This window comes from Physcomitrium patens, chromosome 22 (assembly GCF_059467195.1).
Source record: "Physcomitrium patens ecotype Gransden chromosome 22, ASM5946719v1, whole genome shotgun sequence".
Taxonomy (NCBI): domain Eukaryota; kingdom Viridiplantae; phylum Streptophyta; class Bryopsida; order Funariales; family Funariaceae; genus Physcomitrium; species Physcomitrium patens.
In genome coordinates, this window is record NC_143431.1 from 3,133,295 (window position 1) to 3,205,383 (window position 72,089).

General features: G+C 35.0%; 3 protein-coding genes and 3 long non-coding RNA genes across 10 annotated transcripts; 3 read left to right on the top strand and 3 right to left on the bottom strand.

Annotated features, from left to right (window-relative positions):
* Window positions 1-434: 434 nt before the first annotated feature.
* Window positions 435-2,050, bottom strand: LOC149986603 (uncharacterized). Its single transcript, XR_016500115.1, has 2 exons — window positions 1,870-2,050; window positions 435-1,358 (listed from the first exon to the last, which is right to left on the bottom strand). It is a non-coding gene; the product is annotated as an uncharacterized LOC149986603 (long non-coding RNA).
* Window positions 2,051-25,908: 23,858 nt separating this feature from the next.
* On the top strand, window positions 25,909-28,948 carry LOC112275266 (zinc finger protein CONSTANS-LIKE 16). Its single transcript, XM_024505499.3, has one exon. It carries the CDS (start codon window positions 26,599-26,601, stop codon window positions 27,991-27,993), a length of 1,395 nt encoding a protein of 464 aa, XP_024361267.1. The 5' UTR covers window positions 25,909-26,598; the 3' UTR covers window positions 27,994-28,948.
* Window positions 28,949-29,217: 269 nt separating this feature from the next.
* On the bottom strand, window positions 29,218-31,134 carry LOC149986604 (uncharacterized). 2 transcript variants are annotated; one of them, XR_016500173.1, is made up of 4 exons: window positions 30,749-31,134; window positions 30,365-30,548; window positions 30,088-30,210; window positions 29,218-29,977 (listed from the first exon to the last, which is right to left on the bottom strand). It is a non-coding gene; the product is annotated as an uncharacterized LOC149986604 (long non-coding RNA). The 2 variants fall into 2 exon arrangements; XR_016500172.1 differs by having other exon boundaries at window positions 30,088-30,548.
* Window positions 31,135-32,956: 1,822 nt separating this feature from the next.
* Window positions 32,957-36,700, top strand: LOC112275199 (putative glutathione S-transferase DHAR1, cytosolic). The gene is made up of 6 exons (XM_024505334.3): window positions 32,957-33,337; window positions 34,595-34,685; window positions 34,904-35,047; window positions 35,555-35,672; window positions 35,814-35,954; window positions 36,266-36,700. The coding sequence occupies exons 1-6, from the start codon at window positions 33,073-33,075 to the stop codon at window positions 36,347-36,349; spliced, it is 843 nt and encodes a 280-aa protein (XP_024361102.1). The 5' UTR covers window positions 32,957-33,072; the 3' UTR covers window positions 36,350-36,700.
* A 515-nt stretch (window positions 36,701-37,215) lies between these two features.
* Window positions 37,216-41,845, bottom strand: LOC149986605 (uncharacterized). Its single transcript, XR_016500171.1, has 4 exons — window positions 41,291-41,845; window positions 39,221-39,370; window positions 38,975-39,092; window positions 37,216-37,746 (listed from the first exon to the last, which is right to left on the bottom strand). It is a non-coding gene; the product is annotated as an uncharacterized LOC149986605 (long non-coding RNA).
* A 4,129-nt stretch (window positions 41,846-45,974) lies between these two features.
* LOC112274754 (ammonium transporter 3 member 2) lies at window positions 45,975-49,094 on the top strand. Of its 4 annotated transcripts, none has more exons than XM_024504472.3 (4): window positions 45,975-46,316; window positions 47,030-47,761; window positions 47,892-48,177; window positions 48,314-49,094. In XM_024504472.3, exons 2-4 carry the CDS (start codon window positions 47,105-47,107, stop codon window positions 48,850-48,852), a joined length of 1,482 nt encoding a protein of 493 aa, XP_024360240.1. In that variant the 5' UTR covers window positions 45,975-46,316; window positions 47,030-47,104; the 3' UTR covers window positions 48,853-49,094. The 4 variants fall into 4 exon arrangements, with proteins under 4 accessions (XP_024360240.1, XP_024360242.1, XP_024360243.1 ...); XM_024504474.3 differs by having other exon boundaries at window positions 45,988-46,505; XM_024504475.3 differs by having other exon boundaries at window positions 45,988-46,343.
* Window positions 49,095-72,089: the final 22,995 nt, after the last annotated feature.

Here is a 72,089-nt window from a genome sequence, read left to right on the forward strand (position 1 = left end):
TTTGTGAGATATATGTCTTAACTCGAAAGGTAGGTTTTTTATAAGATTGCCTCATCATTAACTTATATCACAAGCTATAAATATATGTGACACGTGGCTAATTTGTTGGCCAAGTTTCTAACCTATCAATCACCTATAGACATGTATAAAAAAGAAATTATATTTATGACACTTCTAAAAAGCTTCTCAACACGATATTGTCAAATTAATTTACTTTTATTTATTTATATCTATTTATATTATCTAAAAAAGTATAAGTATATATATGATATTATCCCCTCTTATAGAGATGAGTTCCACAAAAAGCAATGATCACATGTTGAGGAGATCAAAGATACAACAAATTATATTTGTGACATAGTTTGATTATGTTGTGTCAAGGACAAGAACTCGATGAAAGCTAAAGAGTAAGTGAGACTTTTCTCAAAAAGAAATAGGACAAAATAGAAATGTGTATATTAAGAAAGAAACTGGAATGGCTATTGCCAAAATACAAGAAAACTAGAGACCCTTGAAACTAGACTAGAAGCAAGAAAGGAGTTGACAAGAGTGAAGAGGGCTTCACTCTTGCCTCTATATATACTATCTAACTAGAAGCCTCATGGCGATGTTCTATAAGACCTCCAATATATGTTGACTTTCTAGGCCACATGCCTTTGCTTACAAGGCAAGTTTTCTATGGATGGACCACGTAGTTAGCTTGTTCTTTAAGCTTCCAACATGTGTGGCACATGGCTAACTTGTTGACCAAGTTTCTAGCCTAAAAGTCAACTATAGACTCCTATAAAGTCAAAGCAACGTCTATGAAGCTTCTAAGAAGCTTTTCTAGAAGATATTACATAATTAACCTACTTTTATCTATTCATATAGGTAATTATATGTATGTCCGTGACATTACCCCCCCTTCTAGGGACGAGTTCCACAAGGAGCGGTGATTATATATTGAGAAAATCTAATATGCGGCGAATTGTATTTGCTACCTACTCTGATCTTTGTTCTCTTCGAAGATAGGTGATGGGTCCTCTTAGCCATCGATAGTGTCCCATTCCAGGGCGAGAAGACCACCCTATTATTTGATCACTGTTGAGGCCTTCATAACTTCCTTCAAATAATATATTTGAAACACCATCAGGAGTCGTTCCTATCTCCAATAATATCACCAAACATCGAGAATCTCTTCCAAGGTCGTGATACCAAATGCGTTGTATCTCACCATCTATTCGAGGAAGAACATGTCGTTCTTGATGATCTTCATCTCGGTTGCGTCGTCTTGAAGGTTGTGACAATCGCAATGTCTCATCCGGTAAGTCAGCAAATGAAGGTTCTTGAGTTGAATCCGCTGGTTGTTGGCTCTCCATCTAATTAGCGTCACAAATGCAAAGAAGTTACAAACAAGGATAGGAAATTGAATGTTATCTTGCCTCAATCTTGTCTCTTTTATAAGAGAGGTTTTCATCTTGGTTTTGATGGATGTCGTTGATGAAAAACTTTGACTTTAGCTGATGCATTTGCTAGATTCCTGGATGGCTCCCATGTGCGCTCACTAATATCATATCCGCGCCAATGAACAAGATATTCCAGCTTATTTCGGCGCCGCCTTGAGTCTAATATCTCTTCCACCTCAAATTCTTCATTATTATCTACTTCTATAGGAGGCGGTGGCATTTGTCTTCTTCCTTGTATATCCACTGTCTTATATGGTTCAAGAAGAGACACGTGGAATACAGGATGGATCTTCATTGACTCCGGTAGATGTAACCGATATGCAACTGGGTTGATCTGTTCAGAAACAGAAAAGGGGCCAAGCCTACGATAGTCCAATTTGTCACAAGGTTGAGTGGTCTTGATATTGCAACGAAGTAGCCATACCTTATCACCCACGTTGAGTTGTGGTTGCTCTTTACGATATACATCTGCATTTATCTTTTGTCGTTCTTGAGCTTTCTTCAACTGCGCCTTCATTATTGCATGTAACTTTGACAACCGATTTGCCATATCTTCTACTGCAGGATTATCAACTTTTGAAAAATCAAAAGTATCAAGTCGTGGATGATAGCCATAATTGGCAAAGAAAGGTGTTTGTTGCGTGGAAAAATGTACTGTATTATTATAAGCAAACTCTGCCAATGGCAGAAGGATTGTCCAATCATCTTGTTGGTAGTTGATGGTACACCTTAAATACTGTTCCAAGACTTGGTTTACGTGCTCTGTTTGTCCATCAATTTGAGGATGGAAAGCTGAAGATAGCTTTATGTCCACTTTTAAAATCTTAAAAAGAGTCCTCCAGAATCTCGACACAAATTGAGTTCCCCTATCCGATATGATATCTTTAGGTAATCCATGATAGCGATAGATATTATCAATGAAAAGCTTAGCTGTTTCTTCACCTGTGATAGATTTTGTACATGGCATAAAATGTGCCATCTTGGTGAAACGATCTACTATCACAAATATAGAATCATAAGATCTTGAGTTTGGAAGATCTGTGATGAAATCCATAGAAACAGAAGACCATGGTTGTTCTGGTATAGGTAATGGCTGAAGAAGTCCGTAGGGTCGATGTCGAGGAATTTTTGATCTTGAACAAATATCACATGATTGTACAAAGTCTTTGACTGACTTCCACATTTGTGGCCACCAAAAATCTCTTGATATGAGTTCCAGAGTCTTATTATATCCAAAGTGACCTGCTGTTGGAAAGTCATGACGTGCTTGAAGAACACGCAAACGTGCTTTTCCTTCTGGAACATATAGGCGTCCTTCAAAATATAATAGATTATTCTTGAACTCGAACTTAGAAGAATCATGAGACTTGGAAGAATTATTCTCGATATCATGAACAAGAGGGTCTGAGGACATACTGGACTGGATTTGCTTGAGAAAAGTTGAATCAACAGTCAGTGTTGATTTCACTGCTCGGAGATGAAATTGCTCCGGTTTCAAGAGGACCGTTCTTTGTTGCTCAAAAGCTGCATCTCCTTCTTTTGGTGCAAAATAAGAACGTCTAGACAGGGCATCGGACAAACCTTGTTGTTTTCCTGGCCGATAAGTGATAATGAACTCGAATCTTGACAAAGACATACTCCAACGAGCTTGACGACGATTCAACACGCGTGCTGACATGAAATACTCGAGGTTCTTGTGATCTGTATACACAGTGACTGGACTAGAAGCACCTTCTAGATAATGACGCCATTCTTGAAAAGAATCCACGATTGCAAGAAGTTCTTTATCGTGGATCTCATAATTGATCTCGACTGCTGAGAATTTTCTTGAATGAAAAGCTATCGGATGAAGTTTGTCATCTGTTCCCATTTGTGATAAAACTGCACCCAAGGCAAAATCCGATGCGTCTGTTTCCATAAAAAATACCTTGGAAAAATCAACACGATATAAGACTGGTGCAGAGACAAACGATGTCTTCAAGGCTTCAAATGCTGCTTCCGCTTCTTGATTCCATTGGAATTTATCTTTACTAGTCAAGCGTGTAAGTGGAGCTGCAACTCGTGAGAAGTCTTTGATGAAGATCCGATAGTAATTGGCAAATCCCAAGAAACATTGGACATCTCTTACAGTCTTTCGAATCTTCCAATCCATGATTGTTTGGACTTTCTTAGAATCCATCATAAGACCATCATTTGAAATGATGTATCCTAAAAAGTCAACTTGAGTAGTGTGAAATACACACTTTTCTATCTTAGCGTACAATCCTGCATCTCTAAGTTTTTGTAATACTTGACGAACATGTATTTCATGTTCTTCAACATTCTTAGAATAAATTAGGATATCGTCTAGGTAGCAGACGACAAAATTGTCTAAGAATTCACGAAATACATCATTCATGAGATGTTGAAAAGCAGCTGGTGCATTCGTGAGTCCAAAAGGCATGACATTGTATTCAAAGTGTCCGTACCTGGTTCGAAACGCAGTCTTCCATTCATCTCCTTCTTTGATCCGTACTAGATTATATGCTCCTCTTAGATCTATTTTTGTATAGATCTTAGCTTGATTTAACTGGTCAAGGAGTCCTGATATCAAAGGTAATGGATACCTGTTCTTGATTGTGATCTTGTTGAGTCCTTGATAGTCAACACACATTCGTAAAGATCCATCTTTTTTCTTTACGAATAAAATTGGAGCTCCTGTTGGAGATTTTGAATGGCGTATGAAATTCTTCGCTAAATTCTCGTCAATATATGTCTTGAGTTCAGCCAACTCATCTTGCGATAAACTGTAAATTGGTCCAAATGGTGGCTGAGTTCCTTCCTTGAGATCGATTGAACAATCGTATGGGCGATGCTCAGGAAGAATATTTGCATTCTTTTTCTCAAAAACGTCTTGATAATTTTGATATTGACTTGGAATGCCACTTGAAGTCTTTACGCTTTCAGAAATAGGTGCAGTATAAATAGCAAAAGTTGATCCTTCTTTTGCTGCGTGTATAAATGCTTTTGTACCTATAAGTGCGGGTTTTACTATACTAGACTCATGGTTTTTTACTTGATTAATAGAACTGTTACTAATGCTCTGAGGAAAATCAAGTTTACGAGAAATCCAATCTATTTGAGGATTATACTTTTCTAACCATGATAAGCCTAAAATTACTGGATTAGAGGGAGATCTAATTATATTAAAAATTACGCAACTACTATGACCATTTATTACTACATCTACAGGAAGTGTTTCGTGAATTACATCTCCAGAAGACAACGGACGACCATCTATGACTTCTACGTGTACAGGTTTAGTTTTTTGTATTAATGATATTCTATGACATCTAGCAAATTCTTCATCTAAAAAACAAGCTGAGGCTCCTGAATCTATCAAGGCAGAGGCTTTGTAATTATTAGGTCCTAAACGCACATCTATTATAAAACAAGGAGATGGTTCTGAGGAGAGGATAGGACCTTCATTAGAAGTTGTACAAGATTCCAGCCGCACGGTCCCTATTGTAGCTGGACGTACTCGTTTTCCGACATACTGTCTTCTTTGACAGCCGTACTCCTCATTTTGTAGTTACGTCGCTTCTTTGGACAATGTTGAGCAGTGTGCTTAGGTTCTCCACAATATAAGCACAATCCTTCTTGTCGACGACGAGACTTTTCTTGCTCAGTAAGAGGTTTGAAACGTACCGCATCAATTTGCATATCCTCTACTTCCGAAGGTATGTGTTGAGGAGACGTCGGTGTTGCCATTGAATTGTAGTAACGTTGAGGCCCACTTGTGCGACTCTCGGATCGAAATTCAAAAAGTCGATTGTCGCACTTCACAACAAAGTCAATTGCTTGACTCAATGTTTGAGGATCAGGTAAATTAAGCATCAATTTCTTTACCTCATATTGTAATCCGTAGAGAAATTGACTCACAAGTGCGGCATCATCCCACTTGATATCAGTTGCAAGTTGTCGAAATTGCGAAGCATATAATGTTACTGATCGATTGCCTTGTCGCAAAATACGGATCTTGTTGGTTGCAACACGAATTGCATCATGTTCTCCAAACATGGATCGAAACTCCGCCAAAAAAGCCTCCAGATTATCCAATATTGGATCTCGTCGTTCAAGAAAAGATGAAAACCATGCCAATGCTGAACCTGAAAGAAGTGTACCAATGAATCTAACTTGTGACCTTGGAGTTGGATAGCTCTGGGGTTGAAGTTCAATCACTAATTGGACCTGATTGATGAATCCTCGAAACTTGGATCTGGTACCATCAAACTTCTCGAGCAAGGCCACTCTCGGTTCTCTAACACTCGAAGGGTGTTCCATTCTGGGAGAAGGGACATGGTTTGGTGCAGATGTTGAAGCAGCCCCAATCATCTCTATATCTTCACTTCCTACCATTCTTGTTGCTCCTTGTGGTGGTAAATTGAGTTGATGCATCGCAAGCATTAACTCCCTCAATTGTTCTTGCATCTGTGCCATTGCACTCTTCATTTCAACAAGCTCTGCCATAGTAGCACTTAGAAAAGAGAAGATGTCTAATAACGCTCAAAACAAATAGAAGAGAGGAATTGATAACAAAGAAAATACTAAGAACAATATCAGTTTAAAAGAGGGTAATCCGCAACTTCTAATGCGCTTATGTCTTATCAAGAAAAAGGGGTAATCCACTCTTAATCAAGAAAAGACAAAGCTCTGATATTGTAAGTGTACTCTTGTCAATCTGTCAAGGACAAGAACTCGATGAAAACTAAAGAGTAAGTGAGACTTTTCTCAAAAAGAAATAGGACAAAATAGAAATATGTATATTAAGAAAGAAACTGGAATGGCTATTGCCAAAATACAAGAAAACTAGAGACCCTTGAAACTAGACTAGAAGCAAGAAAGGAGTTGACAAGAGTGAAGAGGGCTTCACTCTTGCCTCTATATATACTATCTAACTAAAAGCCACATGGCGATGTTCTATAAGACCTCCAATATATGTTGACTTTCTAGGCCACATGCCTTTGCTTACAAGGCAAGTTTTCTATGGATGGACCACGTAGTTAGCTTGTTCTTTAAGCTTCCAACATGTGTGGCACATGGCTAACTTGTTGACCAAGTTTCTAGCCTAAAAGTCAACTATAGACTCCTATAAAGTCAAAGCAGCGTCTATGAAGCTTCTAAGAAGCTTCTCTAGAAGATATTACACAATTAACCTACTTTTATCTACTTTTACATACTTTTATCTATTCATATAGGTAATTATATGTATTTCCGTGACATATTGTCTTAAAGATTGTAATAATCTCAATATTTTATTTAGTATTTCAACAAGCAATGGCTCATGAATTGAATCTGTTGGCTATTCGTTTTCTATCTCTTTAGCAAAACAAGTACACAAAAAATACAAATAAGAATAGAAGGTAGAATATTATTTTTCTTTAAATCACAATTCTTTTATAGCAATGTTTATTTATCTTTTATATTGATTTTGATGGTTATTCTTGATAAAAAAATATCAACCATCTTTCCTACATTTGCAAGATTCTATGTTGATAATAAGGTATGGAATAGCTTCATAGATGCCTATCAATACCTTGTTGTCATGTTGGTCTTTTGTGATTCTTGAACTTTTTTTTATTGTGCCTTTATTCTTATATGCACTTCAAATAAATGATTCACTAAATCTTTTGCTGTAGGATTATCAACTTTTGCAAATTTAAAAGTATCAAGACATACATATTAATCAAAATTAGCAAAAAAAAAAAATTATTGTGTAGAAAAATATATTTTATTATTGTATAAAACTCTACCAATAGAAAAAAAAAAGTTGTCGAATTATCTTATTGATAGTTGATAGTACATCTTAAATACTACTCTAAAATTTGATTTATGTGCTTTGTATATCCATTAGTTTGAAGATAAAAATTTGAAGAGAATTTTATATTCATCTTTAGAATCTTAAAAAGGATCTTTCAAAATCTTGATATAAATTGAGTCCCCTTATAAAATATAATATCTTTGAGTAATCCAGGATAGTAAAAGATGTTGTCAAAAAAAAACTTAGTCATTTTTTTTTTTTTTTTATCCATGATAGATTTTTTATGTGGTAAAAAATATACCATTTAGATAAAACGATCTACTATCCTAAATATAAAATCATACAAATCTAAGACTAAAAGATTTGTCATAAAATCCATAGAAACAGAAGACGGTGAATGTTCCAAAATAGGTTATGGTTGAAAAAGCCAATAAGATCAATGACAAGGAGTTTTTTATCTTAAATAAATATCACATCATTATACAAAGTCTTTAATTGCCTTTTATATTTGAAGCCATAAAAAATCTCTAGATATTAGCTCTAAGGTCTTATTGTATCAAAAATATTCAATTATAAGAAAGTCGTGACGAGCTTCAAGACCATGTAATTGTATTTTGTCTTTTGGAATGTATAATCATCTTTTAAAATAAAATATATTATTTTTAAATTAAAACTTAGAAGAAACATGAGACTTAGAAGAATTATTCTTAATATTAATAACAAGAAGATTACAAGACATACTCAATTGAACTTGCATGAAAAAAGTTGAATTAATAGTCAATGTTGTTTTCATTGCTCAAAGATGAAAAGACTTTGGCTTCAAGAAAATGATTCTTTATTGATCAAAAGCTACATCTTCTTCTTTTGATGTAAAATAAAAATGTCTAAAAATGACGTCTAATAAACCTTGTTATTTTTCAGGTCAATAAGTGGTCTTAAAATCAAATCTTCATAAGGACATGTTTCAATAGACTTAACAACAATTCAAAACACATATTGACATGAAGTACTTAAGGTTCTTATAATCTATATATATATATATATATATATATATATATATATATAATAACTGGACTTAAAGAACCTTCTACATAATGATGTTATTCTTGAAATGAATCCACAATTGTAAAAAATTCTTTATTGTGAATCTTATAATTAATCTTGATTGTTGAAAATATCTTGAAATAAAAAGCTACTTCATAGAGCTTGTCATTTTCTTCCATTTGTGACAAAATAGTACATATAGTAAAATTTTATGTATTTGTTTTTATAAAGAATTCTTTAAAAGAATTGATATAATCCAAGTTTGTTACAAAAATAAATAATTTTTTCAAGGCTTCAAAAAATGCTTTTGCTTCTTTGCTCCACTCAAATTTATCTTTATATGACATGTATGTTAAAAGAGCTACAACTTAAAAAATAAAATAAAATAAAATAAAATAAATCTTGATAAAGATCTAATAATAATTGACAAATTTAAATAAATATTACACATCTCCAATTATTTTTAAGATCTTCTAATCTATGATAGTTTGAACTTTCTTAAAATCCATCATAAGACCATCATTTGAAATGATCTATCCTAAAAAGTTAACTTGAATAATATAAAATATAGACTTTTCTATCATATTACATAATCTTACATCTCTTAGTTTTTGTGATATATGACAAACATGAAGTTCATATTCTTCAATGTTCTTAGAATAGATTAAAATATTATTTCAATAACAAACAATAAAATCATCAAAAAACTCATGAAAGACATCATTCATTAGATGTTGAAAAGCAACTAGTATATTTGTGAGTCCAATGTCATGATATTATATTCAAAATGTTCATTCTTGATTTGAAATATAATTTTTTATTCATCTCTTTCTTTAATGCATACCAAGTTGTATGCTTCTCATAGATCTATTTTTTTATAAATCTCTATGAAAAATATGTATTTTTTTCAAAAACCTCTTAGAAATTTTGATATTTACTAAAAATATTACTTAACGTCTTTCCACCATCAAAAATAGCTTGGAATATATAACAAAAGATGATCCTTCTTTTGCCACATGTATGAAAGCTCTTGCTTCTACTAATAGGAGTTTTGATATAGTAGACTTATATATTTTTATTTGAATAATAAAATTTTGAATTTAACTATAAAAAAATTAAGATAATAAGAAATCCAATTTATTTGAATATTATACTTTTTTAACCATGATAATCCTAAAATAATTAAATAGAAGGGAGATTTTATCACATTAAATAGTACTATATTATTATGATCTTTAATTATTATATCTAAAAGAAAAATCTTATAGATAATATTTTAAAAAGAAAAAAAAATAACCATCTATCATTTTTACTTGTATAGATTTAATTTTTTTTAATTAAAGATATTTCTTATTTTTTAACAAATTCTTCATCTATTAAACAAGTTGAGGCTCTTAAATCTAATAAAGTAAAGACTTTGTGATTTTTAGATTCTAAATATACATCTATTATAAAATAAGATGAAAGATTTGAAGAAAAAATAAGACCTTTGTTAGATATTACATATGATTCTAGCTCCATGATCTTTATTAGAGTTTGAGAAACTCATTTTTTGATACATTTTCTTTGGCAACCATACTCTTCATTTTGAGATTGCATTGTAAATTTGAATAATGTTGAGCAGTATGCTTGGTTTTTCCACAATATTGGGACAAATCTTCTTAACAACATCAAATCTTTTTTGTTCACTATAAAATTTAAAATGTATTATATCAATTTGCATTGATTTTGGCCTTCACAAATAAGTTTTTAAAAACTTAGGAGCTATTTTTATTATTTGACTTGTTTCTTTTCAACCAAATCTTTGTTCTTGGTGTCTTTCAAATAATAGATTATTGAATGCAATAGCTTGAGGAATAAATTATTCCAAAATATTTTCTATTAAGAATAAGAACTCAACAAAAGCTAGTAATCAAGTGAGACTTTTTCAATGAAGTATGACAAAATAGAAGTAAGTTAACATGTATATTAAAAAAAATTGAAATGGCTATTGCCAAAAGACAAAAAAATTAAAGACTCTTGAATCTAGACTAAAGAAAGAAAGGAGTTGATAAGGGTGAAGAAAGCTTCACTCTTCCTTCTACACATATTATCTACATATAAGCTATGTGGCGACATTCAATGAGACTTTTAATATGTATTTTTTTTCTTTTTTAAATAACTTAATAAATCTATACATCAAATTAGAGGAAGGTAATTCACAACATATAATATTAAATGATTTTTTTTAAAAAGAAGGATAATCTATTTTTTTTACAAGGAAGGATAATCTATTTTTTTTAAGAAAAAATCAGTACTAAAAAATTAAAAATTAGTTCAATGTGGATAGTATATAACTTTTGAAATACAATAATAGAAGTAGGATAATCTATTCACATCTAAAAATAAAGCAATAACAATGAATTAGCACTCTTGTTAATATGTTAAGGACAAGAAATCAAAAGAGATACATAAACAAGTCAAAAATGAATCAAAGAAAGATGACAAAGTAGAAATAAGAAAATAAATATATTTAATAAAAAAATTAGAATGGCTATTGCCAAAGGTTAGAAAACAATAGAATCTTGAAATTAAACTAAAAACAAGAAAGAAGTTGACAAGAATGAAGAAGGCTTCACTTTTACCTATATATATATTATCTATCTAAAAGCTACATGAAAATGTTCTATATGATTTTCAATACCTGTTCAATTTATGAGACATATGTCTTAACTTGCAAGGCAATTTTTCTAAAAGTGTACTACATTGTCAGCTTGTACCACAAGCTATCAATATATGTAACACGTGGCTAACTTGTTGGCCATATTTTTAACCTACTAATCATCAATAAACATGTATAAAAGAGAAATCATATTTATGAAGCTTCTCTACAAGATATTTTTAAATTAATCTACTTTTAATTACTTCTATTTATTCATATTATCTAGGTAACTATAGGTATATTCATGATAGCCTAAAAAAATCGTAATCAAATTCTAATGTAATCCTAAAAAAATCCTTATAAAATTTTAATCAAATTCTAATCAAATCTTAACAAAATCCTAATAAAATCCTATACCAATTCTAACCAAATCTTAATTAAATCCTAAAGAGACTTTAAAAAAATCCTAAATAAATCCAAAAAAGTTTAAAATAAATCCTAATTAATTTTTATAGTTATTTTAAATTTTCAATAAATATTAATAAAATTTTTAATTTCTACTCAAACTTCATTCATGCTTCAATCCACAAGAGACTAATGAGTATAAAAAAAATTAAAAAAAAAATTGAACTCACTAATCAAAAAAAAAAAAAAAAAAAAAAAAAAAAACTCTTTAACCTCTTAGTTGTTGATTGTCTTCCTTCTCTATATAGATGTTGATGTGTCAATAGCATTTTTTTTTCTTTTTATATTGTTCAATTGCTTCAAAAATTAGATGATATGTAGATTTTTAAATCAAAATTTCTTTCACTAATTTTGGCTTCAATCAAACTATTAAAAAAAATAGAATTATAAAGCCCCTCACTAATCTTGAATTTCAAAAATCTGAGATTTTAATCTAATAAAAATCTCATATCCTCCAATCTAATCATTTGATTGACATTAAATTTTTCAAATATATTGAAGACAAGCACAATAATAAACTTATAAAACTTCGCCTATAAATGAATTAAGACACTCACACAATACTCAAAATTTTAAACTTCTTGTTATTTCTCAAAATCCAAAACTACTGCATTCATATCTTACTTTGAAAAGCCCTCAAAAATTCAATATGATTCCAAATCACATAAAATCAATCTCCAAAAAACCTTTCACTCATTTGATTTCAAACCATAGTCTTCAATCAACCAAAGAATCTTAGAATTACCATAGATGCATGGTTTTGTGCCTCGGAGTTTGATTTTGATCCTAGTTCACAATCCGTCCTCTTTAGATATCAATTCTGGATAATTTGGAATAATTTTTTTTTAAACCTATTCTTAATTACTTTCTAAAGATGTTGATATTATTTTTTTTAATATACTTTGTTTTTATTTATTTATGGCTTTACAAAGTAAGTAGAAGCCTCTTTTATAGAAAGCAATATTAATACTTATTAATTTTTAATACCTTCTTTTCTACTATCTATATTTTTAAGATAAATTTCTAAAATGTTTTTATTTAAATTCTTCTATAATATTATTTTTTTTCTTCTTTCACCTAATGGTTGTATTACAATACAACAACACATTTGTTCATGCCTCAATGTTTTCTACATCATCAAAAAGTAACAACAAGTGGAATGGTTGGTTAGAGAAGATATAGTGGATTTCAAGCTCATAGTTGCAGCAACACAACTAGAAAAATATGCAAACATTCACTCTACTCATGCATCACTAAATGAAAAATTATTTGAAGATATTTTCTATAGGAATAAAGATTTTTTTTCAATAAAAAAATATTGTAAGTCATATTAAATAAAACTAAAGTATAGTTTAAAATAGACTATTTTTAAAAGCACATAGTGATTATATACTTTGTAAGAGAAAAATATCCTTTGAAAATATCACATGATTAGCTTATAATCATAACCATAGAGACCTTAGAAGAATAAAAATCAGATTAACGTTTACAAAATAGATTCTTTTGAATGATCAACAAAGAGGTATAGATTCAATCTGGCAAAATCAATAGACAAAAAGATGTCAATTTAGATAACTTTGAAGGCAATGCTAGACGTGTTCTTAAGTAATATATAAAAATTGGCATAAATATTAGGGGCGATAGTCAAAAAATATTGTTGTAATCTCAACAATGTCAATTAAAACTTTTATATTGCAATCAAAATAGATGTCCCTTTTGATCTTATATTTGAAGCTATTAATTCCATTATAAAAGACATGACAATGATGAAGATTGATTATAATAATCTATCAATTTAATGCCAATATTACTTATCAAGAATCTACTTAATAAAAAAATGTGTGATACTTAACTATCAAATATGTTTTTAAAAAACTATTCATAGCTTCTATAATCTAATTAAAAAAAAATAATAAAATATCTCATTTCTTCTTTCTATTTTTGACACAAGATCCTCTTAAATTAGATCTTGCTAAAAAATAACAAAACTCCTCTTTGAAACAAGACTATTAGCATCCATTGCAAGAAGTTAAAACATACTAATTTTGATATATGCTATGGGCTCTTCTATAAGCTACAACTAATCAATTCAATTGGATCAAGCTTAGAGGGGGTGGTAGCAATTAATTAAATACGAAATTTAATGATTCTTGTCTAAGACAATGTGATGGTATTAATTAGACCAAAAAAGACATAATTAGAAAAAAATTGCTTATCTTACATTGTTGTTTTACAAGTGGCTCTAAAGACAAGGAATTGAGAACTCTTTAGAGAACTCACTTATAATTTTGGAATTGTCAAATAATTACTAGATACATTTAATAATTGAAATATTTATGACAAAACTGATTGATGTTCTTTCATCAATATTAAAAAATTATCTTAAAAGGAGTTACTAAAAATATTCAAGTATAACCAAAACCACCTCTCTTTCATCATTTATGTGAAGATTGTCATCTTATTTCAAAATGTGCAGGGTATTATTGTCCTAAAAAACGTTTCTTTAATATGTAATTACTTTTGCATAAAATGTATAGAGATCTTCTACATACAAAAACATAATTTTATGTGGTACCAAACTTTTGGCACTAAAAGATAGTATATAGCTAGGCATTAACTTATATATATATATATATATATATATATATATAAATTAAAAAAAAAAAAAAAAAAAAAAAAAAAAAAAACTATAACATATAACAATGTCATGTAAGATGGAGGCATAGAAAATAAGAAGGAATAGAGGAGGGAGGGAGGGGAAGAAAGAAAGAGAGGAGGAAAAGAGAGGAGATATTTGTATATATATGCATGTAGATTGTATCCAACATCCTCTACTTAATGCATGATTCTGACTAGTGTCAATTATGCCAACCCTTGTGGATATGCTTACATGACATACATGGTACAAAAGTTTTCATTTTAAATATATACTCTCTTTACTTCTCCCAAACATTATACACTATGGATGAAGTTGTCTTTAACACTGCTAAGAAATTGTCATTGGCTTCTTATGGGTAATTGAAACTTTATTAAAAACAAATTGGACGAGTTGAATGATAAAGGCTCCTCCTCCTCCCATAATATTTTCTTTTTATGTCTATATGAAGTAGAACACAAAAAAAGAAAATAAATAAATAAATTCAAAATAAAAGCCTCTTTTATCAACTATCTTTAATTGGCTCATTACAACATGCACCTATGAAAGTTAGATGGATTCTCTATTGTCAATCAAAAAAAGATGACAAAATTAATTTAATTTATTATGTTGATATTGTGGTGGTGCTACTACTTAAATGAATTGTTAAGGCTATAGAATCTAGACAATCCAATCTACATATAATGTTAAGATACCACCTAAATTATTTCCACTGCTACTCATGTAGCAAGTGGAGTTCCAACTTAGATTACTTCACCAAACTCAATATTAGTGTAAGTAAGGCTTATTAGTGTGGACTTGCATGACAAAGCACATGTATATAGGTCCTGCTTGCACTCACTTTTATACTCCCACCATTCTATGAAGAACTTCTCAATTGCAGTTTCCCACTAGTCCAAAATATTGGACTGGGAATCTTTAACATGATGGCTATGGAGTTATATAAAGCTGGTTTTTGAAAATATAGAGATGTGTAGAATGATGCCCATTTCTTTTTACATACCAAAGAAATTATCAAAATTAATGTATTGCCCCAGGAAGAGGTGGCTTGATAGACCCTTACTGCCACCTTATATCAATTGTGGAGCACTCTCTTACCACCAACTAGCAACATGTGTATGAATAGAAACCAGTTTGGGCTCTACAATGATGAATCAGGCACACAACCAATTCAAGTATGGCAAGCAACCCTGACCTTCCAACCATCTCTAGGATCAATTTAGTCTAGAATACTTATGGAGATTCCCTTTTTAATATTTAATTCATTATCAAATCACTTGGTTGCATTACTCAGACAGTGAGGATTTTGTGTCAATGAGAGGGATACTCAAACCTTTTCCACTAAACATAGATAGATGGTTATCTCCACATGGTGAGAGTAGTGCCAATTTAGCGAGGCCAAAGAAAACTTAAATATTGCTCTTCTATGGAAAAGTAAATTAGAACCCTGGCCTATTTATGTCAGAAGACAATATGCCATTTAATAGCTACACTACAGCACTTGGATGAGGCTTGCTCAAAAATAAATACATCATACTTACAGTTGGACCAACAAAATAAACACTTATCCTTCAAGCCAAATATTGACTAAAATGGCTTAATGCATGGAATAAGGAATGTGTTAAAAGGAAACAGGATTACTTTGGCTTATATGACATAGGGCCATTTGTTGTGAATGCTCAGAGAGGTCAAATAAATAATGGTGTTGATCAATGCTGCTCAATGTGCTTGAGAGGAAGTTGCAAGATTGTCCTTCACCATTTTTGGAAATGTCCCTCACCACAACATGCATGGAGATTGGGGATACACATCTTATTAATGCTCACCCTTGTGTCACTGGTCACCAGGACTCACTCGAAGGAACCCGGGTACCTTGAGTACCCGAAGCACTAGAGGCAATCCCCCTCATGCATTCTCTCCTTTATTGAAACATTATATTTTTGTTCATCGTACACCACTGCTGTTTTAAAAAAGTCAGTTATATGTGGTTACTATTATGTGGCACCATCATCAGGCTCTTATTGTTGGCATGTAGCAATGCCATATTTAATTGCATATTCCAGAATGCAGAGAAGATGTATAACAAGATATAGCTGAACTTGATGAGTCATCTAGGCTCAGTTGAAAACTTGATGCAAATGCAACTCAAACAATTACAAATATCTCATAGAACAATTCCAGCATCAATGGTGCACAAAGGATATCAAAGTATCATGGATTGCAGAGCAACCGCTCTGGAAATTAGTAGGTCATAGTGATATTTTGTTACATAGAGAAAGCAATTGTTTGCCTGGCTGGACCTGGCTGTGTTCCTTCTTGTACCACGTTTCATCTATAATAGAACAATCTTCTATTTGTGTCAAACATAAATAAATAAATAAGAATAAGCACAATATTTATGTGTCAAACCTAACTTTGGATGCCAACAATGGCAAAGAGTTGCTTTATTCATTTGATTCTTTTCCTCATTTATAAAACAACTCCATCATTTCTCATATATTCTCCTTTCTTTCCTATATCATTTATAACTATATTTATATGCTTATGTCGATATTGACAAATATCCTTTTGGAATGGTTCCATATATATAAACTTTATGGGACAATGTAGTGGACAGCCCACTAGTCTACTTTAATGAGCCCCATCGCTACAATGAAGCTTTATATGGATGAAGATATGAGAAGATGAATGAAAGATGAGAGCATCCACGTCAGAATGAACACTATGAGATGAATGGAGTGATGTGGATGAGCGATAAAGACCCAAAAGGAGGATGAAACCTGGCTGGCAAAAGTTTGCACTCCTGCTGTGGCAATCGCCATGAATGGTTGCATGCCCGGGCACACTTCCTTTTTTTCTTTTCGTTTGTTTGTAATTCTTTTTCTTTATCCTGTGCCGCTCGCTTGCTTGTGATTTCCCCTTCCCAAGGCCACGGACAGAATTGCATATTTTCATTTACACTAGCTTTTGGCCTAGGCCTTGGATGGATGAGTAGATGGCTGAGTGCCTAGGTATGAATGATTTTTTTCTTGTTATCCTGTTATCTTTGAAAACATTTTGGAGCCTAATTAATTATATATATATATATATATATATATCCACAATGCTGAAGATGCATGCAGATAAGTGCTTCATGAGTGTTTGTTAAAATGTGGAGTATTCAAACATAGAATATTAAAAAATAGAAAAAAAAAAAAAATCTATATGATAACAATGATAACAAAGAGATGAATGACACATCGACAACTTGTTACAAAAGGAATATACTTGTAACAATCAAATACGTACTCTCAATTGCGTTGAATTTTCTGATACTATTATGCAAGTACTTTCATGGATAATGGACAAAAAAATATTCAAATTCTTTACTGATTTTAAATCTAAAATATACTGATAATCTGTTAGTCCAGGCACAGGTTATTTTGTGTCTTGTGACGACTTAACTTTATGTTAAGATTTTATTTTTAATTTGTCAGAAGAGTTACGTAATTCATTTAAAACAATGGTAGATATAATTCATTCTTTCAACTGATTAATACCAAGTGCATGATTATAAAAAAAAATGATACGTGACACAGTTAATCAGTTGAAAGAATGAATAATAATTGGCAACCATCACAAAATTTCATCGTCATATGACTTTAAAACACATGAAGAATATTTTTAATGCAGAAAACTTACAAAAATTCTTGAAAAATCTGACATAACTGTTTTCAAAAGTAATCAAAACGGATGAATGAAATTCAACATATTATAATCATATCCAAAAGGTTGAATTTTGAATATAACCTTTTTGTGGGGGATTTGTTTTTAGATCTCAAGAATAAGTTAATATTAGAGGCTCTAGTGTAAATGACCAGTAAGGTTCCTGACACAAGAGAGGTCTCCCAAGTCAAGCCCTTGTGCAAGCGAAAAGCCCATCTCCCTTCCTTTTATTGTGCTGCACCATTGTGAAGTATTCCATTTCACACATTGCCTCGTCATCCTTGGGCTTCCCTCATCACCTTGTAAGATTTATGGGTACACCAAAAACAATTCTATACCTGTCCAAAATCTTAATTTGGATTACACTTGCTACGAATATTCATCCCTAACTAAAACCCAGTATAGTTTCTCAACAAATCCTTCCAAAGCAAACGTGAAAGAAGTGATCTCATTACCCTTTATTTCAGACATATTTCCAAATCAAAAAGGTAGTGAGAAAGGGGTTCAAGGATGACGGGGCAAGAGAGACCTATAGAAAAGGCAACCATAGAGTCGGAGATCTTTGAATCTCATCCACAAATTGGATACGGTGATGAGTCAGGGGGCGTGGGTGCAAAGTGGCATAATTCAACACCAGGAATTTCAGTCAAGCCCTATTCTCACGGCATGTGCGACACAATAAACCCACAAAAAGTCCTGGTGTGTGTCAACGCCGACCAGCGTGAGAAAAAGAGCGCGCGAGAAGTCTAGTTGGGCCAATGAATTGCCACCTCGGATCGAAAAGGGATCACGCGATAGGGTCCGGATGAGGTGTCCGCCTTCGAGACCGTGATGGACCATTTAGTGCTGGCCTAGTCAGCTTCGAAAAGGTCTCGTTTGGGTTATCCGTTGCGGGTGGAGAGAGAATTGTGTTGCCGTGGCGACTGCCCGCCCCAATTTCCAAGATTTTTCTACTACCCGCGGGCAGTCGAGAATTTGTGGTCCGTTTTCGTGCCGCCGAACTCTGCCGCCGTCTCTAAAGGGGGCGCCAGTTTGCGGCACGTCACGGCGCGGCGGGGACCCTCGTCCTGCTCTCGTTGTGTTGTCTGGGACAGTAGGTGAACTGCTTTTCTCCAAAGCGTCGGAAGATGTGATAGTCGGTTTTTTTTATTTTTTCATTTGTATTTTTTCCTCTATAATGCCATCTCGTCAACCTCATTTGGGTCTGTAGTTGAACTTGTTTATTACTATATATAGATATGGGACCAAATCCTCAATTGTAGATTCCACGAAGAATGAAAATGCTGCCGCTTTTGTAGCAGGATTCGCTCATTCTCTCACCCCTTCTGCATTACATATATACATAAAATAACCGTACTTTTTATTTGGATGATTTTAGCTTCGTAAGTATTCGGGTGGTGAAATTCTGGCGTGAATAACTGTGACATATTAAACACCAACGTGGCATTCTTCACTTGTGTTTTTATTTACTGAGCCACACACTTTACTGCACTGATGGAAATGGGGAATTCCATCTGCAACATGGGGCATGGCAATGATACCAAGTTGTTGTGTTTTTTTACATTCATGATGTTTTGATATGTAGTAGCGGAAGTTCAGGTGCAGAGTGTGACCAGAATGACGTCATCCATGCAATTTAAGGGCGAGGGCCAGGCCTGGCACTGGCAGTTGGCAGCCAACTAAAACGCTGATCGATAGAGTAATCTCCCTAGAAAGTTGGCAGTGGGCTCAATCGTGTATTTAGCAGCGCTGGCTGGAGGAGCAACTGTTAACTCGATTAGCAATACCCCTTGCAGCATCATTAAGTTCACGAGTCAAGCTGATGCAAGTAGACAAAAGTAAGCGATGAAGACTGTGGTGATCAAGTCCATTTTGGCAGATGGGTGGAGGGTGAAGTTAAGTTTAAGTTACCGGGTGGGGGACACTGCGAATGCCTGGAGATACGGTCAGACCCCATCGTCTGCTATCCACATGAACAACTTGGAATCGCTTCTCGAGAATAACTTGGATTTGGAAATCACTCTGCTCCTGTGGAGCCTCAACAATAGCACCAAGTCGAGTATGCTAGATGCTCACTTTTTGAGGACGAAACTCGAGTAGGAGAGAGTAAGACGAAACTCGAGTGGCCAGAAAGTTCCCCGGTTCTGCATTTCGCAGTTATTCTAACCTGGGGCAAACTTCTCCCGCCGGCTATGAAAGAGGATCGCCGTGAGCTCGGCCGGATCCACCGGTGCCTCGTTGTCGAGATGGACCGGGTGGGGGCCCCCTGGCATTGGTCACCAGTTTGTCAGATTGATCTCCAGGCGTAGCTTTTGGCTTCTTTATACGTGGAGTGAGCCTAGTTTTTGTTGTTACGCCTTTATGGGCTCCTGACACGGTCACATGGTCTTCATACGGTAATCATTGCCTTGTTCCAACGACCGTTTCGCACAACATGATGCAAGGAGGAAACGCGGTGCTGAGGTGGATGCCTGGTGACATCAGAACAGACCTTCATGCGGTAATTATTTTATTTTATTATTTTATTTTTATTTTTCAAAATTCTTTGTTATCCTGACTTTGCAGAATAAACTTTGCAGGATTAACATAGAATCCTTTCGAAGAATCATTCTGTCATGCTCCATGAAATTCGACCAACTCGCCAACATCTCAAATTGCGCTATATTTAGCGACAAAACGCGTGTCACTCTAATTCCGTAACGCCGTTCCGACGATTTAGAAGTGCAAGCCGCACTGTCTCGGGACTTCCCTCGACACTGGTTTCGGAGCCTCTTCGCTACTAGACCCCAATTCCTGATGCTTGCAGTTGGTCATGAGGGTGAATTTACGCGCAGACATGAAGGTGTGGCGACTGCGTTTCTTCCCTGGCACCGAAACCAGGCGTTTTCATCAGCTACATGAAGCACAGAGAGCGAACCAAGCAGCCATCACGACGTTCTTTGTGCATGAACGCATCCAAACTGGGGAGTCCAGATTGTGTGGATACATCCCCCGGAGCTCGGATCCGTCGACAGATCTCAAGCTCGGCTTAGATTGCCGTTCGATGCGCACCATCGTCAAGCTTTCCGGTGAGGAAAACGCCGGAAGTGTGAGTTTTACTAGAACTGTGAGGGCATGTTTCAACAGCACGGAACTGTTGATTGCCATGAATTAAACCATGAGATCACAACACTCTATAAAAGGATTAATCCTTACAACTAGTAGTTCAGATTGTGAAACTTGTGGTTCAATTCTGCAACTGAAGATTTCATGGATTAGTGGGTCAGATTTATAGATTAGTGCCCATTAAACTGGTGATCATTCATAACATGTGGAGCCTTTTGATGGAGTAGTTGCATTAATTTACATAAAAATAAGGAACCATTCTTTTCAAAAAATTACCAACACATACAACATATTAAAAGAAAAAAAAGTGAAAGAGTAGCTTTGTAGCAATATATGATAGATCAAGGAACAAGGGATTTTATTTCTTGTGTGATGAATTTTAAGGGCTAACACAGGAGATCTGATTGCATGTACATCAAGCATTCATATAAAACATGCATTCATATAAAACATGTTGATAATAAGTAGAATAATAAATAAGTAAGTAAGAAAATAAGAAATAAAATTAAAAATAATTGCTTTTGTTCTTTCCAAATTCATTTTGCACATTTTATATTTATTAAAATAAAATTAACTATATCTTAGAACCATCCAGGCTGTGTACGGACTTCAGTTTTTTTTCTTCATTCAATTCATATCTATATATACACACATATACATCACAAATGGACAAAAAAAACAAAAAAAACAAATACATCATTTTAAACATACTGATTTTATTGTTACATTTTTGTTTTGAGGGAAGATAAGTTGGGCACCTATACAACTTCAATTGGCATTTATCTTCATTGCAGCAAAAAAGAATCTACGGTTCTTATAAATTCATTTGGTCTGTCTTCTTTAAAGTATGTTTTTTAAGAAACAATTAGATTTTGGGAGACCTCTGGGTTTCTGTCTACCTTGGATTCCAAACACATTGCAGAACCAAATTTGCTATGGTATTGAAAGAAAAAATCATCATCACAACAATTGGGTGCAGCATAATTAGTACTTTAACACAGTTTTAAAGCATTGTTATCTATAAAAAGCATTCAAAATGATGCAATGAGAATTTTAAATTATAGTGAAATGTAATATACAAGTTTTAACATAATGACTAGAGTAATTTTTAACCTCATTTCAAGTGTGTTTTAACATTCGCTAACTTACATTATCTAATTACAATAACTAATATACATGAGATTTACATTAACTTGTAGTCATCATAATTTGAACCAGTGGCCTGTTTGTAGAGCTAGTTAATGGGAAAATCTTGAAGAGATTCGTTGACATGTTTTTTTAGCCATGTTTGTGTGCTTTTCCTCTTATTGCCAATTTTGTCCATAATTAGGTGTTCGGATGAAATTCGGGTTTCACCAATTTTTCTCCATTTCCTTGGACTCATCGTTGTCACTAGGAATAGTAGCCCTTCGAAAGGAATGTCCTAGAGGTTCTGAGAGGCATAGAATTCATCTAATTGCAAACGCGAATCTTGTATGTAATATTACACCAATGTTGGTCAGAATGAAACAGAAGCCATTCCATCTGCTCTAAAAGAAATTGAAATTGAAAGAGAGAGAAAAGAAAAGGAATAGCAACAAAAATATAGAAAACGAAAACTACTAAAAATGAAACTTTGACTAATTGTGAACTGAAGATTTTTTGTTGCTTCCATGAGCCACGTTTCTCCTCACCAGCATCAAGCTCGAGGGGGAAAGGATATCAGCGGGTTTTCAAAAAGAGATGTTCTCCTTTAGGTGGGCCAGGTTTTGCAGCTCTAATCTGGTTGCATTTATTTAATCACATGAAAACACTCCCCTTCAATTCTCCGAAAGTGGGAGTAGAACTTTCTAGGGTCTAGAGTAGATTAGAAAACAACAAACTGTGTATTATCTAGAGCCAACAGTGGGAAAGAGCATGAGGCAATTTCGTTCTGAGCACATGAAAGCTGCTGTTTCCTGATTTCATCGTTTTATCAATACAACTTTCGGCTAGAAAAATGTCCACCTGCTGACACCTACAATCTAGGTAACCTACGCCGTAACTTGAGAGAGTTAAAATCGAGGCCACAGTGGATTGTTTTGCACTCACGAATGACTGGTTTCATTTTTCCAAATTTCCACTGACTTTTTGATTGGTAAGAGCACCCACTGCGATAAAAATAGGGTGGACTCTGCACGAAAGATTGAGAAAAATCCAAGGATGCATTCCAATCACGGTAGCCTTTGCCGTAGTGGATATCTATGATCGAGATGGGCAACGAGTGAAGTGATACCATGCAAACGACGTGATTGCAAAAGTGCTGGAATCTCATGAAGGCCTGTCCACACCGAGCAAAACTAGCAACAGCATTTCTGCACAGCAAGTAAATACAAGAATAATAATAATAATCATAAAAAAATTCCTTGTTACAGCGGGGTGATCGACAATGTACGAGAATGCGCTTTCTCGTCCATGTGCAAAGCATAGAGGCGCGTAGTTCCGTAGCAATCTGATGGTGCACTGGTTTCTACTTTCCACAACACCGGACAAACAAATGACAAACGTATTGTAAAAAGAAACATACCCATGTCAAAAAAGGGACAACGTATAGAATGCTCGCGATGCCTCATATCTTGGTAAATCCGAGGGCTCAGTTTCACCAGGGTTTACCCCCTTCCGGCGGACACTTGCAGCTTAGAGGGTATGGAGCAAGTGTCCTTTCCTGTAGCCTCAAAAGCAAATCTAGCTCTTTACTGCAAACCTACCTCTTTGTTGCCGATGTACACGACAACATGGCGTCAAAATTTGAAAAGAATCGGATCATTGCTGGTTCCAACATTTACAGCATAGTTACGGAACGGAATAGCAGCTCGGTGGAGTTTCGGCAGATTTTTACGGTTCTTCTGTCTATCTCTGTCAATGTCTATTTCTCCTCCCCCCCCCTTCCCCCTCCAACCCCCACTTGTTCAAGCGATGTCCTCGGTGCGGGCACTGCAGCTTACGCAAAGCCGATAGGGAACCAGGTCGATGCACCGCAGGCTAGTAACTCCCCACGCGCGATCTAGACCCAGCGAAGCAAGGTTTCTAAAATTCTCCCCATTTTGTGCACATTTTGTGCAAAACAGGCAAGGCCGATGATGACATCCCAACCAGAATGTCTCCGCGAATGCCTCCAGCAGCAATTCCTCAGCGCTATGTTCCGGACGCGGGCGCTCAGGGCAGTAATGAATGAATAGGGCTGGGAACCTGGTCCTGGTTTCGATCAGGTTGTTGCGAAGTTCACTGCATTGCGCGGCACCGAAGCCAGGGATGCTGCGCATCGGGATAGGCGTCGACGTGAATGCCATCACTTTGCTCCTGATCGATCCAGCATCGCTGTCGTTACGTCCTCGAGTATGAAGTTAGAAAGCTTTCTTCTTAAGTGAGCAACAAACCTGATAAGCAAAAATAGCTTTTCGGTGGATTGTATCTTGCTAACCCTAAACTTCACATGCTCATCGCTGACAAATAGTTTGCAATTATTGCATTAGCATCGTCTCTTTGGACTCTGGATGGATTTTTCTGCCCCCCAAGATGGAGTGATCTTTGTTTGGAGATTTTGAGGTTTTTGCATTTTTGTATTTTTTGTGTTTATGTTTTCTGCCTTTCTTCCATTCTTAAAATAGAAGGGGCTTTCTAGTGGAAGTTGAATTGTATGTGAGTAGGTGTTGGTTTTGATAGGAAGTTATTTTTTTTATTTTTTTATTTTTTTAATGGCTAATAAAAATCTCCTTTAAATCATTTGATCTTTTTGGGTGCCCTGCATCTTTGATTATAATTTCAACAACACTTTTGCTTTCCGCCCTCGAGAGTATGCTTTGTGAATAGTTTTCTGAATTTATTCGTTTTTGTCGTCTGCATGTTATGTTTTATTTCATCATAACTTGTTATTTTTGTGTGGTTGTAATTGCCCTCAAAAAATTGCATTAGTGTTAACACGTTAAAAAAATGAAGTTATGGAAGCGTTGATGTTAGTTTTTAAAATCCATATAATAATTTCATGTACATATCTCATTTATCAGCGTGCAATTTCTAAATCATCAAATAGATTTTTTTTTATTTTTTATTTTTTATTTTTTTTGGTGTAATCTACTTGAGTTCCTTATTAAAAAATACAATATTGCGAGCAAAACCTGAGTGTTAAGAGTAAATGTTCTTTAGAGCTACTTTTAAAACCACATGATATATATATATATATATATATATATATATATATAATTTTACTAAACAACTGATTTAGTAATGACAATAAATTGCAATTTCGGACTGCACTCCAGAGACCATCAGATTAAACGTCCTAAAACACAGAGGGGCCAATTTGTGTTTGTGTTTTATCACCCACTCATGTACAAGCACATTTACGAAGCATTTTTAACGAAACATACAACACAGAATATTAAAAGTCATAGTTTTCCAACATGTCAAAAGACAAAACCCCAGACCAGTGTCTCGGTGGGCGAAGGAAGACCCACCCACAAGTCATCTAGATCTCGAAAGATCTTTGTGGACAGACGCGGGGATAGATCGAGAGAGATCCGGTGACTGTGATTCAAGTGGAATCGATCTCATTTGACCCACCGAAACAAGACAGGGAAGATTTGTACACAAGGGAGCAGGAGGGTGGATGGGGAAACACCGACTTGAGAGGGAGGGAGAGACGAAGATGGGTAATGGACCCAGCTCCAGCTTCAGAATTGCCCCAGAGAAGCAGCGACCAAGTTGGGGATGGTCACTCGGAGAGTTGGAATTCGAGCTCAGTGTGAGGGCACATGCTGGCGCTTATGTGGAGGGCATTGGCTGTAGACCCCACACGAGCATAATATAGCAGAAACTCATTAAATGTGATGATTTAGGAGGACTGTATGGAAAAGGCCTGGATCTGGGCCGTCAGGCGCGTCGCGGGTGAGCTTTGTTAGAAGCGGACGTGCGGGATTGGGCGGAGGGGCCTGGCGGAGCGTTGTGGGCCCTCTTTTCTCGGCCACTGTCATGCCCTTTTCGCATTCAAGCGCGGTGAGCGCTTTTCCAGAAATCCACCCTGTTATGCTCATCCGCTCTGCTACTAAACCCCGCACTGATGCACACTTTCCGTGCTCAAACAGCCCTTCCAAGTCTAGTCCGTCTAGTCCGTCTCTTGGAGTCACCTGCCAATCTCTACAAGACCGTCGCAGGAACAGAATTGGATCCTCTTCCCTCCCGGACACTTCCAAACCCGATAACAACTGTGTCTGTGTCATAGTATTTGACAGTCGAAGTTCTGCTTTATGACCATTTTTTTATTATTGTTACTTTCAAGGTGTGTAATCTCTCAGCAATTTATCCGTTTGTGGAAGGAAGCTTACTGGGGTACTGGATCATTTGAGAATTTGGCATCTGTGATAGTTTCATTCAGGGCGTGAGGACCAGCTACGTTTGGAGGAGCCCCTCTTTTACTAAATTTGTCGACACAGAATTTGTTTCGAAAGTCTTGGAAGTTCCTGGAATGGGCTCTGAATCTTCTAAGAATTGATCAAGGGAACGGAGATCCTTTGAGGGACCAAGTAGCACAGGATCTGTTTCTTTTCATTTTTTTCGTATGAGATACGAAACAGTCTGAATACGGGCTTTTCGAAATATTTATTCGGTTCAGAAGGTCAAGATTGCAGGGGTTGCTGCGACTGTTGTCGTGCTTGTGGTGTTGCTCAGCACAGGTGGTGAGGAATCACTTGAAGGATTTGGTTCAGTTCCAAATAGAGTGATTATGGCGACCAAGGTCGCTAACAGCTCGGTAGCCATTGCCATGGCATTCGCAGGGCGTGCTGTGAGAGCTTGCGATGTTTGCGCTAAGAAGAATGCGCACTGGTTTTGCTCGGCAGATGATGCGTACTTGTGCACGGCATGTGACACGCAGGTGCACTCTGCGAACGCGCTGTCACTTCGCCACGAGCGAGTTCGTCTTTCCCCCAATGGCACGCCCATGCTTTCGCTGGCCAAGGAATCCAAGGTCCCAGATGAGGCAGGTTGTGGTATTCACCGCATGAAGAAACTGCACCCAGCTCCTAAGCAGGTTCAGCCTGCACGCAAGCGCTCGAAAGTGACCAAGCCGTATTCTCACCACTTGAGGAAGCTGACCAGGATGGTCTCGAAGGACATGATGAAGTCCGAGGATTCTGTTGCTGTAAAGGCAGAGCTTGAGCTGTTCGATTTCCTCGACACAGATGAATTCCTCAACAACGGAAACCAGGAGGTCCCATCTCTGTCTACTGTAATGGACCCTGACTCTCCCTGTTCCTCCGATTATGACTTGCTTTCATCGGATTATGAAATTCAGGAGAGCGATCACTTGGCTTCAGCCGATTCGTTTGCGTCTTACTTCAAGGGCAAAGCAGCTCACTCACAAACCTTCTCCGATGACAGCGACCAGTTTCTAGTTCCGGACGCTTTCGACTTCTGTCTCAATGTCGACATGCCAGTCGCGACCACCACCCCTGCCGATGCAAACATTGACCTCTCAGGGGAGGCATTTTTTCTTCCTGGTGATATTCCCGGGCTTGATGGATTCGAGAGCTTCGTCCCAGAGATGGGCCTCACAGACGACTTCTCCCTGACCTTCGACCTCGCGCTTCAGAATGGTTTGGAGGCGCCTATCGAAGCAACCGAACCCGCAAAGTTCGAATACAAACCCAATCCAGCAGAACCCGACCACATCACGGCCGGTCCCTTCGCCAAGTTCTTTGCTCAGAAGCCTAAAGCCGAGTCTCAGGAGCTAATTTCTCCCGAACAGGTGAAAAGAGAAGCCATGGAGATGCTCAAGTGCTGCCGCGAGGGAGACCACGAGGGCTTGAACATGCCCTCCCTCAAGTTGAACATGAAAGACATTCTGGCTGAATGGTCCAACAGAGGCGAGCCATGGATCTCATCCGATGACTCGATCTCCTCAGGCAGTGATGTTGGTCTAGTCCCAGACATGGACGCAGTAACCGCCGATGAGAGTCAGAGCGGCGGCGACAGGGATGCCCGAGTACTCCGCTACAAGGAGAAGCGCGCTACGCGACTGTTCTCGAAGAAGATCCGGTACGAGGTCAGGAAGGTGAATGCTGAGCGACGCCCTCGCATGAAAGGCAGATTCGTGAAGAGGACCTCCAGCAGCTCGTAGCTTTCACCAATCGACGCACTCCCGCCCATCCATTTGATTATACATAGAATTTTCATTGCCGTAGTTAAGTTCAACGAGGTTCATCGTGAGAAATGCGTCTCCGTCGCAGTCCAGGGAGCAGCGCACAGGATAGCAAGGTTTGGTCTGACAGGTAGCCAAGAGCGGCACTGGGGTAGCTCTTCGTCGACTTCAGCGTCGCCTTGACGAAGACGACTCGATCAGTCAAATTTTGACCCATTTGAGTAAGGTTTTTGCCATGCTTGCACAAAAAGAAGAAAACAAACAAAAACAAAAATGCTAGATTCGAAGGTGGATACCTGGCAACGCCGTGTATCATAGAGACTTTCTCCGAAGCTAGCTGCAACATTTCCGTGGCTTCCAGTGAAGATGTTCCAAGTCTGGCGGTATCAAGGTCTTTAATCCAAGTATTGTTCAAAGGTCAAGGTTTACAAGGAATAGGACTAGTCCCACGTTGAGCGTGGGATCAGCGGTGAACCTTTTTTGCCATCCTCGAGATGGTTCATTTCGCAAGGCTCAGTACCGCACTCGTGCGGTTTTTTCAGAGAAGGTGTTACATTCATAGTTTTTTCCATGGATTCTCGATCATTAGCCTGGCGTCCAGCTTGAGGTTGACGAGAATCGATAGAAATGTTACTTCGTTCACGTCCATGTTGATCGCGAAGGACACAATGGGTATCTTTCGTCGATAATATTTTTTCGTTTCAACAGATGTGCTGTCTCGAATGCTGTGCTTATGCAACATGATCTTCGCAAAGGATGATCTGTTGGTATAGAGTTGCATCCGGGGATTTGATTAGCAAGTCGTGAAATGTAAGGATTGATCAACAGGGCAGCAGCGATTAATATTTGCATCGCTCTTCTGTACATATTTGTGCATCATTTTATTTACAAACCTGGTACACGAAGGTGATTACTGGTCCATTTTTCTGTATCATCTCTGACACTGTCTGGACTCATTGGCAGTTGACTTTCTACTCAATGTCCTCTCAGTGTCCTACTGATGCCCTGTGAGCACTTGAGTGTCGGGAGATCAGAGTTATAACATCTTCACAGCAATGTGCACGTTATTTAAACACTGGCACGCAATGCAGGAAGAAAAAGGCGACCTGCACCATCTTCATTTAGACTGCAGCTTCACGTGCAAAGTTCAGAATCTCTCTTTTGCAACCCAGACGAAAACGACCGTTGAAGGCCCCTTCTAAATGATGCAACAGTCAGACGGTAGACCGTCACCAGGTTCAGCAATTTCGAGTTTCATTACAAGGCCAAATTGTTTGATGGGTAGATGCGATCGTGTCTGACAAGGCAGCATGCACCATTAATAAATGAGTGACAATGGAATTCGCCAAATTAGTTCGTGCTAGTCATCATCATTCGTGAGTACCACTCAATGGCTGCAGATAACAAGGTAGATTCGGTAAAGTGAGAGTGGCGAACTTGGTGCCATGACATGAACAAAATCGTTGTCCCGCGAGTGAAACAATTTGGTGCTGCGTAAGAATGTCTTTCACGCACTTCCCCTTCCTCATCCTTACTCTGGTGAGACTTCTTGCAACATCAGCTGGCGAGACATCAGTTTCCCAAAACTCGGTATCACAAGAGCTTGAGATCGTGACGAGCTTTCAACCAGACGCTGCGAGCAAGACTGATCACATTAGATCAAAACTTATCGGACTCGTGGGATAATACAAAATTTTTGAGGATGCGTTCGCATCCAGCAATCGTCTCCTCAGACAATCACTCTATTCAAGCGTGCATAATCAGAGAAGAAAATGTAGTTGAGCTGAATCACATATCCTGAACACGTCTACGACGGCCTCCAGCTGCTGCGACCATTGCAATAGGGACAACGGCGACTTCTAGAGTATGTTCCACCACAGCTCCATTTCTTCGCCAGCCTGTGACGAAGCTGTTCGAGAAAAAGATTCGAAATCTTCAACCCAACTTCGAAACTTCAGTTCTCCTGAAATGTAGTTGACAACATTAAGGGTAATGGTCGAACCAAAAATAATTCAACCTGTTCTGACCAATTCGAATCTGCAATGTGAGTAGGGAATGCGAGCAAAAGCTTACACAGCTGAGCAGCAGGTGGCTACTTTAGACGGACCCTTCAGCAGGATCTCCTCATTGCACCCTGGACAAATTTTACAGCCTCTACATTTCTAGCTCTTAACCTGCAAATCAGCAACTCAACATCTGGGCTTGATTGTATCAGATACAATCAATTATTGCAAACAGGCAAGTTCCATGACCTCCAATTATCACTATCATGTTCAGCACTGAATCAAACCCATGTCTTTGGTGTCGATGAAGTCAATTGAAGAGTTATGTAGTAGAATATCCAACTTACTCTGGTATCCTCTGTCAAGATTGACAATCACTCCTTTCTGTCGTTTTTAATCGGAGATGAGCACGACTGAGACCCCGACCATCGCCTGCGTTGCTGCATCTGATCAGAATTACTAGAATGATCTTGTCACCACCCTCGATCTCTGCCTTTCATGTTGTCCCCAGGTGCAGCAGCCCTAATATTTCTGCATGCAAAACCGAAATTCCCCACCCTCTTCAGCCTACTCAACTTCTATGAACTCAAACAAAGAGGCATGAGAGATTAGCAACTGAACTGCGTTATTGATAACTAGCTCCTGTGAAAATCGAGTAGAGACTTTTGTTCTGTTTCAATTTAGTGCATCACTGACTGAAAGAAAGGGGACAAATGTTCACGGAAGGTCACCTTGCGTTGTTCCAATGCAAAACTTCCGCGCGCCAACACAAGAACTTTGTTGATTATTCACCGACACAGACATCGCTTGAATAAATAATCTCAGTGGCAGCATGTAATACTGCAGTCTCAAATTGACTGTTACTCTTAACATAAGCTCTAGTGTTTCCGGAGAAAAGTGTACACCCAGAAGAATAGCTGTGCAGCCTCCCTGATCTCTCTTTCAACACCGACACCCACTCCCTTGCACCTTCACACTGAGCTTAAAGTTATGGGCGAGTTTCACAATTTGTCCAACATGGTGACACTATTTCATTGTTGTCATACTCACCCATGACATGACAGTGTGTCTGCATTAAGTCGCTCCGACGGTAAGATGACACCACTCTTCCGTGACTTATGCGATGTTCTTCTTTTCTTCCTTAAAAGCCATCCAAGACTATATTCAAAATCTCAGTAGGCACACGTTTCAAATGTGATTCGTTGCTATGTCTTATTGGGATTTGGACATGAGATTCTTTTGTGAAGTTTTAAAAAATATTTATGTATTATTTGTAGTTGTTGTTAGTGGGTCCTTAAAAATCCACTTTTGCTAGATGTGGGTGTGGTGGGAGTGCTAGTCAATCTCATGATGTCTTGGGGTCATAAAAACTTTCAAGCCATTTTTTAAAATATTTTGAATTTTTGAAGATTCTGTAGCTTGTAGTTATTACCTCAATTGGTTTAGTATGAGGTCTCCAACTTGAAATAAAGAGTAATATATATATATATTTTATATTATCAAAACTTTATAAGTACTAATCATTGCAAGTTCATTGTTGTATTCAAAGTATAATGACACACTTTAAAAAAAGATGTATAATAGAAGAAGTTGTGACAAAACTCCCACCTACCAATTTATAATGGTTTATTATAAGTTTCACAAGTGGAATTTCCTTCAAATAGTGACTTGGACATGACATGGCATAAAGATAACACCAAAGGTGTTTATGTCAATGGTATGGTGTGCCACCTTAGGATCTTAGTCAAATAGAGAAGGCTCCTTGTCTTCCACTTCTCAATAGTCTTGTCACGGCTATAAATTTTATTAAAATTTTGTTAATTGACTTAATATTAATATTACATGAATGAATAAGCAAGCTAGTTCTAAGTGATCACTCCTAAGATTCTAGAAGTGCCACATCTAAGATTGTAATATTTGTAATAATCTCAATGTTCTACTTGCAAATATTACAAATACTTGTAATCTCAATGTTCTACCTTTTTTTTTTTTTTTTTTTTTTTAATAGTAAGTTGCATTATTTATGTATGTAATATTTTTGTATATATAACAAATGTTTTTTTTCTTTCTTTCTTTCTTTCTTTTTCCAGATTTTTTATTTCTAAAAGTCTCATAATTTGATACTAATATTGCAAGTTTATGATCTTCATGCATATGAATTAATATAAAAAAATAAACCATACTTGTTAAACACACAAACCATGTTAATTTCAACACAGTTCAGTGAAGTAATCAAATCACAAATAAAATATCACACGACATATACACAACAACTAAAATCACAAAAAAGAGAAAAGAAAAAAAAACTATCTCATGATTACAGCCTTGAGTTTATGCAAAACAAAGGTTTCAAAAAAACAGTTTTGAAAATGAAAGTGAGAGAAACCCATCACAAAAAAGTCAAGAAAAAACAGAGAGAATAAATTTGTCACATCCAAAAGAGGGAGTTTTAGAGGCTAGTTGTAGAGGCTAGTTTGTCCAACATCACATCACCCAACACCACTAAGCAACCGCCATAGGAACAGCAACTCAGAAAAAGGGGGCAATCAATGAGCATAGCAGTCCAGAAAAGCACCATCTGGCCTGGTAAAGCCATAGGGAGGGGGACAAGAGGCCAAGCATAGCAGTGGTATATCAGGCACTGTATGTGAGTGTGAGTATGTGTGGGTGCCAGTATTGTACTGAAGTCCACACACACATCTCTGTATGCGTATGGGATTGTGAGACTGGGACTGAGAGCCACAGATAAAAGGTGCCCCGCTCACTCCCTCCCTCACTCCCTTCCACCCATTCCATTTAGTTAGTCATTCATTCATTCATTGTGACCCTGCTCTAGATTAGAAGCCTGTGGCCAAGGCCATGGCTTTGCTTAACCCTGCACCCCAGCAGCAGCATAAAACATGTGGGACAATGCCGCGGTGGGGTGCATCATCGCCACTCCCGAGTAGCTATTTCACTGTACCGGTCTGTACTCTGCCAGACTAAGATTCGCGCGTTGCGGTCGAGAATCACGCCTCCCAACCCAGCTCCCCCCGTGCTTCATAATCCCACTCCAATGCGGGCTCTCTGTGGAGTTCCATCTTGCGCCTCGCTGTCGTCGCATCGCCTGGCGTCGCCTTTGCTCGCCTACCGAGCTTGTGAGTTCGCGTTAGGTTCTTCTCCGGGCTTGCGGTTGGAGTTTGTGGGGAGAGCTGTTGGGTTGCAGAGCCGGAGTATTGGAAGACGGTGCATTGTCGCTATGGCTGCTGCTGCTGCCGAGGCTGCACCCACGGAGGTCTTCGTCAAGGCCGCTGTCGGGCACCCGGACAAGTTCGGTGATTGTGAGTGGCCTGCCTTGGGTGCCTGATTTGGTGTATTTCTGCGTTCCAGGTTGGATTGCCTGGTGGGTCTGATTGGTTGCTCGATTAGGGTTGTCGAATTGGGAGTTTGATAGGATTGGTTCCTTTCTGATTGGTTGCTCGATTAGGGTTGTCGAATTGGGAGTTTGATAGGATTGGTTCCTTTCTGATTGGTAGTGTGTGTTGAATTTTATCGCTGCCGATCGAAATCTCTGTATGTTTCTTGGTTTTACATGGCTGTATTTTTCTTTCGTTGAATGTATGTCGATGTAGGTGTGACAATGCAGGTGTGACTGCGCTTTCCGTTCTTCTCTTCTTAGCTTTTGTTCAGTTTGAGTGTTGCTTCCCTTCGTGGAGCTGTTTTTTGCAGGATATCCTCATTATTTGCATTGTTCCATTGAGTCAGATTTTTGAAGTGTGTGATGAGCCTTTGCTGCATGTCTTGCACGCGATTTACCAGTGGATGTGTTGTATGTTAGTCTTGGGGGTGGAATTCGTTAGTACTATTGACATCTGAATTGGGATGACGAGTCAACTGTATCACTCAGTCACTGACGTACTACCTAAAGACTCTAGGCCCTTGATAAGATCAATGTAGTACCAGCATTCATCGTCGAAATGTGCCTCTAAGAGGTTTGATGATGGAGTGGATCTCATCGTATTCCGTTGCATATCTCTTTTCCGTTTTCATGGTTCACATTTCCAACATTTCAGAAGGACCGTTCTATGCATTCAGGTTAAGCGACTTATGTTCATAGACAATATAACCTGCTTCCTCTTTTTAACTTGGTTGCTCCACAAAGGCCAATACATACTTCCACGAACGGGTCTGCTTGTAGATTTCTCCGTAGGAAAAGAAAACTTTCCTAGGTGGTGAATACCTATGTGAAAAAATTTCCTGCCGACTGAAGCTACTCTCGATTTTGTTATTCCTTTAAGTTGGTGCGAGTAGTCTTTGATCGAAGCAACTGCTGTAAAGTTGTCTTCTGCAGAATAATTGTCCGAATTGTTAACTAAACTTGGCGATTGTTTCTTCCTTCCTCTCATCGGTAGTGACTCGTTCGACTTTAGAACAGCGTTGTCATGAAGATAATTGCATGTCCTCACTGGGTCTCGTCATGTAAGACAATCAAGGTAGGGGCCTCATTGAAGTGTAGGCATCTGAACCAGGAAATTATTTCCACCAGAATTTGTTACGGAAGCAGAAGGTAACCTGTGTGAGGGCTTTGACTTCCGCAGGTCCCTTTTCACATAGGGTGGTGCTGACTCTGGCGGAGAAGAAAGTTCCATACGACATGAAACTAATTGACGTTTCAAACAAGCCTCAATGGTAAGTGGTTACCACGTCATATTCTAAACCTGCACTCGCCATCAATATAATGTTAATAGTAAAGGAGGTCAGAGTTTACTACATATCGGTTAGATTCAGGTATACCGCTGCATTATCTAAACCTACTTACTGTGTCGACAGTTTATTCTAATGGAACCAACTAAGTGGCATTGGTCTCTAATTTCTTCTTTCATTGTATTTTATGTGCATTTGGGCAGGTTCTTAGATATCAATCCGGAGGGAAAAGTACCTGTCATCAAGGATGAAGGAAAGTTTGTGGCTGACTCGGATGTCATCACTCAGCTTCTTGAGGAAAAATATCCGGAGCCTTGTTTGAAGACGCCCGAGGACAAGGCTTCCGCGTGAGTAATCTTCAAACCGTGGTCGTACTCGAAGTATATTTTCTTGATGCATAGGCTTTTATTCGTCAGAAGTACATGCTAGTTTCACCTTGAACTCTTGAGATATTCAGACTTTGTTTGCTGACGAAGTGAGATTTAAGTTCGGCAGAACTGACATGCTTTTGGCCGTCATTGGTCCTCGTGATATTTCTTGCTAGCCGCATGAGTTATCATTTGTGCGCAAGCCTCTTTCCTATGAATATTCTCATGTAACAGTATCATAACAATTTTGATCTCGTGAGTACTGTCATCGTTGTGCTGTGAATGAGGGTCATTATGAGGTTCTTTTTGGGGCAATGATGAGAAGTGCTGTACATAGTGACAAACCGTTAGTACTTGATTCCGGCGTTGCCACAAACAAGTTGGCTGCTTCTGCTGGGTTGGCTTCACCAAAGCATTCGATTACGTAGCCTGATTCTGTGTTTTTGGTAGTCCTCCTTTTAATGTTAAAGTCTTGCATCCTTGCAGAGGTGCGAGGATCTTCCCAAATTTTGCAGCATTCTTGAAAAGCAAAGACCCTAACGATGGCACCGAGGCAGCATTGCTTGCTGAGCTCAAGAGTCTGGATGAACATCTCAAATCGAACGTGAGGATTGAGGCTCACGCGTTGTGTGCGGCTTTCAATTGTGCTTTTTCCCAGACTAAATGAAGAATTGTGTGTCTAGTCAGATGTAGTGTTCCCTGGTTGTGGCCTTAGAGACTGATGAAATGTTTTATTACCTGGCAGAAACCTTTCATTGCTGGCGAGGCAGTGACAGCGGCTGACTTGGCGCTGGCCCCCAAGCTCCACCACTTGACAGTCGCTCTTGGTCATTACAAAAAGTGGTCCATACCTGAGGATTTGACCAATGTGTTGAGCTACGTTGAGGTTAGCTCCCATCACTTGGCACCATGTCTTTGTGCTTTCCTTGCTCATTTGTGATCAGCTGGACTTCACTTAGTGTAAGGAAGGTTTTCCTGCGCACTAGCACAATTAGGGATAATTAACTAGTTCGGCCAAAACTGTAGTAGCTTTTTGGCTATGTAACTAATATAACCTACTAGTTGGTGTCATTTACCATAGAATCTGAGTTTGCTAGGGTAAAAATGTGCACGTTATGTCTACGTTTCGTGATCCTCATTGGGAATGGCTGTTTTTGGCATGTGTAGATCGAGTCTAATGATGGTTGGGTTTCGCAGGCTGTCCATTCACTAGAGTCCTTTAAGAAGACTAAGCCAGCTGACGAATTCATCATTGCGGGATGGGCCAAATTTTTTGTTTGAACGTTCTGAAGGACTGAGGTGCCTCAGCTGGTGCCCAGTTTTTTTAGTAGTAAAGTTTTAGAGCTACAGATCCCGCCTTAGATTCTACGAGCATGTTGTTCTGGAGCGTGCGCTGTACTCCGTTTGTACTTACCGTGTTAGTTGTGATCTAAAACAGTCAATATCCTGTGTTATTGTTAATGCGCTTCTAGAGCATGACGTGAAATAGGGGCGATATGTGTGTTGGAGGAAGTTTTACGGCTGGTTATATAATAGCTTTATTGTAGTTTTTGGAACAATGCTTTGTAAATTGTAATACAATTATTCCAGAACACTGCGAATGTTAATATCAATGGGCAGTTTTGATTTTGACGTCTATGAGTAACCAATTTTAAATTGACCTATTAGCCAAATGTAATTTAACACTTTCTACCCTCACCACAGAAGCCCAGACGGTCTGACTCCTGGTTTACGTCATGCCATTCCATCTTTCATTTTGACATCTGTGCTTCAAACATTACTGTGTTGAATCGTGAAGTTCTAAGTAATTTTCAATAAGCAAATAGCAATTTTTAGCTTGGTTGAAAAAGGACGATAAAACCCTCACTTTCTCTCTTTTACCTCATGTAAAACAGCATTGACATGAATGGCTAATTACCCACTTCAGATGATATTGTGTGGGAAGAGTTTTATAAAAACTGAAGGTTTTGTAAATGCAAACCATATTCCCAATGTATAAGAATATATTGTCTGGAGCATTTTAATTGTTTCGAAATGAAAGAAATAAACTGGTAATAACACAACATTAAATATAAACTATATATATATCTATATATCTATATACACACACACATATATAAACACACATAAAAATTATTTACATCAAATTAAATAAGTTGACTTCCACAAAATCTTAAATTTACTACAAAAGCATGCTTCTGCACTTAGGACATGTTTGGATGGCAATAGCAGTACACATATATAAATACATATATTTCATAATTTTCTATTAAGACTCATTTTCTATTTTTTTTAAAAATTACAAGATAAATTTAATTACATATTAGTTCATAGTTATAAGAAGAATAGAGATTGGACAATTTGAGTTTATTGATTGGTGTTTTAATTTTTAAATAACAATTAAACATTACAATTTTAATTTACATATTATAGTTAATAACCTCTAATAATTAAGTGAGAGGAAGAAGAGGAGGCGGGGTTGGCATTGAACAGAGATAGAAAGGCCATCGCCATTAGCGCAGCGCCGTGGAAGCGTGTGACTGTTATGCTTCAGTCCTGCGCAGCACAATTTTGTAGCCGTTTGCTGCGTGGATTGCGTTGCATGGGCAAAGAGGAGACGACCTTCAACAACTCCCCTGGACTGCTTAGCTCGTTCGCTTCCTCTCGGGTTTATTACTCTGTGCAGCACTCAGCTATAGGGATTCAGAATAAAGCAATTTGATTTTTCCATGAATGAATGCGACACCAATTCATGAATCAACTCGCATGAATCATGCTCCACTGTGTCGCAAAAGGGACAATGTAGTACCCAACGCCGCGATGGATCATTCACATTGCGGGAGAGGATGTTTGTTATATATGGAGAAGAGGTGGGGAGAAGTGGTGTATAACACACACACACACTACTTACACACTACTTACAGACACTCACACTGTCGCGCACACACATACATGGGCACACAAGCAAGCAAGAATCAGCTTGGCAGTCAGATGGCAGGTGCAGATGGTAAGGACAGAGGATGAGAGGCTGTTGAATAGCCGCAGAACTTGGGACCCGCATCAAAAGGGGTCGGGACCCACTCCGGGACAAAGGAGAAAAAGTGGGGGACTGGGATCCGGGCAAAGGAAAAAAAGAGGGGGACTGGGATCCGGGCAAAGGAGAAAAAGAGGGGGACTGGGATCCGGGCAAAGGAGAAAAAGAGGGGGACTGGGATCCGGGCAAAGGAGAAAAAGAGGGGGACTGGGATCCGGGCAAAGGAAAAAAAGAGGAGGACTGGGATCCGGGCAAAGGAGAAAAAGAGGGGGACTGGGATCCGGGCAAAGGAAAAAAAGAGGGGGACTGGGATTCATGCTGAGACAAAGGACAGGGGATCTGGATGAGCTAATCAAAAGCCTTGGGTGTGTATAGACATAATGGATGTGTGTACAGCAACTTGTGGCCAGAATCTTAATTCATTGGTTGAAAAAACGGCAAGAAAAAGAAACACAAATGAAGGGATGGAGGAGGTTGGAAGGATATAATAATGAAAATAAAAATTATTTTATTTTAAAAGATTCTACAATTGCGAAGAACGTGATGTAATAAACAGCAAGTATAAATTATTTTCAGAAAAAAAGAGGAAGTAATTTATCAAAAATAATCACATATGTATTTATTTATTTATTAAGTTAAGCAACCATTCTGAAGCCATGTCTTAGTTACTTTTAAATTGTGAACACCAACATGAGAATCTTGTTAGAAGGCTAATCCTCCAAGAGATTACAATACAAGGGATCTCAAAATAAATAAATGAATGAATAAAGATGTAACCCATTATTATCCCTTCTCTCCTATTGATTTATTGAATTTTAATGGGAATATTGACTTGTATTTGTTTGAGGGATCCAACGTGATATACTACTCACCTGTTCAAACATTCTTTGAGATGCTACATACATCCACTTCACAATGGTGGAATGTACCTTTTCCCAATTCAACCTCCGCTCACGAAAAGTCTGAGCTAAGACTACCACGTTTGTGAAACTGCCACATGGCACATGAGATCTTTACACATTGATTGCTACGCATAAATAGTGTGACTAGTGCCCAGCTAAGAAAAGAAAAATCAATGACTTACAGCAGTTTCATACCCACCCAAAAATCTCCCATACCTCAACTGATGGAACGGAAAATGATCATAGTGACATCCAAGCTTGTGCCTCATGAAAAAGGATGCGTTGTTCACTTTGGTTCAGGTACTGGGACCAATCTGAAAACCAATGGCATCACTTCATGCAATTCCAGAGCCAAAGTCTAATTATCTGAAACCCAAAGATACCCAAATTATTACATCGCTGTGAATCTCATTGTCTTAATTTAGGATAATAAGGTTTGAGTGCATGACATCTTGCAAGTTGGATCCATCATGATTCTTTTAGCCTTGGGCTCGTATACCCATCTGAACCTCCAAAACTTTCCACAACAAGCACTAAAACATTGACTGAGAAGGGAAAAGTCTCATAGATTGTAATAGAAGTAGAAGCAATAGGTAGTTGGTAGCCACGTATAGAGAGGTAATCAAATTCTAACTTACACAATCTTATACTCATCTATCATTTTTTCTTAGTGCGGCAGAAACCACTCCATAACACGAAGCATTACTCAAACAGACTCGAAATCGGATACATGCCAAAACACCTTCCCATAGGGGCTGCTACAGCGGAATAGGAGATAGGATCACCCACCCCGACTGCTCTCATAGACAAATAAAACTACAGTGATGAGCAGGCATCAGATAGGAGCAAAAGACTAATTTTACAATCAATCAGTGCCATAGCCCGGGTCAATAGAAACATATGGAAACATCACTTGCCTGCCTCATCACAATACCACTTCGACAACATATTCATCCAAATTCTTAGAATGTTCAGATGAAATCACTAATAACTTGATTGAGGCGAACTATGTAACAGTATAGCCACATCTGAATCACGACAGTAAGGTAGTTAGGTTCTAGATAATCACAGTGATTAGTCCAAAGCAGCCTCGTCTTAAGAACCTTCTTTCCATTTGTGGATCTATCAAAAGCAACCAAGTTTAAATATGTACCGACAGCACATATCTAAGCACATGTGTATCACCAAGTAGCAATGCTAAACTATATACTTGCCAATGTTCTTACACCAAAGATGTATCCTATCATCAAAAGAACGAAAATCTATGTAGACATCCTCTGCGATATTTTAGGGGAAAATGACACTTCTAAAGTAATTCTTAATTCGACTTGGACCCAGGTGAGGAATTCCAGGTAGCTCAACGAATCATACGTCGCTCCTTATATCCAGTGATGGGTCCCACTTGATAGAGTGGCTGCAAGTGGATCTTTTGACAATACATACTCCCTCACCTTGCGGCGTTTCTTTAAAATATATTAAAGCTATTTCTCGCAATCAAAAGCGATTTCCAGTTAATCTGCTTAAAATCGGCTATAGTATTTGGTTATAAACACGCCAAGCATTCTCTAGCCTAGTATTCAGCAGCGACAGATCCTCGAAGCAATCTATAGTTTGTGGAGGGAGAAAGCAACAAAGCAGACTGAAATGGACATTAAATCAACCCGGAGACTAAAATTAAAGGAGGTCAAGTGGATCACACTTATTTGACTCAGTGAGTTACTTCAGTATATCCGTCTTTGCACTGATGAGCCCTAATACAAACCGAGATCAACTAATATCAACTCGAAGTCTCGACATGAAGAGGGAAAGCCACAATCCTTCAAATATTACAGCTAAGAAACTTTACCCTTTTCATCACAACACACAACAAAGGTGCCCACATTGCAAAATCTGACTCTTGATATTGATTGAATCTCAGCAGCAAACACATCAAATCAACGACCATCAACTTAGCAAAGGCCACACTGAATATGCGCATTTCCCACATAGTTCAGATCATTCAGGCAACGGACTTTTCTGCAAGAAATCGTTGATTTTCAGTTTACAAAAACCTAACAAATCAAACATTTTACATGGAGTAAAGAGGCGAGGAATGCCCAAACTCATATAGGTCTCATTGTCAGTCGCATTTGAGAAAGAAGAAGGGCCATCGGAGCCTTGAGATAAACGCAACAGTATGGAATGCCTCACACAGGGCATTTGCAAGGCATTTCACAGACATCGGGTAGCGACACAAACGAGTGATGCAGCAAGCGAAACGATGTACACAAGTCGAATTCCACTTACCGTGCAGGAGATCGCTTTCCTTTTCGACTCTGCTCAACTCATCTGAAGCCGCAAGCATGGTCAGCGTTGAGGCTTCAAGGTAATCCATGTCAAACCCTAAAATTCCAAACTTTGAGATGCGAACCTTGAAACTCCAAACCCTAGTTCTCAGACTGTTACATACAAACCTTCCGTTCTTGAAAGATTAAATGAGGTAGGTAATAGTTGTAGTTCATTACATGATAATAACATTGTTGAAAACAAAGTTTATTTTTGATCGCAGTAGAAACAAATAATCTTTTTTTAATTGATTTTGTCTTTAATTCTTTATTCAATTTAGTATAATAAGAGTTGCATGGACAAAAAGAATGTGGTAAATTTTACAAAATTATTAATGTAAATAGAATACTAATTATGAAAAAAGAAGTTTCAAATCAATTTAATATGCAAGAAAATTCAAGAAATTACAAAAAGAACTTGTTATCACTAATATACATATTTACCAAGATTAAAGGAACTAATATACAAGTAAGAAATCTGTTTCATGAGTTAGACAAGTGTTAAAGGTCCTATAGAATATCGCCACATAGTTTGTAGTTAGATAGTATATATGGAGGCAAAATGGAGACCTTCTTTATTCTTGTTAATATCTTTTTTTATTCTTACTCTTGTTTCAAGAGTCTCTAGTCTTTTTGTTTTTAGTAATATCCATCCTAGGTTTAATATTATATTATCTTTGAGTGAATCTATATTGTTTTCTAATAACACAAGAGTATATTGAGATTTTTATTGTTTGTTATTCATATCCTTGAGACTTGTATATATTAATTTGTTAAATAATTGTGTACACATATTAGAAAATTAATAAAAAGAATTAAATAAATTTTAAATAAATCATAATAACTATCATCTTATAAATATATTTGATAGTTTCAATCTATAGCAAATGAAAAAAATTATGAATACAAAGTTTTGAATATTGATCAATATTGTATATTATGATGATAAGATTAATTATAATACTTACTATATAATATCTTCAAAAACTTTTCAAAGAAATTCTAATGCTTATGGAGTTAATTTTTAATATTCATAATAAGAGTTGTTAAAGCAACATCTCCCTTTCCACCTCATGATCCAGTTTGTACTTGTCCCTTGTCCTCAACCATGTTCCCAACCCCCCTCCCTTGTTCCCATCCTCCATCCTCACCCTTTGTCTCTACCCTATCTCAATTCCACCCCCCATCTCTACCCCATCTTGACTCTACTTTGTCTTAAGTATGGATTTCACAAATTTGCTCCATTTTTAATATAATTTAAAATTTTAATTGTTAAAATTAAGTTTATAAATTTTTATTTTATTATTTACTTATTTATTTATTTTTAATATTTTATTTTAAAACACTAAATCATACATTATTTTTTTATTTGCTATACAAAAATCAATTCTTTAAGTTGTGGTTTATAATTCAAATAATCTATTATTTATTTATTTATTTAGTTATTTATTTTATAGTTTACATGACATTTCATTGAAATAAGGTTGTTTAATTTCATTAATATGCATATTAGATGAAATTGGAGATGGTTTCAAAAACAATCTGCTTAAGAATTTTTAAAAGAATTTTATAATTACATGTATCAACTACAATGCCGGATATTTGTGATATTTTCAAATAAATTATATTGCATGTAAATAAATTAAAGTGATTATGTATTTTTTTTACATTGATAGTAAAAAAATAAATCTATAATAACTAAAGAAATTTGAAATATATAATCTGTGTAATTATCTGAATAATATTTGATATTCTAGAGTCTTTAGTCTTCATAAAATCAAACATAATAGTAAATATCACCTTATATATATACACACATATTATACAACAATATTCATTGGTATTATGATATGGAATGTTTTAGAAGAAAACAACATTGCTTTGATAGAACTTAAAAATTAAAATTTTAATTATTTTAATTTTATTTATATATAAAAATAAAATATAAATAGCATGATTTTTTTATTTTATGAAATTTACATTACAAAACACCAGTAAAAGAAATTGCTGTTGAAGTTCATCAAATTCTTTTAAGTTTTTTTTTTTTTTTTTTTTTTTTTAAAAAAATTAAATCTATTTATAAGCTTTTATCATTGTATATTCAGATTAAGTTCAATAATGAACATGTCAAATTTATTTTATTTTATTATTAAAAATTTTAAAATTACTTTTTATTGATAGTCTTAATAAATAAATATAGTTTATTTTTAGTTTATAATAGGATAAATTTGTTATATTTATTGTCTTTCATCTAGTTTTAAAACTAGTTTTTTCTTATATATACATATATTCATATATGTAATGTGTTTAATAATTCTATTACATTATTAAAATTACTAATATTTATATAATGCACTTTGAAAAACTCCCAATACTGTATGGTTCCGACATGAAGGCTTGTTTTACATGTTCTCAATGTAAGACTTGTCATGTCTTAAATATATGAATTATTGTGAATATGCCCATGTTTCAGTGCACATGCACAAGCACTTATTTCGATGCAATTCAACTTGCATTAGAATTCATGTATTAGTATAATTTTCACCAAAAAAAAGACAAGATATATGGAAACATAATTGACAATTTTGTGCTGGCTCTTTTTTCTTAGAATAAATTAGATTTTTTTTAACATATATATAAATATATATATATTTTGTGATTGTCAAAAGAAACAAAGAAAAACTAAAAGTGATTTTATTTGGCTGCTTGTGTATACATAATAACATAATAGTATGTATTTTTGTGTTTCCTAAATTTTAAATAAATCATATTTTTATTGTTATTTTGATTGAATTTAATTGAATTGAATCAAGTTTATATAATTAAATAATATTGCTTTGTATCTAAGTGAAAATTTTGGTCAATCATGCCATGTGTTTATATATAAATATGTATATTTGATGGTGATATTTTTATGGTTGAGTAAAGATTATCTTATACACTAGTTTTTTAAAGAGGGATGAACTCTTCTGGCTACTGCATTTGGTGTTATATAATTCTGTTTAATATTATTTATTTATAATATAAATTTTGTATCATTTAAAAATATACTAAAAATGAAGTCTCAATACTACTCTATTACATCTTATGATATATGGTTTATGCATGAATATATATTTATATATATATATATATATAAACATACATGCATATGCACATGTATGTAGAGATGGATAAGATTAGTTGAAAGAATAATCTTTGAATCTTAGAATTAGACATGTGAAAAACATGGTTATAATTGGAACTCTTGAAGAGTTAATAACAACTAAAACTCACAAGCATTGATCTAATATGCTTCTAGTACATATTTTTTGATGTATCAATTAAATCCAATTAAAACATACATTGTCTATAATTTATCAAATCCATTGTAATATCTTTAGTTTTATTTTGTGCATTATAGATATGTATAATGCTCAAAATAAAACTATCTATAACTCTATCTATAATTTTAGAAAGTGTAAAACTTAAAATTTGGAGGTGTATATTTGAAGTTGAAAATTCTTATTACCAAATAATGCAACAAATCTCTAAACCGAAATATTTATTTACAAAAAAAATCATAGTATCTACATATGCAATTTTTATTTTATTGAATATTCACTTGCAAAATCATAAAATAAAAATTACATATATAGATATTATGATTTTTATTGAATAAAATTTTATGATTTTGCAAGTAAATATTCAATGTTATTAGTTTTTTTGTAATATATCTTAAAAAAATTAATTTACTCATATTAAAAAATTATATATATATATATATATATATATATATATATATATTTTTTTTTTTTGATTATTAAACATGTTAGGATTATTTATTTCTTTTTAAATAATCATGCATAAAAATAGGGTCAAATTAATAAACAAACAATATTATATATGAGTTTAAGCCTAACATCAAAACATAATGCACTAAGCTAAAATGTTTCAAGCATAAAAATCAATAGAAGAATGTAGACATTTAAAGAATCAATTAATCTGTAAGAAAGAACGAAAGCAAGAAAGAAAGAAAGAAGTTATACATCTAAAATAGATGATAAAAATTAACCTCCAATGTAAATTATCAAATTTTGTTCCAAAAGTTGTGCCAAGTCATTTTATCTCAATAAAATTAAATAACTATATCTTAAATAATAAAATTACGAAACATATTTTCATCACTAGAAAAACATTTATCATTGGATTAAATATCTTACTTACAAAACTATCATAATCAATAACAATACAATCTGAACAAACCATTTGTTAAAACAAACCATCATCATTGATGCAAGTTCCAATCTAAAAACACAACAACACAAATAAAAAGAACACATCTCATTCCATCTAAAACAAATATTTTCTTCCGAGTATTTTCTTCCAAACCTCAATAATGACCAATCTCTGACTAATAACCACACACATACACACCTTGTTTTTAGCACTCCTGTACAACGTGTTTCCCCACATCTCACTCTGAACACAAAATGGGATGTAAGCAAGAGAGGGGCAAGGGGGTGAAGGGGTGGATCAGTGACGGCGGCGGCGTGGACAAGCGCGGGTGGAGGCGTGACGCGACGCCGCCAACGGGCCTTCGCATCTGCAGCGCACCCGTAGCGACCAGTCTCCCCTGCTGTTGCTCGCTAGTGCCCCGCGCTGGAGCCGAGCTGGCCCCATGTGGGTGGCACTGTTCTGCGAAGCCGGGACCGCACCGTAAGCCTGCCAGTTTCCCGCAGCTTCCCAGCAATCCAACCGTATCAGCATCTGGCTCTTGCACAATGCCGCACTGTTGCAAGTTGGCGCCAATCGAGAGGCTCCCATCGTCTTGGCACTAACTTCGGACTCTCGCATATCGGGACCAGATCGTCAACTGAATGCCGCTTTCTTGAGTTGCTGCTGCTTAAAAATGTGTGTTAGGCCATGACCCAGATCCTTCAGGCCGTCCCCTGCGTTGCGAACTAGGTTCCTCTATGTTCAGATCGTGTGGAGCTTGTCTTTCCGAGGTGTGTTTGTTTTCTGTCGCTCTCAGGGTAATGTGTTCTGTACCAAGGAAAGGGAGTCTGGTACCGCCGAGTGGTTGCAGTGTTGTAAAGCTTTGTGTGTCTTATACAGTTCTGAAGTTTGGTATTGAACCTTTGAGATTAATGTTCCAACTTTCAAAGTTACCGTCCTAACGCATCTTTGAGCTTTTGGTAAGTGGAGATTCTACCTAAACAATGAACGAAATAGTTTTTTTTCGCTCTGGAAAACATCTCTCTTAACCATTACCGCTAGGAGTTTTCTAGAATTGCAGTCTGGAGTCGCGAATCAGTGTCATCATGGTAGCTCCCCTCTAAGCTTTTCTGTAGACATCGCCACTTGCTAGCTCGTGTGATCAGCACAGACTAACGCATCCAGTGCTAGATTAAATCTTGTCATGGGTAACTTGTCCCGACAGCGCCAAAATTTGTCTGTCTACAAGTAGAGTCGGTTTTTGAACACCATGGTTGAGATGCCAGTCAGTGGGGTTTTGATAAGTTGACAAAGCTACTCGTCACTGCCGCCTAGAAACCTCATGCCTTTAGCGCATGCATCTCCTGTAAAACATCCCGCCCTCTATGTCCACCCCATCCTCTGCTCAATTCTGCAGCGTCATGGTCGTCTTCTGGATGCTCATGAGAATTCGTGTCGGCGATATTGCGATCTCACTTTGACCTTGAATCGTTCCTGAGAGCAGATTTCGGCAAAAGCAGCCATCTACGAGTAGACGGATTGCAGAAATCGAGGAAACATAACTTAAGTCGGTAGAATCATGGCGGACGCCTTGCCAACAGTCCCAATAGCTTACAACCAGACAGGAGGCGTGACACCTGCTTGGCTGAACAAGGGCGACAATGCGTGGCAATTGACGGCAAGCACGCTGGTGGGGGTTCAAAGCGTACCGGCGCTGGTCATCCTCTACGGCAGCATTGTGAAGAAGAAATGGGCCGTGAACTCCGCCTTCATGGCGTTCTACGCCTTCGCGGCAGTGTGGCTGTGCTGGGTGGGGTGGGCGTACAAGATGTCTTTCGGGGAGAAGCTCATCCCGATTTGGGGAAAGGCGGGGACGACGCTGAGTTACAAGTACTTGCTGTCGCAAGCAGAACTTCCCTCCACCGCACATTACCACAAAAATGGTGATATCGAAACGTACGCTCTGACGCCGTTCTTCCCCATGGCATCTCTTGTGTACTTCCAGTTCGTTTTCGCGGCCATCACCCTGGTGTTGTTGGCGGGGTCCGTCTTGGGACGTATGAGCTTCCGCGCATGGATGTTGTTCGTCCCGCTTTGGTTGACTTGCTCGTACACGGTGGGCGCATTCAGCCTCTGGGGTGGCGGATTTTTGTGGCAATGGGGAGTGATCGACTACGCTGGTGGCTTTGTCATCCATCTCTCATCTGGCATCGGTGGCTTCGTAGCTGCTTACTGGGTACAGTATCTAACGTTCACAGTCTACAACGTGGAAGGATTCTTCTTCTTCGTGATGGATTTGAATGTTCCTTTTGTGAAGGTTCTCGCAGTGTGTAGCTTACGTGATGTTTTGTGTGTTGATTGTGCAGGTTGGGCCTAGGCTGACGAAAGACCGGGAGCGTTTCCCGCCAAACAACGTTTTGCTTATGCTTGCCGGAGCTGGTTTGCTGTGGATGGGGTGGGCAGGGTTCAATGGCGGCGCTGCACTGTCCGCTAATTTAATTGCCTCCATCGCCGTAATGAACACCAATGTGTGTGCTGCCACCAGCTTGTTGGTGTGGACGTGCCTGGACGTGCTTATCTTTGGAAAGCCGTCCGTGATCGGCGCGGTGCAAGGAATGATCACGGGTCTTGTCGTCATCACTCCCGCTGCAGGTAACCAGTCGAGCTTCCTGTTCTGATTCCTAAACTAAGCATTTGAGCTCATTTTTCACGGTGGCATTTTGCACATTAGATCTGAAACTTCTGATAAAAATTTGACGTAGTTCCTTTCTACGATCTGTACATTTAGGTCTCGTGCAAGGCTGGGCGGCGCTCGTGATGGGTGTGTTCGCCGGATCAGTGCCCTGGTTTACAATGATGGTGGTCCACAAGAGATCCAGCATCCTTCAAAGGGTGGACGACACATTGGGCGTGTTCCATACTCATGCAGTAGCGGGTTTAGTGGGCGGTCTTCTTGTGGGATGCTTCGCTGAGCCCACCCTCTGCGACTATTTCCTCCCCGTCTTGGGTGAGCGGGGTGCTTTCTACGGTGGCGTTGGGGGTAAGCAGCTCGGAAAACAGATCGTTGGCGCTCTCTTCATCACAGCATGGAACGTGGTAATGACGAGTATCATCCTCAATGTTATCAAGCTTGTGATGCCGCTCCGCATGACTGATGAACACCTTCTTGTCGGTGACGACGCCGAGCACGGGGAGGAAGCCTATGCTCTCTGGGGCGATGGCGAAATGTTCGATATGTCGAAACATGGAGCATTAACTTCAAACCTCTCAACTCTATCAAGCAACGACTTCGGCAGTGAAAAGAGTCGCCCCACAATTACACTGTAGATCAGTCGCATTGACAGGCATGGCCAGGTGGAGGAAAATGTTACACAACTAAACACGTTCGAAACAATTTCATATGCCAATTCACATTAGCATGCATGTAAAAATTATTCTTGTAGAATTCACTCCTGTTATCAGGATGCAATAACTGAAACTCACATCAAGGTTGTGTTTTTATCAAATAATGACACCATGATAGATAATCAACCCTACAATAAGAGCGTTGAATCGCAGCTATTTTTCAATCTCCTTGCCTAGGAAAACGAAAGCAGAATCTTTGTTCGGTGAAGTTTCCGAGCTGGATGTGTGTGGGGGTAGATTGATCACTACCCAGCTACTTGGCAGTGATGTACTTCGCTCCAGGAAGATGCATCAGGGTTTGGGGTTTGGTTTCGTGAGATTAATTTAGAAGGTGTCTTCTAGTGCTTTGCAATACATAAGTCTCAATGTATGCGTATGACTGAATCAATAATTTCAAAGGTGATCAGCGGACTGAGAATTGCCATTCTTGACTGCCTCATTCACAAGTTCACTTCCATGTACACGTGTGCAACTGCACATCTAAGCAAGGATTGTATCACGGATTTTAACGCCCAGCTCTGGCTATCTGCTAGTCTATTTGTGGTCTGCAAAAGTTAGCACTTAGAGCATGAATAATCCTTGCGACAGAACAATTTAAGCTCACCATGCCAACCTCTTGAAAAAATGCATAGGGCTCAACGACTATACCTCACTCAAGCGATTCTAGAATCTTTCATCATTTCCGCATCGTCGAGCTGTAACCTGGAAAAATTCAATATCCATGTCGTACTGAATTGCCTGATTGAGTTCTTACTAGACCCCATGTTAACAACCTTTTCGCGGGATTCCGTGAATTGGTATCATGTGGGCCTAAGACTAAAAATAGCGTGTGAATAGCATGTAATTCCTCACATTCTGCTATGATCTAATATGAGATAGGCGCTTTAGTCAATGTTCTTGTGATCGCTATGTAACGCTTGGCTTAATTCTCTGATATCATGTGGACTTTACTCTCCGAACAAAACTTGATCGCACATGATATGATTTGCTTCGTGAAAGGGGCGCGGGAGGATACTTGCTCCGGAAGCACTTCGTGTTACGACGTCTGAACTGACTCAGAAATGATCACACATCTAGAATGCATATGTATGCCATTATGCATAATTCCGTGCTTTTTTCTATGCATTGCGTTTGCGTGCCACGTTCGCGTTTCTTGCTTTTTACAATAAGATTAATCAATTAATCTGTAGTCCGCAGGCTATATGCGTCGATCAAATGGAACCTATTACATAGTCTAAAGGCTCTGAATGTCACTATGGCTCCTTGACTAGGTGCCTCCGTCCTGGCCACTATTAAATATTCCCTTAAAAGACTCAGGTTCTCCCGGCACTTTGAAGGCACGGACCGCAAATTCTAAACACCCAAAATCCAGAATATGAACTCCGTTGCAGCCGCAATGTGTCTAATGAACTACTTTCGAACAGTTTCTTGCCTTCCGCAGCATCGGGATTCTAAAGAGGGGTTCTATTTCGCTGGGCTCACAGCATTAAGGTCCAGAAATTGTTTCTTATGGACAGGGATTGTATGTCTATATATGGTCCAGGTTACTTGTGAAGCTAAAAGATTAGTCGTCTCAAACCCGTTTCTTCTAAAAGCCCCTTCCCAACCTCTTCCAAACGCAGTCATTGAACTCCCCTCCACAGATTGAGGACTGTTGGAATGACAGATTTCTCAACTTGATGATTCAGAGGGTTCCCTCTACTGCGGTGATCAGGGCCCACGGGGCCTATTGCCGACCTGGTGGTTCCAACCCATGCAAGTTGCCATGAGAAGCCATACTGAGGCACAGACTACTGGCAACAAACTGACCGTAGCTTTTAGACCTTCATCACAACCTCAAATTCGTAGCTCAATCCACAAACGAGCACAGCAGCTGTGGATCGGACGATGCGGAGTTATTGAAGACGATGAACTTGGTGCTAGTAAGCGCACAGAGAGACGCTGACCATATCGCACCGCCAAACAAACTATACTCTCTTCCATAAACTTAACCCAGTTTTCTGGTAGAAATCCCTCACATTTCAGGCTAAGGCCCTCCTTCCATGCTTGAACGGTGGGCAACGTTAATCTTATACTTTGCCCACACAGGTGATCCATGGAAGGTAAAGTCCACCTATTCTCAAAATTTGCACTTCCATGTATAAGAGGTGAAGCACTTTATGACTTGGGATATCAAAATTTGCACTTCCATTCCATGTGTAAGGGATGAAGCACTTTATGACTTGGGATCTCAAAATTTGCATTTCCATGTGTTAGGAATGAAGCACTTTATGACTTGGGGCCTACTTCATTTATGAACATGAATATTTTATCCTCCTCATTTATATAATTCACATATTATAACACATTTATGTTTTATGTCACATGTTTTTTGAGCTTGTAGTAAAAGAAAAATTCAATCATCATGGATGAAAAATTTAAAATTTCATCTATATATAATTTTTGAAAAAATCATCTAATCTTTAAGTGTGATACTATTTTGGTAATGACACTTAACAATGAAGAGCATGACCAAAAAAAAGAATGTGTCTCGGACACACACATGTAAACCAATAATTACCTATACAATTAGATAAAAATATGTAAAAATAGGTTAATTCCATAACATCTTCTATAGAAGCTTTTTAGAAGCTTTATAGACGTTGCTTTGATTTCATATGTATCTATAATTGACTTTTTAGGTTAAAAACATAGTCAACAAGTTAGCCATATGTCACACATGTTGGTAGCTTGAAGGATAAGCTAACTATATGGCGTACATATGAAAAACTTGCCTTGTAAGCTAAGGCATGTGTCTTATAAAGTCAACACATATTAGAAGTGCTATAGAACACTGCCACGTATCTCTTAGTTATATAGTATATATAAAGACAAGAATAAAGCCCTCTTTACTCTTGTCAACTCTTTTCTTCCTTTTAGTCTAGATTTAGGAATCTCTGGTTTTCTTGTCTTTTGACAATAGCTATTTCAATTTTCTTTTAATATACATATTTTTTTATTTTGATTTTATTATATTTATTTATTTACTTTCATCGAGTTCTCATTCCTGAAAAATTAATAAGAGTATATTTACAATATCAAAACCTTATATTTTCTTGATTAAGAGTAGATTATATATTTCTCTTGATAAGACATAAATATATTAGAAGTTGTGGATTACCTTCTTTTAAACTGATATTGTTCTTAATATCTTCTTTGATATCTAGTTCTCTCTTCTACATGACTTGATATATATTTTTTTTTAAGTATAATCATGACAAAGCTTGTTAAAATGAAGAGTGCAATGACATAAATGGAAGAGCAATTGAGGGAGTTAATGCTTGCAATGCATCAACTCAATTTACCACTACAAAGAGCAATAAGAATGATAGGAAATAAAGATATACATATGATTGGAGCTGCTTCAACATCTATATCAAATCATGTCCTTTCTCATACAATGGAACAACCTTTTGGTACTAATAAACAAAGAGTTATTCTGCCTGAGAAGTTTGATGGCACAAGGTCTAAGTTTTGAGGATTTATCAATCAAGTATAACTTGTGATTGAACTTCAACTCCAAAGCTATCCAATTCTAAGATCATAAGTTAGATTCATTGATATACTTCTTTTAAATTCAACATTATCATGGTTTTCATCTTTTCTTGAACAATAAGATCTAATATTAGATAATTTAGAGATTTTTTAGTAGAGTTTGAATCCATGTATGGAGAATATAATACAAGTCATGTTGCAATCAATAACATCCATATTTTTTGATAAAACAATCCATCCATAATATTATATGCTTTTTAATTTTGACAACTTGTAACTGATATCAAGTATAATGATGCTACATTTATTAGCCAATTTTTTTATGAATTACAATATGAAGTAAAAAAATTAATGTTCAATGTACCTGATCCTCAAACTTTGAATCAATCAATTAATTTTGCTATGAAGTGTAACAATCGATTTTTCAAATTTCAATTTGAGAGTCGGACAAGTGAGCGTCAATGTTACTATAGTTAAATGGTAACACCAATGCCTCTTGAATATATATATTTAAAAGTAGAGGATAAGCAAATTGATACAATATATTTCAAACATCTTATTGAATAAGAAAAGACTCGTTGCTATTAGAAAGGATTGTGCTTATATTGTGGAGAACCTAAGCACACTGTTCAACATTGTCTAAAAAAGTGACACAATTATAAAATGCAGAGTACAAATGTCAAAAAAGAAAATATATCAAAAAATAAGTTTTTTTTTAGCTACAATAGGAATTACGCGGCTAAAATCTTATACAATACGTAATAAAGGTCATGTTCTCTTCTTAGAATTCTCTCCTCGTTTTACATTAAATATTACAAAGCTTTTGCCTTATTAGATTCAGGAGCCTTAGCATATTTCTTAGATGAAGAATTTGCTAAAAGACTTAATATATTTTTAGTGAAGAAAACTAAACTTATTCATGTAGAAGTCATAGATGGTTGTCAGTTGTCTTCTAAAGATGTTATTCATAAAATCTTTCTAATAGAAGTAATAATCAATGGTCATAATAATTTTTTGGTATTTAATATCATTAAATCTCTCTCTAATCTAATCATTTTAGGCTTATTGTAGTTAAAAAAATACAATCCTTGAGTAGATTGGATTTCTTGTACTCTTGACTTTTTTAAAAGTATAACTAAGAGTGTAGCTAATCAAGTAGCAAATCATAAGTCTCGTATAATTAAACTTGTGTTTGTAGAAGCAAGAGCTTTTTTGCATGCTACAAAAGAATGATCACCTTGTGTCATTTATGCCACATCCATTTCTAATGGTATAAAGACTTCAAGTGGCATTCCAAGCCAATACCAAGAAATTCAAGATGTATTTGAAAAAAAGAATGTAGATACTCTTCTAGAATATTATTCATATGAATACTCAATTAACTTTCAAAAAAGATCACAACTGCTATTTGGAATAATCTACAATTTATTACTTAATGAATTGGCTGAATTCAAAGGATATATTAAAAAAAATCTAAGCAAGAACTTTATACACTATTTCAAATATCCAGCACAAACTTTAATTCTATTTATAAAGAAAAAAGATGGATCATTGTAGATATGTGTTAATTATTGAGGACTCTACAAGATCACTATCAATAACATATATCCACTACTTTTAACATTTAAACTTCATAATCAGTTGAATCAACCTAAAATCTATACAAAAATAGATCTATAAATAGCATAAAATTTGATACACATCAAAAAAAGAGATGAATGGAAGAGTACATTTTAAACTAAGTACAGATATTTTGAATATAATATCATATTTTTTGGACCTATAAATGTACCAATAACTTTTCAACATCTTATGAATGATGTTTTTTGAGAATTTTTGGACGATTTTGTTGTTTAATATCTAGATGATATCTTGATCTATTCTAAAAATATAGAAGAACATGAATTTTATGTTCGTTATATCTTACAAAAATTAAAAGATGCAAGATTTTATGCCAAGATAGAAAAGTGTATATTCTATACTACTCAAGTTGATTTCTTAGGTTACATTATTTTAAATGATGAATTTATGATGGATCCTAAGAAAGTTCAAACTATTATGGATTAAAAGATGTCAAAAATTGTACAAGATGTCCAATGTTTTTTGAAATTTATCAATTACTATTGGATCTTCATCAAGGACTTTTCTTAAGTTGTAATTCCATTTATATGTTTGACTTGTAAAGACAAACTTCAATGGAATTAAAAAGCAGAAGCAACATTTGAAGCTTTAAAGACAACCTTTGTTTTTGCACCAATCTTGTATTGTGTTGATTTCTACAAGGGATTCTTTATGGAAACAAATACATCGGACTTTTTTTTGAGTATTATATTATCACAAATAGGAACAGATGATAAACTTCATCTAGTAGCTTTTTATTCTAGGAAATTTTCAACAACCGAAATTAACTATGAGATCTAGGACAAAGAGCTTCTTATAATTGTGAATTCTTTTCAAGAATGACATCATTATTTAGAAGGAACTTCTAATTCAATCAACATGTATATAGATTATAAGAATCTCAAATATTTTGAATATGTCGCCAAGTCTGTTGGAGCATGTCTTTATCAAGATTTCATTTCAAGATCTTATATTGACTTAGAAAATAATATGGTTTGTTAGACATCCTGTCTAGACATTCTTATCTTATACTAAAAGAAGAAAATGTATCTTTTGATTGATAAAGAATGATTTTCTTGAAGCCCAATAATTTCCATCTTCAAGTAATGAAATCAACATTGATTGTTGATTCAACCTTTTTCAAACAAATTCAATCAAGTATGTCTTCTGATTTTCTTGTTCATGATATCAAAAATCCTTTTTTCAGGTCTCATAATGCTTCTAAATTTGAATTCAAAAACAACCTATTCTATTTCAAAGGATGCTTATATGTTCTAAAAAGAGAAGCATGTTTACATGTTCTTCAAATACGCCATAATTTTCTAGTAGTTGGATATTTTGAATACAATAAGACTTTAGAGCTGATATCTAGAGATTTTTGGAGGCTACAAATATAAAAAGTAATTAAAGATTTTGTTCAATTATATGATGTTTATTTAAGATCAAAAACTCCTTATCATTGACCTTACAAACTCCTTCAACCATTACCTATTTTTGAACAACCATGGTGTTCTGTTTCTATAGATTTTATCATAGATCTTCTAGTTTTAAATTCATATGATTCTATATTTGCGATAGTAGATCATTTTACAAAGTTAGCATATTTTGAACCATATACAAAATCTATCATAGTTGAAGAAATAACCAAGCTTTTTTTTAATAATATCTATCAATATTGTGGATTACTCAAAGATATTATATTGGATAGGAAGAGTCAATTTATATCAAGATTTTAGAGAATCTTTTTTAAGATTCTAAAAATAGATATAGAACTATCTTTGGCCTTTCATCTTCAAACTAATGGACAAAGTGTATAAACTAAGTTTTGGAGTAATATTTAAGGTGTACAATTAATTTCATCCTCAAACTAATGGACAAACAAAGTGTATAAACTAAGTTTTGGAGTAATATTTAAGGTGTACAATTAATTACCAACAAGTCAATTAAAAAACTCTTTTGTCATTGGCAAAATTTTCTCATAATAATATGGTGCATTCTTCTATGCAATAAACACCTTTCTTTGCCAATTATGGTTATCATCTACAATTTGATACTTTTGACTTTTCAATAGTTGATAATCATGTGGCAAAAGATTTGGTAAATTATTTATTAGAGCTACATACAACAATGAATGTACAATTAAAAGAATCTCAAGAGTAACAAAAGATCAATATAGATGTCTATCAAAAAAAATAATTATAATTTAATGTGGGTGACAAGGTATGATTATTTTGTCACAATATCAAGAGTACTCATTCTTATGACAAATTGGACTATTGTAGGCTTAGATCTTTTTTTTACTTCTAAACAAATCAATCTAGTTGCATATCAATTATACCTATCAAAATCAATGAAGATCCATCATGTATTCTACATGTCTCTTTTTGAACTATACAAAATAATAAACATACTAAAAAGAAGACAAGTGTCACTTCTTCCTATAAAAGTAGATAATAATGAAGAATTTGAAGTAGAAGAAGTTTTAGATTTAAGGCAATGCCAAAATAGGTTGAAATACCTTATTTATTGGCATGGATATGATATTAGTGAACATATATGGGAGCTAACTAAGAATCTTACAAATGCAACAAAAAAGGTAGAAGCTTTTTATCAAAGACATCTATCAAAACCAAGATGAAGATCTTCTCTATAAAAGAAATAAGATCTAGGCAAGATAAAATTCTACTTTCTATCTTTGTTGTAGCTACTTTGTATTTGTAACACTAAGGAGATGGAGAATTAACAACCAGCAGATTCGACTGAAGAGTCTTTGTTTGTTGATTTTTCAAACGAGATATTACGATTGTCACAACCTTTAAGATAACACAATTGACATGAAGATTCTCAAGAACAACATGTTCTTTCTCAAATAGATGGCGAGATACAACACATTTGATATCATGACCTTAGAAAAGCCTCTCAATCTTTGGTGATTTTATTAGACGTAGGAACAACTCTTGATGGTATTTCAAATGTTTTATTTGAAGGAAGTTATGAAAGCCTCAACAAAAATCAAATAACTAGATAATCTTCTTGCCTTAGTATGGGATACTATTGATGGTTGAGAGGCCTTATCAACCATCTTAAAAGAGAATAAAAATCAGAGTATGTAGCAAATATAATTTGTCGCATCTTAGATTTCTTCAACATATAATGATCGCCCTTCATGAAACTTGTCCTTAGAAATGGGAGTAATGTTATACACATACACATATAAACCAATAATTATCTATATGTTTAGATAAAAATAAATAAATATATGTTAATTCCATAATATCTTCTATAGAAGCTTCTTAGAAGCTTTATAGATGTTGGTTTGATTTCATAGGTCTTTATAATTGACTTTTTAGATTAGAAACGTAGTCAAAAAGTTAGTCATGTGCCACACACGTTGGTAGCTTGAAGAACAAGCTAACTTTGTAGTACACACATAGAAAACTTGCCTTGTAAGCTAAGGCATGTGTCCTGCAAAGTCAACACATATTAAAAGTGCTATAGATATCACGGACATACACATGTAAGCTAGTAATTACATGTATAAATAGGTAGAAATAAATAAAAGTAGGTAAAAGTAAATTAATTCTATAGTATTTGTTATGAAAGCTTTCTAGAAGCTTCATAGATGTTGCTTTGACTTTATAGGTGTCTTTAATTGATTTTTTGGAATTAGAAACGTGGTCAATAAGTTGGCCATATACCACACATATTATTAGCTTGAAGACGAAGCTAATTATGTGGTCCACACATAGAAAAACTTGCCTTATAAGTCAAGGCATGTGTCCTACAAAATCAACATATATTGGAGGTCCTATAGAATGTCGCCACGTAGCCCCTAGTAAGATAGTATATATAGAGACAAGAGTGAAGCCTTCTTCACTCTTATCAACTCCTTTCTTGCTTCCAGTCTAGTTTCAAGGGTCTTTAATTTTCTTGGCTTTTGGCAATAGCCATTTTAGTTTCTTTCTTAATATACATATCAAGTTATTTCTATTTTTTCATCTTTCTTTGGAAAAAGTCTCACTTGTTTAGTTGTCTTTATTATGTTCTTGTCCTTGACAAATTGACAAGAGTACATTTACAATATGAGAGCTTTGTCTAATCTTGATTAAGAGTGAATTATCCTTTTTTTTGATAAGACATAAGCATATTAGAAGTTACAGATTACCCTCTTTTAAACTAATATTGTTCTTAATATTTTCTTTCTTCTCAAGTCTTCTTCTATTTGTTTTGAGTGATATTAGACATCTTCTCTTTTCTAAATGTTATCATGGTAGATCTTGCTGAAATGAAGAGTGCAATGTCACAAATGCAAGAGCAATTGAGGGAGTTAATGCTTGCAATGCATCAACTCAATTTACTACCACAAGGAGCAACAAGATTGATAGGAAGTAAAGATAAAGAAATAATTGGAGTTGCTTCAACATCTGTATCAAATCATATCTCTTCTCCTATGGTGGAACGTCCTTCGAGTGTTAGAAAACCAAGAATTTTCCTACCCAAGAAGTTTGATGGCACCAGATCAAAGTTTAGAGGATTTATCAATCAAGTATAACTTGTGATTGAACTTCAATCCCAAAGCTATCCAACTCTAGGATCGCAAGTTAGATTGATTGATACGCTTCTTTCAAGTTCAGCATTATCATGGTTTTCATCTTTTTTTGAACGACGAGATCCAATATTGGATAATCTAGAGGCTTTTTTGGCAGAGTTTTGATCCATGTATAGAAAACATGATGTAATTTGTGTTGCAAACAATAAGATCCATATTTTACGATAAGACAATCAATCAATAACATTCTATGCTTCACAATTTCAACAACTTGCTATTGATATCAAGTTGAATGATGCTACTTTCATTAGCCAATTTCTCTACAGATTACAATATGAGGTAAAAAAATTAATACTCAACTTATCTGATCCTCAAAAATTGAGTCAAGTAATTGAATTTGTTGTGAAGTGTGACAATCACCTTTTTAAATTTCGATATGAGAACCGTACAAGAAGATCTCAACGTTACTATAATTCAATAGTAATACCAACATCTCTTCAACACATGCATTCGAAAGTAGAGGATATGCAAATTGATGCAGTACGTTTCAAATCTCTTACTGAGCAAAAAAAGACTCATCATCATCAAGAAGGATTATGCTTATTTTATTGATAATCTAAGCACACTACTCAACATTGCACAAAGAAGTGACACAACCATATAATAAAGAGTATGGCGATCAAAGGAGATAACATGTCAAAAAACGAATTTGTCCAGCTACAATAGGGACCATGCGGCTGGAATATTGTACAACGCCTAGTGAAGGTCCTATCCTCTCCTCAGAACCCTCTCCATGTTTTACGATAAATGTTATCCTAGGACCTAAACATCTCAAAGCCTTTACTTTACTAGATTCAGGAGCTTCAGCATGTTTTTTAGATGAAAAATTTGTTAAAAGACATAACATATTTTTAGTAAAGAAAACTAAACCTATTCATGTAGAAGTCGTAGATAATCATCCATTGTCATACTGTAAATGCTTACAGTATGTAAAAATTAGTTAAAATATATTATATATTGATAAATCTAGATGTGTCTTAGAGTGGCTAGTAGATTAAATTAAAAGGAGTTGGTATAAGAAACTTTACTTTGTTTCTTTACTTCTTTTGATTTTGACGTTAAAATATATATATATATATATATATATAAATATATGACCTAAATATTTAGTATGAAGCCTTGGGAGAAGGTGGAAACCTAAGGATGAAAATCTAAACTAATAGGAGGCTAACTGAAAGGGATGAAAGCAAGGCATGGTCGGATGAATGCAAGGAATGGAGAACTTCATCCTTATTGGTCGAATACCATGCCCAATGGGCTTCAAGGAGGCTGCCCGAGGCCTTAATAGGGATTAGGGTTCTTCTTTCGAGGGAATTTGGAGATTAAAAGCTAAGATTGTAAAGTTTAGGGTTTGGGATACAATTTGTGTACAAAAATTAGAGGATTTGGAATTAGGGTGAAAAAGTTATAGCCGTTTGAAGTTAAGGTGTTTATTTAAGACATACTGTTACTCTTTTGAGATTACGAGGAGTTTTACAGCAGCTTTTGAAGATCGGAAGGTTCGATTGGAACGGCGATTTCAAGGCCTACATCTTTTATGAAAGATATATTGCTTTTGGAGTTCATATGAAGGAGTTGTAAGGAGTTGAAGGCGGCGCTTCCAAATCAAAGGCAGTAAGTAAGCGGTTTTATTTGTAGTAATGGTTGGAGACTTAACTTGAGTATTCGGATGAATTTTTGGCTCAAACTTTTGGAGAATGTAAATTTTTGTGTTAAAAAGCTATACATACAAATTTCGTGGCATTTGAGCTTATATTTTGTGAGATATGAAGAAAATTCCACGCAGATGTATAAAGACAAGGGTTTGAAGCAATTGTTAGGATTTTCAAGATATCTCAAGATCTGCAACGAATTTGCGGTTGAAATTTGTTGTAGAAGTTAATAAGAATACATCACTACATCATGTAAAATTTGAGTTTGTTTGGACGGTCGGATTAGGAGATATAAGGTGTTGAAGTTCGAAAAAATCTCCACATAAGAATAAACAAGGTTTTAGAAGATTTTATCATATTTTGGAAGTTGTGGATTACTTGAAGATTGTGTATTTGGTGTAATTACTCAAAAACGGAAAAATTATATATAAACTTAGGGCTTCCCTTATTTTCAAGCTTGATTGAATAATTAATGACAGCCAAAAGCCCAGCGTTTTCTTGAGGCAAACTCTCTCTGTCTCGATACCATTGTCTTCAGGAGATGTTACTCATGAAACCCTTCCTTTAGAATTAGCAACTAATGGTCATAGTAGCTTTGTAATATTTAATATCATTAGATCTCTTTCTAATCTAGTCATTTTAAGTTTATTATGGCTAGAAAAATATAACCCTAAAATAGATTGGACTTCTCGTAGTCTTGATTTTTCTAAAAGTATAACTATGATTGTAGTTAATGAAGTAGAAAGTCATAAGTCTAGTATAATTAAACCTATATTTGTAGGTGCAAGTGCTTTCTTGCATGCTGCAAAAGAAGGATCACCTTGTGTCATTTATGCCATACTAGTTTCGATTAGTGGAAAGACTTCAAGTGGCATTCCAAGCCAATATCAAGATTTTTAAGATGTATTTGAGAAAAAGAATGCAGACACTCTTCCAGAATATCATTTCTGTGATTGCTCAATTGACCTTCAAGAAGGAGCACAATTGCCATTTGGATTAATCTACAATTTATCTCAAAATGAGTTAGCTGAACTCAAGGAGTATATTGAAGAAAATTTGGCCAAGAACTTCATATGCTATTCCAAATCTCCAACAAAAGCTCCAATTTTATTTGTGAAGAAAAAAGATGGATCATTGCAGATGTGTATTGATTATCGAGGACTCAACAAAATCACTATCAAAAATAGATATCGACTACCTTTGATATCTGGACTCCTTGATCACTTGAATCAAGCTAAGATCTATACAAAAATTGATCTATGATGAGCATACAATTTGGTACGCATCAAAGAAGGAGATAAATGGAAGACTGTATTTCGAATAAGGTATGGACATTTTGAATACAATGTCATGCCTTTTGGACTTTCAAATGCACCAGCAGCATTCCAACATCTAATGAATGATGTCTTTCAGGAGTTTTTAGATGATTTTATTGTCTGTTACCTAGACAATATTTTGATCTATTCTAAGAACTCAGAAGAACATGAATTTCATATTTTCCAAGTATTACAAAAACTAAGAGATGCGGGACTCTATGCCAAGATAAAAAAGTATGTATTTCACACTATTCAAGTCGACATCTTAGGATACATCATTTCAAATGATAGACTTATAATGGATCCTAAAAAAGTTTAAACTATTATGGATTGGAAGATCCCAAAAACGGGAAGAGATATCCAATGCTTTTTGAGATTTGCCAACTACTATCAGATCTTCATCAAAGATTTTTTTCAAGTTACAGCTCCACTTACACGTTTGACTTGCAAAGACAAACTTCAATGGAATCAAGAAGCAAAAGTAGCATTTGAAGCTTTGAAGACAGCCTTTGATTCTGTACCAATTTTGTATCGCATCGATTTTTCTAAGCCATTTTTTATGGAAACAAACGCATCAGACTTTGCTTTGAATGCCGTATTGTCACAAATGGGAATAAATAATAAACTTCATCCAATAGCTTTTCATTCCTGAAAATTTTTAACAGCCGAGATCAACTACGAGATCTACGATAAAGAACTTTTTGCAATTGTGGATTCGTTTCAAGAATGGTCCCATTATCTAAAAGGTGCTTCTAGCCTAATCATCATATATACGAATTACAAGAACCTTGAATATTTTATGTCAATACGTATTTTGAATTGTTGTCAAGCCTATTGGAGTAGGTCTTTGTCAAGATTCGAATTCAAGATCACTTATCGACTAGGAAAACAACAAGATTTGTGAGATGCACTCTCTAGACGATCTTACCTTGCATCAAAGGAAAGAATTGCCACTTTTGATCAACAATGAATAATTCTCTTGAAGCTAGAACATCTTCATCTTTGAGCAATGAAATCAATACTAACTATTGATTCAACTTTCATTAAGCAAGTTCAGTTAAGTATGTCTTCTGATCCTCTTATTTGTGATATTAAGGAAAATCCTTCAAATTCTCGTGATACTTCTAAGTTTGAATTCAAGAAGAATCTACTATATTTTGAGGGACGCCTATATGTTCCAGAAGGTAAAGCTCAATTAAGTGTTCTTCAAGCTTGTCATGACTTTTTAGCAGTAGGACATTTTGGATACAATAAAACTTTGGAACTGATATCTAGAGACTTTTGGTGGCTACAAATATGGAAAGCAGTCAAAGATTTTGTACAATCTTATGATATTTGCTCAAGATCAAAAATTCCTCATCATCGACCTTACAGACTTCTTCAGCCATTATCCATTCCAAAACAACCATGGTCTTCTATTTCTATGAATTTCATCATGGATCTTCCAAATTTTAGGTTCTTATGACTCTATGATCGTGATAGTAGATCATTTTATAAAGATGGCACATTTTGTACCATGTACAAAATCTATTACAGGTGAAGAAATAACTAAGATCTTTCTTGACAATATCTATCGCTATCATGGATTACCCAAGGATATTATATCAGATAGGAGAACTCTATTTGTATCAAGATTTTTGGGGACTTTTTTTAAGATTCTAAAAGCGGATATAAAACTATCTTCGATATTCCATCCTCAAAATGATGGACAAACAGAGTATGTTAATGAAGTTTTGGAGCAGTATTTAAGATGTACTATTAAGTACCAATAAGATGATTGGACAACTCTTTTGCCATTGGCAGAGTTTGCTTACAATAACACAGTACATTCTTCTACAAAACAAACACCTTTCTTTCTCAATTATGGTTATCATCCATGACTTGATACTTTTGAATTTTCAAAAGTTAAAAATCTTGCTATGAAAGATTTGAAAATTCATTTGTCAAAACTATATGCAATGATGAAGGCATAGTTAAAAGAAGCTCAAGAACAACAAAAAGTCAATGCGGATGTCTATCGAAAGAAACAACCACCATTCCACATGGATGATAAAATATGATTACTTCATCGTAATATCAAGACTACTCGTCATTGTGATAAGTTGGACTATCGAAGGCTTGGGCCATTTTTTATTTCTGCACAAATCAATCCAATTGCATATTGTTTATATCTACCGGAGTTAATTAAAATCCATCCACTATTCCACGTGTCTCTTCTTGAACAATAGAAGATAGTGGACATACCAAGAAGAAGACAAGCTCCACCTCCTCTTATAGAAGTGGACAATAATGAAGAGTTTGAAGTGGAAGAAGTCTTAGATTCAAGGCGGTGGCAAAATAAATTGGAATATCTTGTCCATTGGTGCAGATATGATATTAGTGAACGTATATGGGAACTAGTAAAGAATCTTACAAATGCAGCAAAGGCCGTGGAGGCTTTTCATCATCGACATCTATCAAAATTAAGATGAAAACCTTCCTTATAAAAGAAACAAGATGTAGGCAAGATAACATTCTACTTTCAATCCTTGTTTGTAGCTTCTTTGTAGTTGTGATGCTTAAAAAATGGAGAACCAAAAATGAGCAGATTTGACTCAAGAGCCTTTGTTTGTTGACTTGTCAGACGAGACATTGCGATTGTCACAACCTTCAAGTCGACATAATCGAGATAAAGATCTTTGAGAATGACATGTTCTTCCTTGAATAGATGGCGAGATACTACGCATTTGGTATCATGACCTTGGAAGGGACTCCCAATGTTTGGTGATTTTACTAGAGATAGGAACAACTCCTGACGGTATTCCAAATGTTTTACGTTAAGGAAGTTATGAAGGCCTCAACAATGATCAAATAACTAAGTGGTCTTTCCGCCCTAATATGGGACACTACCAATGGTTGAGAGGCCCTATCAATCATCTTCGAAGAGAACAAAGATCAGAATATTTGGCGAATTCAATTCGTCGCATCATAGATTTTCTCAACATATGATTACCGCTCCTCATAGAACTCGTCCCTAGAAGGGGGGATTATGTCACGAATATACGCATGTAAGCCAATAATTACATGTATAAATAGGTAGAAGTAAATAAAAGTAGGTAAAAGTAAGTTAATTCTATAGTATTTAATATAGAAGCTTTCTAAAAGCTTCATAGATGCTGCTTTGACTTTATAGGTGTCTTTAATTGACTTTTTGGGATTAGAAACGTGGTCAAAAAGTTGGCCATGTACCACACATGTTGTTAGCTTGAAGACCAAGCTAATTATGTGGCTCTTATGTAGAAAAACTTACCTTGTAAGTCAAGGCATGTATCCTATAAAGCCAACACATATTGAAGGACCTATAGAACGTCGCCACGTAGCTCCTAGTAAGTTAGTATATATAGAAACAAGAGTGAAGCCTTCTTCACTCTTGTCAACTCCTTCTTACTTCCAATCTAGTTTCAAGGATCTCTAGTTTTCTTGGCGTTTGGCAATAACTATTCCAGTTTCTTTCTTAATATACATATCAAGTTATTTCTATTTTGTCATCTTTCTTTAAGAGAAGTCTCACTTATTTATTTGTCTTTATCATGTTCTTGTCCTTGACAATAGAACACTACAATGTGGCTCCTATTTATATAGTATATATAGAGACAAGAGTGAAGCCCTCTTCACTCTTGTCAACTCCTTTCTTGCTTTTAGTCTAGATTTAGGAATCTCTGGTTTCCTTGTCTTTTGGCAATATGCATTCTATTTTTTTTTAATATACATACTTCTTTATTTTGATTTTATTATAATTATTTATTTACTTTCATCAAGTTCTTGTCTTTGACAATTTGTTTCAATTGAAAAAAAAAACAAACAAAAAACAAACATTTGTACAAGTCCTAAGACCAATTTAAAAATAAAGTTTAAATCTCAAATCACACCAAAACTTTGATTTGATATATATATATTTTTATATAAAGTCTGATTTTATTGATTTTGATCATTTTAAAAACTTTATAAGATCTACTTTAATATCAAGGTCTAAATTTTTGATTATTTACAACATTAAGTAACCTAAGCTATCATATATGATTTATTTTTATAAAAAACGTGTAAAAAAACTTAGAATATGGATCAATTCTTTGAAATATCCATATTGAAAATAATATTATCTTTAAGAGATGATTTTCTATACATTCTATGATGTCTTTATAATTAAGAATCATAAAAATATATGAAATATTTGAATTGAAAATTATAATGTGACAAAATAAGTTTCAATTTTTATTCATCAAAGCTTATTGCTTTTAATTGATATAAATATCTTACAATTACTATTTGAAGTTATTCACTATTACTTTAGAATATATTTCTTATTACTTCTTGTTTATGTTTCATGTCGTGGTATCTCCAAAGAAAAATAAACTCAACAATGAGATCAATTTTGTCAATGACAATATTACGAAGCAAATCATATGTCAATATTATGCTTAAAATTCTTTTACATCAAGATTTGTAATAGGATTTTTTAAAATCCTCCATTTTCTTTTAAAAATTTAAATGAACGTTCAACTATCATATGTTTTGATGAGTGCTTAAAGCTAAACTCATCTTATAGTCTAAGAAGTTGGAATCTAAGTAAAAACATAAGAAAGTTCTTGTTAATAATATATTTTGTATTATGTACAATTAACTTACTAATATCAATATCTTCAATTTTTATTATTGATCCATTCAATCTTCTCTCTATAATGACATCCTTGAAATGATTTGATATTAGAAGTAAAAATGAAATAATGTACTAATCTCAGGATGCCAACAAAAACATCTATAAATAAGGCTCTATGATTTATAATGGCTTAAACTATTGTAAAATAGTTATGATCACAATCATACCAATCTACTGATTTGAATCTTGGAAGTAGATTAAATTAGACATGAAAACAATCCAAAGGACCATAATATTATAATATGCCATGAATATCTTTAAATCCAAGTTTTATTTTTGATAAAACTTCTTTTCTTAGAAATTTTAAATATAAAGATAAAAAAACATTGATTAAAGCAATAATTTATTGCTTACAAACTTTCATGCTTGTAAAGTCATCCATATCAAAAAAATTATCTACAAAGTCATGAGTGATTTTAATTTGAAGCCTTTTCAATACAATTGCAACTTGTTTGAGCATACTTATTAATTGCCATGTAATATTAACCAATCTAAGAGTAAGATTCTTGTTCAATTTTTTATATATCAAATTATAAACATATAAAAAAATTACAACAAATAATTGAAAAAAATGATAAAAGTGTTCAAGATCTTCTTGCATTACTAAAGTTAAAAATTGTTTCCACCAGTGAATCATGTGGCTTAATATAATAAAGACCATGCTTTAATCAAAATATATTCTTTTTTTTAATTTTGTAAAAAAATATATTTTAAAATATATTTTCATATTCTATAATTAAATGAATGATAGGATTTTTTTTTCAATTCTTGATTGTGTTTTAAAAGTATCAAGATTGATACTCTTGGTTTTTTGTTTATTTGACTCCTTTCAAATATTCCATAAATTGTCAATTATACCATAGTTTTGGTTGATATTATTGCTATTCTTATAAAAATAACTATAAGTCTAATATTAAAATTATCTATATTGAATGATATTTATATAAAAAGATAATAAATATTTATAAATTAAAAATAAATATAAAATTTTAAAATCCAACTATTAAAGTTAACAAAAAAAAATAACCAAACAATAGTACATAAAATGACATTGATTTTTTAATAGTCAATGTTTTTTTTTTAACTTGATAGAATATGCTTAAAATGAGTATGTTATAGATTATGATTCAAACTATTAATTTTTTAGAAGGATATTTTTAAATTTTTTCATGGCATCACTTAAGCTAAAAAGAACCTTTATATAACTATGTCCTATAGTAATATTACTATCTATTCTTTGATATTCAAATTTCATCATATCAAGATGCCACAATGTCTTTGGTTGTAATTTTTTTTATTTAAATCTATAATTTCTTTGTAATAAATTTCTTTTTGATCATGCCTATCATTAATGGCTTGAATAAATTTAAGCCTAATCTTATTCATAGAAGCTAATGCATTATTTGTAGCCTTTATTAATAAGCAATGTTTTTAGGTAGAATAATTAATGGATAATTCACCACCATCTATAATTCAGAAAATTTCATTGCTAAGCATTATAATGCCAAAAAATATTTCTATGTAAATTATATAACAAGTTTAAAAATATCTTGATATATAATATTTATATATATAATATCCAAAAAATAAACTAAGAAAATTTAAAATTTATTTGTCAAGAATAAGAACTCAAAGAAGATATGTAAATAAGTAAAATAAATATCAAAGAAAGATGTCAAAATGATAATAAAAAAATATGTATATTTAAGAAGAAATTAGAATGGCTATTGCTAAAGTTTAATAATCTAGAGACTCTTAATACTATATTAGAAGCAAAAAAGGAATTGACAAGAATGAAGAAGGCTTTTTTCTTGTCTCTATATATATTATGTAACTAAGAGCTATGTGGCAATGTTCTATAGGACATCCAATATATGTCCAATTTATGAGATATATATGTTTTAACTTGCAAGACAAGTTTTCTATATGAACACTACATGGTTTGCTTGTATTATACGCTACTAACACATACAACATGTAGTTAACTTGTTGGCCAAGTGTTCAATCAACCAATCACCTTTACACACATATAAAGATGAAATTGAGTCTATGAAGCTTCTAATAAGCTTTTTGAAAGATAATATTAAATTAATTTATTTTTATCTACTTCTATTTATTCATATTATTTAAGTAATTATTAGAATAAATATATATATACATGACATTATTTTCTTTTCTTGAGACAAGTTCCACAAGAAGTAGTGATTACATATTAATAATATTTAAGATACAACAAATTATATTTACTACACACTCTATTCTTTGTTCTCGTCGAAGATAGTTGATAGGTTCTTTCAACCACTAATAATATTCCATTCTAGGAATGAAAAATCAGCCTATAATTTGATCATTTTTGAAGCCTTTGTAATGTCCTTCAAATAAAATATTAATAATATCATTAAATATTATTCTTACCTCCAATAAAATCACCAAATATTGGAGTTTTTTTCAAATATCATAATACCAAACACATTGTATATCACCATTTATTTGAAGAAAAACATGACATTCTTGAAGATCTTCATCTCTATTACATTGTCTTAAAGATGTTGTAATAATTGCAATATCTTGTTTGATAAGTCAACAAACAATAGTTCTTGAGTTGAATTTACTAGCTATTAGTTTTTCATCTTGTTAATACTACTAATAAAAAAAATCACAATAAAAAATAAATAATAAAATTTAATCTTTATTGAATAACTTTTCTTTTATAAAAAAGCTTTACTTGACTCTATCTCGATTTTGATGGATATTAATGATAAAAACTTTAACCTTCTTTATTACATTTGTAAGATTTTTTGCTGGATTTGATGTACATTTACTAATATCATATCTATATCAATGAATAAGATATTCTAACCTAAGTCAATACCACCTTGAGTTTAAGACTTTTACTTCAAATTCTTAATTATTATCCATTTTTATAGAGAATGGTGGCATTTATTTTATTTTATTTTTGAAGATATTCACTATTTTATATGATTCAAAAGAGATACATGAAATATGAGATAGATCTTCAATGCTTTGATAGATGTAATTGATAAGAAATTGGATTAATTTATTTATATATAAAAAATGGTCAAAATCTACAATAGTCTAACTTATCATAAAGATGAATAGTCTTGATATTATATTAAAGTAATTACACCTTATTGCCTAATAGAATTGAGGTTGTTCTTTGTGATAAGCATCCACATTGATCTTTTTTTGTTCTTAAGCTTTTTTTAATTATACCTTTATTGTTTTTATAGATTTTATCATGGATCTTTCAATCTTAGATTCTTATGACTCTATATTTGTGATAGTAGATCGTTTTACCAAGATGGTACATTTTGTACTATGTACAAACTCTATCACAGGTGAAGAAAAAACTACACTCTTTCTTGACAACATCACTATCATGGATTATCCAAGGATATTATATCTAATAAGAAAATTCAATTTGTACCAAGATTTTGGTGGACTCTTTTCAAGATTCTAAAAGTGGATATAAAACTATCTTTGGCATTCCATCCTCAAATTGATGGACAAATGGAGCGTGTTAATCAAGTTTTGGAACAGTATTTAAGATATATCATCAACTACCAACAAGATGATTGGACAATTCTTTTGTCATTGGAAGAATTTATTTATAATAATACAATATATTTTTTGATAAAATAAACACCTTTCTTTGCTAATTATGGTTATCATCCATGACTTGATACTTTTAACTTTTCAAAAGCTGAAAATGCCATGGCGGAAGATTTGGCAATTCATTTGTCAGAACTACATGCAACAATGAAGGCACAGTTAAAAGAAGCTCAAGAACAACAAAAGATCAATGCGGATGTCTATCGAAAGGAACAACGACCATTCTACATAGGTGACAAGGTATGGTTACTTCATCATAATATCAAGACCACTTGTCCTTGTGACAAGTTGGACTATCGAAGGCTTGGACCATTTCCTATTTTTGCACAAATCAATCTAGTTGCATATCATTTATACCTATCAGAGTCAATGAAAATCCATCCAATATTCCACATGTCTCTTTTTGAATCATACAAGATAATGGACATACCAAGAAGAAGACAAGTTCTACCTCCTCCTATAGAAGTAGACAATAATAAAGAGTTCGAAGTCGAAGAAGTTTTACATTCAAAGCGGTGCCAAAATAAATTAGAATATCTTGTCCATTGACATGAATATGATATTAATGAATGTACATGAGAGCCAATGAAGAATCTTACAAATGCAACAAAGGCGATGGAGGCTTTTTATCAACAACATCCATCAAAATCAAGATGAAAACCTTTCGTATGAAAGAAACAAGATCTAGGCAAGATAACATTCTACTTTCAATCCTTATTTGTAGCTTCTTTGTAGTTGTGATACTAAGGAAATAGAGAACCAACAACTAACGGATTCAACTAAAGAGGCTTTGTTTGTTGACCTATTGGATGAAACATTGTAATTTTTACAATCTTCAAGATAATATAATCAAGATAAAGTTCTTCAAGAATGACATATTTTTTCTTGAATAGATGGTGAGATACAATACATTTGATATCACAACCTTGATATAGACTCTCGATGTTTGGTAATTTTTTTTTTGAGGTAGAAGAAACTCCTGATAGTGTTTCAAATATTTTATTTGAAGAAAGTTATGAAGGTCTTAATAATGATCAAATAACATGGTAGTCTTTTTGCCCTAGTATGGGACACTATTGATGGTTGAGAGGTCCTATCAACCATCTTCGAAGAGAACAAAGATCTGAGTTTATGGCGAATACAATTTGTTGCATCATAGATTTTCTCAACATATGATGACAGCTTCTCATAGAATTCATTCCTAGAAAGGGGGATAATATCAAGGAAATATATATATATATATAAGCTAGTAATTACATATATAAATAAGTAGAAGTAAGTAGAAGTAGATAAAAGTAAGTTAATTCTATAATATCTTCTATAGAAGATTCTTAGAAGCTTTATAGATGCTACTTTGACTTTACAAGTGTCTATAATTGATTTTTTGGATTAAAAAAGTAATCAATAAGTTGGCCATATCCCACACATGTTGTTAGCTTGAAAACCAAGCTAATTATGTGGCCCACACATAGAAAACTTGCCTTGTAAGTCAAGGCATGTATTCTATAAAATCAATACATATTGGAGGTGCTGTAGAATATCGCCATGTAGCTCCTAGTTAGATAGTATATATAGAGACAAGAGTAAATTCCTCTTCACTCTTGTCAAATTCTTTCTTGCTTCTAGTCTAGTTTCAAGAGTGTGAAGTTTTCTTGTCTTTTGGCAATAATCTATTCCAGTTTCTTTTTAATATACGTATTTTCTTATTTATATTTTGTTATTTTTTCTTTGACATAGATTTTATTGGTTTATGCATCATCTTTTAGTTCATGTTCTTGAGACATTGCTACCTTTATTATGGCAGTGGATGTTGTTGAAATAGAGAGAATTTGCCTCAAGAAAATACTAGGCTTTTGGCTATCAGTAATTGTTCAATCAAGTCTTGAGATAAGAAAAACCAAGTTTTATATATATATATATATATATATATATATATATTTGTATATATATCACTTTTAGGAGCAATTATACCAAATATATAAGTCTTAAATTTCCAAAAATATCCAAAATATGATAAAAAATTCTAAATCCTTATATATCTTTATGGGATATTATTTTCAAACTTCAACAACTCATATCTTCCAATTAAACTATTCAAA

Coding starts and splice junctions, on each gene's coding strand:
- LOC112275266 (XM_024505499.3), top strand. CDS start 26,599: ATGGCGACCAAGGTCGCTAACAGCTCGGTAGCCATTGCCATGGCATTC.
- LOC112275199 (XM_024505334.3), top strand. CDS start 33,073: ATGCGGGCTCTCTGTGGAGTTCCATCTTGCGCCTCGCTGTCGTCGCAT. Junction 34,686..34,903: donor GTTTCAAACAAGCCTCAATG/GTAAGTGGTTAC, acceptor GCATTTGGGCAG/GTTCTTAGATATCAATCCGG. Junction 35,955..36,265: donor ATGTGTTGAGCTACGTTGAG/GTTAGCTCCCAT, acceptor TGGGTTTCGCAG/GCTGTCCATTCACTAGAGTC.
- LOC112274754 (XM_024504472.3), top strand. CDS start 47,105: ATGGCGGACGCCTTGCCAACAGTCCCAATAGCTTACAACCAGACAGGA. Junction 47,762..47,891: donor GCTTCGTAGCTGCTTACTGG/GTACAGTATCTA, acceptor TTGATTGTGCAG/GTTGGGCCTAGGCTGACGAA. Junction 48,178..48,313: donor CGTCATCACTCCCGCTGCAG/GTAACCAGTCGA, acceptor CTGTACATTTAG/GTCTCGTGCAAGGCTGGGCG.